The sequence below is a fragment of the Medicago sativa genome, chromosome 4, assembly GCF_051527215.1.
Source record: "Medicago sativa cultivar Bolivia chromosome 4, Bolivia_mono, whole genome shotgun sequence".
Classification (NCBI taxonomy): Eukaryota; Viridiplantae; Streptophyta; class Magnoliopsida; order Fabales; family Fabaceae; genus Medicago; species Medicago sativa.
The window spans coordinates 11933467-12005555 of NC_140752.1; the positions used below are offsets into that span (position 1 = coordinate 11933467).

The following is a 72089-nucleotide window of genomic DNA, read 5'->3' on the forward strand; positions in this document are numbered from 1 at the left end:
AGGTTACCTTCCAAGTCATGGACATCAATGCTTCGTACAGCTGTCTCCTTGGAAGACCGTGGATTCATGACGCTGGAGCAGTAACTTCTACTTTGCACCAGAAGCTCAAGTTCATGAGGAACGGTAAGATTGTCAGTGTGCATGGTGAGGAGGCATTTCTGGTTAGCCAAGTATCATCTTTCTCTTGTGTTGAAGCAGGGTCCGCTGAAGGGACGTCGTTTCAAGGTTTGACCGTTGAGGGTGCAGAACCCCGGAGGGCTGGTACTAGCATGACTTCACTGAAGGACGCCCAGAAGGCTGTTCAAGCAGGGCAAGCTGCTGGCTGGGGCAAAGTGATTGAGATTCTGGAAAACAAGCGTAAAGAGGGCCTTGGATTCTCCCCAAACTCTGGTGTTTCAACAGGGACTTTCTACAGTGCTGGGTTTATTAATGCTATTACTGAAGATGCTGCTGGAGGTAATCACGTGCCTACATTTGTTGTACCAGGAGGCACTGTGAGAAATTGGGAGGCCATTGATGTTCCTTTAGTCATGCATGCTTCCATGTAATGTGTCTTGTTGCTCATGTTTTCTTTGTTTTCAAAATAACAATCCTTCCGCTCTGCCCAAGGCGAAAGTGATATCATTGTAAGGGCGTGTTTGTTTCGGCATTGCCGTTATCAATAAAAGTTGTCGTCTTTCTCACGACTCTTTGTTTTTTACTTTTTAGTGCCTTTTCTTGGAAATAATGGTAATGCCAGAAAAAACCAAAACATCTTGTATTTTCTTATTAATTTCAAAAATCTGCATAGAAAACATTTTTCTAAAATCATCCCAATCATATTATGCAGATTGAACCATAATAAACCCGTTGAACACAGTGACCCTATGGTTCGTCCAAATTTTGAATTCCCTGTATACGAAGCGGAAGATGAGGATGATGATGAAGAGATACCATATGAGATCACTCGACTGCTTGAGCAAGAAAGAAGGGCCATTCAGCCTCACCAGGAAGAGATTGAGCTTATCAACCTGGGTACTGAAGAGAACAAGCGAGAGATCAAGATTGGTGCTGTACTTGAGCCAGAAGTGAAAGAGAAGATCATTCAGCTCCTCCATGATTATCCAGATGTCTTTGCATGGTCCTATGAAGATATGCCGGGTCTAGATCCCAAGATTGTGGAACATCGGATACCGACAAGGCCTGAATGTCCTCCTGTCAAACAGAAATTGAGAAGGTCTCGTCCAGACATGGCTCTTAAGATAAAGGCTGAAGTGCAAAAGCAAATTGATGCGGGTTTCCTCATGACAGCTGAATATCCTGAGTGGATTGCCAACATCGTACCAGTACCAAAGAAAGATGGGAAAGTTCGAATGTGTGTTGATTACAGAGATTTGAATAAAGCCAGTCCGAAAGATAACTTCCCATTGCCTCATATTGATGTACTTGTTGACAGTACTGCTCAATCCAAAGTGTTCTCTTTCATGGATGGTTTCTCTGGTTATAATCAGATACGAATGTCACCTGAAGATAGAGAAAAGACGTCCTTCATCACTCCGTGGGGGACATTCTGTTATAAAGTGATGCCATTTGGCTTGATAAATGCCGGTGCTACCTATCAAAGAGGTATGACAACTCTATTTCATGATATGATTCACAAAGAGATTGAAGTATATGTTGATGATATGATTGTGAAGTCAAGTGATGAAGAGCAGCATGTTGTGTATTTGAAAAAGATGTTTGAAAGATTGAGAAAGTACAAGCTGCGGTTGAATCCTAACAAGTGCACATTTGGTGTAAGATCTGGAAAGTTGCTAGGCTTCATTGTCAGTCAAAGAGGCATTGAAGTTAATCCTGACAAAGTCCGAGCCATCAGAGAGATGCCGGCCCCTCAAACTGAAAAGCAAGTCAGAGGTTTCCTCGGACGTCTGAATTACATTTCAAGATTTATATCTCACATGACCACTACTTGTGGACCAATTTTCAAATTGCTCAGAAAGAATCAGCCTGTTGTATGGAATGATGAATGTCAGGAAGCTTTTGATAGCATTAAAGAATACCTGTTGGAACCACCTATCCTTGTCCCACCAGTGGAAGGAAGGCCTTTGATTATGTATCTGTCAGTGTTAGATGATTCAGTGGGTTGTGTCCTCGGTCAACAGGATGAGACTGGTAAGAAAGAACATGCTATCTACTATCTGAGCAAGAAGTTCACCGACTGTGAGACTCGGTATACAATGCTTGAAAAGACATGCTGTGCTTTAGCCTGGGCTGCCAAACGCCTGCGTCATTATATGGTGAATCATACAACTTGGTTGATATCCCGAATGGATCCAATCAAGTACATCTTTGAAAAGCCTGCTGTTACTGGAAAGATTGCACGTTGGCAAATGTTGTTGTCTGAATATGATATTGTGTACAAAGCTCAGAAAGCAATCAAAGGAAGCATCCTTGCTGAGCATCTTGCTTGTCAACCTCTTGATGATTACCAGCCAATTAAGTTTGATTTCCCTGATGAAGAGATCATGTATTTGAAAGCGAAAGACTGTGAAGAGCCACTGATCAATGAAGGGCCGGATCCCAATAGCAAATGGGGATTGGTGTTTGATGGTGCTGTTAATGCTTATGGTAAAGGAATTGGGGCCATCATTGTAACTCCACAGGGGCACCACATTCCTTTCACCGCTCGAATAACTTTTGAATGCACAAACAACATAGCTGAATATGAAGCATGCATCTTGGGCATTGAAGAAGCCCTTGATCTGAGAATTAAGCACCTTGACATCTATGGAGATTCTGCACTTGTTATTAATCAGATAAAGGGTGAATGGGAGACTCATCATGAGAAGCTGATCCCGTACTGTGACTATGCAAGACGTCTGTTGACATACTTTACCAAGGTTGAGCTGCACCACATCCCTCGGGATGAAAACCAGATGGCTGACGCTCTTGCTACTTTGTCTTCCATGTTTCGTGTGAATCACTGGAATGATGTGCCTGTGATCAAGGTGCGACGTCTCGATAGACCCGCTCATGTGTTTACTGTTGAAAACATGCCAGATCAAGCTGATGAAGATGTGAATGATAAAAAGCCTTGGTATTACAACATCAAGCAATTCTTGCAGAATCGTGAATATCCACCTGGTGCTTCCAACAGAGATAAAAAGACCTTGAGACGATGGGCTAGCAGATTCCTTCTGGACGGAGAAATCCTATACAAGAGGAACTATGACATGGTCTTGTTGAGATGTGTTGACAAACAAGAAGCTGAGAAATTGATGCATGATGTACATGACGGTACCTTTGGGACCCATGCTTCGGGTCACACCATGTCAAGAAAGCTGTTAAGAGCCGGCTATTACTGGATAACTATGGAGCGTGACTGCCACAAACATGCTAAAAGATGCCACAAATGTCAAATTTATGCTGACAAGATTCATGTGCCTCCACACGCTCTCAATGTTATGTCTTCCCCATGGCCTTTCTCTATGTGGGGCATTGACATGATCGGAAGAATTGAACCAAAAGCTTCCAATGGACATCGTTTCATTCTAGTGGCAATTGACTATTTCACCAAATGGGTTGAAGCTGCCTCCTATGCAAATGTGACCAAGCAAGTGGTTGTCAAGTTTATCAAGAATAACATCATCTGTCGATATGGTGTTCCCAACAAGATCATCACTGACAATGGTTCCAATCTGAACAATAGCATGATGCAAGCTTTATGTGAAGAATTCAAAATTGAACATCACAACTCTTCACCTTATAGACCTCAGATGAATGGTGCAGTTGAGGCCGCTAACAAGAACATTAAGAAGATTGTTCAGAAGATGGTCACTACTTACAAGGACTGGCATGAAATGTTACCTTTCGCCTTGCATGGTTACCGTACTACAGTGCGCAGTTCAACCGGGGCAACTCCTTTCTCTCTGGTGTATGGTATGGAAGCGGTTCTCCCTCTGGAAGTGGAGATTCCATCTCTTCGAGTAATCATGGAAGCAAAATTAACTGAGGCTGAATGGTGTCAAAGTCGGTATGATCAATTGAATTTGATTGAAGAGAAACGTATGGATGCTATGGCTCATGGACAGTTGTATCAAGTGCGAATGAAGAATGCTTTTGACAAGAAAGTCCGACCTCGAGAATTCAAGGAAGGCGAACTTGTATTGAAAAGAAGGATAAGCCAGCAGCCCGACCCAAGGGGCAAGTGGACACCTAACTATGAAGGTCCTTATGTTGTCAAGAAGGCTTTCTCTGGTGGTGCTTTGACTCTTACACACATGGATGGTGTTGAACTCCCAAATCCTGTTAATGCCGATATAGACAAGAAATACTTTGTCTAAAAAGAAAAGAACAGCGTGGTAGGTCGAAAACCCGAAAGGGCGGCCTAGGAAAAAATGCGCTTCCCGGTGGATCGAAAACCCGAAAGGGCGATCCAGGCAAAAGTTAGGGACAGAAAAAAAATAAATATGAAAAAGCTCGCTGAGATTGTACGCAACTCAGGCAAGAATGAGCGCCTCGATGAGCCGAAAACCCGAAAGGGCGGTTCATGCAAAAATGAGGTTGACAATAAAAGACAAGTAACTATACCTGGCAAATCACCATCACCCCTTGGGGCACCTGCAATTGTCAATGATCATCTTCATCAGAAGCTTCTGTACTTGTGAATTCAAAATTTCTATGAAATGTAGCGGTCATCGTGTTCAATGTATCACCAACCAATAAAATTACCATTTTCCAAGATTTGTAAATCCGTGAAGTCATGCCTTTGGTGGACTTTCACTCTTCTACATCAATTTGAGCCTCTCTGTTGTTTGAAACTCTATTTTCCTTTCTACTTTCAATGCTATATACAAAATATTTTCTTTCTATTTGATAATGTCAATGTCTGGAACAAACATTTTTGAAAATTAAAACATCTTTTCCCGTCTACTTTGAAAGCAAACCTGAGCAATAGGGTACATTTCAATGAAACATGCATGAATAAATGAATTTCAATGTCTATTTCAATACATGTTACAAGCAGGTTACTCCCCAGGATGATCTGTGGTCAATGGCAAGAATGAAAAAACAGAATGGAAATGAAAAAAAATTGAAAAAAATGAAAATGAAAAGCTCGCTAAGTTGAAAACCCGAAAGGGCGGCTTGGGCAAAAATGAGCACCCCGCTGATTGACAACCTATGAAGGCAATTCAGGCAAAAATGGGGCAATAAAAAGAATCTATTCCCCGGTGAATCGAAAACCCGAAAGGGCGGTTCATGCAAAAATGGGGTTTGAAAATGAAAAATGAAAATAATACAAAAGCATTGACCACAGATGCAAACATCCAATGTTTACCCAGCACTGACACGCCTAACAACGGCGACCTGTATCCAAGGATCGTCCAAAGGTTCCCTCCTTTACAAGTTTTATTGCCCTCAGCCATGGTTTTGATACGTCTTTCAACGACGGTCTCGCCAAAGAGGTTTTTTTTCCCCTGTGAATATGTTGCAGCACGAGCCACTACGTGCCCAACCTTCCAATGTTTCGTCTGCCTTTGTGAAACTTCCTTGTCAAATTACAAACCAATCATGCATTTCAAAGCATTCATACATGCATAATCATGCATTTTATGTGCTCATACATCCAATAATCTTATTATACCATGCATACATATTGCATATCCGAAATCTCAACGGTCAAGTTCAATCCAATTTCCAATGTTCAATCCAATTTCAATTCCAATCCAATCCAAATTTCAACTGTCAAACCCAATTTCAAATTCAATTTCAATTCTAACTGTCCAAATTCAAATCCAACTGTCAAATTCGATGCAATTTCCAATCTCAATTTCAAATCATTTCAACTGTCAAATTCGATGCAATCTCAACTCTCAAATTCCAATGTCAATTCAATCCAATCCTAATTCGAAGCAATTTCCAGTCTCAATTTCAATTCAATGTCAAATTCGAAGCAATCTCAATTTCAATTCAATGTCAAATTCGAAGCAATCTCAATGTCAAAGTCAATGTCAATTTCAATTTTCAATTCAATTTCAATCCAATCTCAATGTCAATGTCAATTTCAATTTTCAATTCAAATCAATGTCAATCCACTCTCAATTTACTCTTGGGCCAACAAAAATGGTCATGTCTATTTTCAAATCGAGTCAATGACAATTTACCCTCAATTGGCATCTTGTTAAACCAAACTTTCAATTTATATCTTGTTACTGGTCAAGTGCCAGGTTCGATCCAAAAAGAACCACTTGTACCTGCTTATATACCTATGCTTCCGGACAAACGACAAGTTCGATCTGAAGAACAGTTTGTACCCAGCTTATGCTTTGTTATCGGTCAAACGACAAGTTCGATCTAAAAGAACAGTTTGCACCTTTCCACATGACGTGGTGATAATCCAACAAGCAAGTTCGATCCAAAGAACAATTTATATCTACCCTTTTGTCTATATCTCCGGCCAAACAGCCAGTTCAATCCAAAGAACAGTTTGTGTCTGCCTATCTGTTTGTGTTTTCAATCAAGTGTCAAGTTCGATCCGAAGAGCAACTTGTATCTGCATATGTGTCTATGTTTCCGATCAAGTGCCGAGTTCGATCCCAAGAACAGCTTGTACCTATCTCTTGTTTGTATTCCTTGGTCAAGTGGCTAGTTCGACCCAAAGAACAGCTTGTACCTTGTTTTCTATCCTCTGGTCTGTCCACCCTGTCAATGTCCACCTGAATCCCCAGTGACATGACATGTTCTATGGACTCCAGTTGTTTATCTTGCATTCATAATCAAAGTATTGCATGGCATTCATATCTTTGAAACTCTGAAAGCGTATTTTTATGTCCAAAAGCAGTGCAAATGTTAATATTTAAGTATCTTCGTCCCGTCAACCCAAGGACTTCGTCTCTTGACTCTCCGGACAAAGAAACTTAAATAGGGGCAGCTGTTATACCCTAATTTTGGACCTAAAAATACCAAGTCAATTCTTATTTTCTTGCATTTCAAGTTATTTGAACTGTCTCTGATCAATTACATCTTTCTCTGCATTTTTATTTCAATATTGTTTGCAAAGTTCACACAGAAGGGTGTTTTGGTCATTTCCTATGTCAAGATTTCTTTCAATCTTTTAAAAATTTGTTTGAGTCCTTTTAAATAGTTTGAATTAAGTCTTCATTTCATTCTATGTCAAAATCCATTTCAAAATTTGCATGTGAAGTCATTTTTAAGCCAGTTTTGCCCCTAGGGGCATTTTAGTCTTTTCATGTGTTAAAATCCTGTTTAAGTTCTAGAAGTTGTCTCTGAGTCTTTTAATTTGTTTGAATAAGTTCTTGCCCTATTTTCTTGTTAAAAATCCATTTTAAATTTGCATCTGAGTCATTTTCAGTCGTTTTAGCCTTAGGGGCATTTTGGTCATTTCACACGAAATTTTGGCAGAGAGAGGTTACTTTAAAGTACCTCATTTAGGCCATTGGTTCGTTTTAGTCCGTTTTGTCAAATTTTAGACGTTTCACTTTACGTTTAGTCAAATTACCATTTTTATTCCAATTTTATTTTTAGTTTTTTTCTAAGTCCAAAACTTCCAAAAATTGCATCCAAGTCCTTTTTAATTTTCTTTTTAGGCCTTTTAATTTCGCATTTTGCATAATAGTCCTTTTTTGTTTCAATTTTCTTTTTTAAGTCTTTTTTATTAAAATTGCAATTCAGTCCTCTTTTCTATTTTGCAGCTTTGTCCCTTTAGTTCTTTTGGTTTGCAGAACAGTCCTTCAGATTTCCCAAAATTGCAAAAGAGGCCCTTTAAGTCTCAAGTCCAGCAAAGCCGAAGCTTTTTGGTCCAAGTACAGGTGGCAGTTTTCTATTAGTCCAGTGGCACACATGTCAGCCTATATAAGGCTGTGTCAGCAATACAATTACACAGATCCATTCATCACATTCCAACTCATCACAAACACTTCACAATTTCTCTCTCCACTCAAAACAAATCAAAACCGTAACAAACTCTGAAAAACTGAAGAACATTGAAGAATGAAGATGAATCTTCATCTTCAACCTCAACAGAATCATCATCATCCAAAACCCTAACCGTCTCAAAACTGCCAATTCCAGACCAAAACTTCACAGATTCGTATCAATTGTTACCAATTCCACAGAATACAGGTTTAATTCACGTTCCATCGCAACAAGATTCAACAATTGCAACGCGTTTGAAGTGGTTCTCAGAGATTCACTGAGGAATCATCATCATCGAACCCTAGGTCTCTGCAATTCTAGCACGAATTTGCCACCGAAGTGACGAATCGTACGATCACAGAAGAAAGGTGAGAAGAAGAGGGATCGAACCTGAGTTTAACTGGAGAAGAAGCGGAACAAATTCACCGATTTATTTTCGGTCTACGACAACAACGAAGCACTTACCAGAGATTCAGATAGGTTTCGTGAAGTTTTTCACCATCTTCTCCTCCGAATCTTCGATCCAGTCTCAGGTAAACACATAAACTTTCTCAGTTTTCGTTTCAAAACATCATCGAATCCAGATCGAAGTAGATCGGTGTGATTGCAGGAAAGTGTTTCCAAAAAAGATTCAAAACTTATAAGTTCTTGAAAGTCGAAAGGAATAAAACTCCGATCTACTTCGTTTCTGTCATAATTTCACGAAAATAACCTCAAAACCACGAAGAGGAGAAGAAGACGAGAAGAATAGTGTAAAAAGTTTTGAAAAAAGGTTCCGGTACGGTGGCGCCACCGGCGAACCACCGCACCGGAACTTTCTCCGGTCATCTTCTCCGATTCACCTCCGACGGACTGGTTTTAGAGAGAAGTGAGAGCTTCTCTCACTAGGTCTAGTATAGAGAGAGAAAGGAAGAGTGAAAATGGATTGGACCGGTGCTTCTGTGCTTTTATAGGCACTGAACCGGTCCGGTTTATTTCCGGTCTGCCTTTCCTGTGGTTTCCACCGTTGATCTTGATACCTGCTTACGTGTACGCACATGATGCGATGTCTGTGTGCCTAGCCTGTGTTACCATGCGCCTGTGACTTTGAAACCGTTAGATCTAGGATCTGATCCATCTGGATCAATCCTACGGTCTTTGTTACTTCTTTTGAAACTGGATCTTGTAGCATTGGGCCTGGACTTACTTTTCCTGCAGTTCTTCCGTTTCTTGCTTATCTCTTGCTATTTTTAACACTACTCCTTGCTATTTGCACACCTTCATGCTCAAAAACTTTGTTAAAAATTCCAATTAATTTTTCATGTGTCCTTGACTAGTTTCTTGACTTTCCTGTGATACTGTTATGTGTTGAATTTGGATAAAAAAATAAGTAGCATTTTTTTTTCAATTGTTTATTACATTTGTTGAATCTTGTGAAATTTTACGTGTTCTTGTGATCAAAAATTCTTTAAAAATTCCAAAGAAATTCATGAGTGTTTCTTGATAATTTTGTGACCTTTTAGTGTTATTTTTACATAATAAAAATTGGTAAAAGATAATGTGGTGATTCACTTACTATTTTTGTGTTGTTTTGTGCTAAAAAATGAATGAAAATTGGTTTGATTTTAATCCCAATTGCTTGGTGAATATTTGTGACCTATACCACTTGATTCTATAGAGTTTAGCCACTTTTTGTGTTTGACATTAATGCATGAGTATGAATCTTGATTAGTTACTTAGCTTACAAGTTAGTTGTTTAGTTAAATAATGCAAATATGTTTAAAGTTTGTTTTAAAATGCCAAGTAAATCATGTTGCCTTAATTCCCATTCCAAGATTTGATTCTAAACCTTTAAAGATGTATTGGGATGTGAGAATTATAGGTCACTTGGTTCTTGCATTCTATGAACAAATTTTAGTCATGTTTGCACTCATTTTGCCTCTATTTTGGTTTGTTTTCCATCCTTTATGTTATAGTGTCTTTCTTGCTTTATTTCTTTTGATATTGCCTTATGCTACTAACCATTTCATTTCATGTCTCATATTCATCATAAGCATCTACACTTCATCTTCCTCTCCATCTTATTTCTTGCACTTTAAGTTTCAATTTCATGCAAAATTAGAATGTAAGGATTTAGGATTTCTTGTAATATTTTACTTTCATGTCATTTTAATTCTTGCAAGACCATAGAATGTATCTAGGCCAATGATGTAAAGGACAATGGACTCTAATAATGTACACCGACACAAGCACCGACACATGCACACACCTCACATTTAGATATAGCTAGAATATGCATGTTTAGATGTATGTTTAGGATTGTATGTTTAGATGAATGTTTAGGCTTTATACTTAGAAAAACCAATTTTCCAAAGAAACATGAACAAACTTCACTCAATCCATTTTCTAAATAAACCTTGGGGTCCAAAACCCCATTGAATTTTCCTTTTATTTTCTTAATCAAAATTTCAATGAACTTTAATCAAACTTTGACTTCCTTTCCAAAATCACTAATCCAACCTCACAATTTCATAAAGCTCATGCCTTTAAGGCCTCTCAATCTCCATTCTTCAAACTCCAATTTTCAAACTTAAAATCAACCAACAAAAACAAAAACATTTTTGAGAGAGAACTACGGTGGATTTGATCCCTTAATCGGGTACGTAGGCAAGGAACAAAATTCCTTCAATTCAACTAAAATAAAAATCCAAAAACATTCTTCTCCCTCCAATTCTTCACTTAGAATACTTTTAGGTTTAAATAAACACTTTCAAAATAGCATTTAAAAATAGAGCGCGCGCGTAGAAATTAAAGACGGTTCCTATAGGATACTATAGTCGTTATGGGTGCCTAACACCTTCCCGTAGCGAAAACAACTCCCGAACCTCGATTCTCAAGGGTTTTGCTTACTTTTTCCCTTCCCAAGAAAAAATAAGATATCACCGGTTAAAAAGGTTCAAACGTAATCAATGTTTGACACCCGAAAACCAAGATAAAACATATAATCATCCACATCTTAGCATAAATAAATCTATGCTTAACTATCTAGTTCTCGATAACTATACCGAGGCTCTAGTTTCTTCCCTTTCTTAATATATCACTACCCAGACATATTGCATATCATATCACTCTTACGTTTCATTTATGAACAAACATTGTTATTGATTTGCCATGCCTTTCCCTTGATTAAAACCTTGTTTGGAATTATGCTTTAGGCACTTGGAATTGAGGGGTTCTTATTTCATTAAAAGATTGCAAGAAACGGTTCTTGAACGACATTTCTGGACCACCGGAACATTTCGGAACATTTTCAAAAAGTGCTGTCTAAAGTTGGGAACTTTTCAGAACATTTTCAAAAAAGTGCTGTCTAAAGCTGTTCTGAGGTTGTTCGCTTAAGCGAACGCTAAGCGAACCCTAAGCGAACCTGTAAGCGAACAGCTCTGGCGGTTCTGCCATTCCTTCGCTTAAGCGAACGTACGTTCGCTTAAGCGAACATTCATCAGTCCAGACCTGCAGAATTCGTATTTTTGACACAAAATCCTCAATTCAAGTGTTCTAATGCATTCTAATCATCCAAAACATGATAAAAACAGCTTATATCATGTGCATGGCATCAATTAACAATATTTGAGCGTAAATGGTACAAAGGGGTTCTAAAACCCTAATTTTCATAAACTAATATAACTTAGCAAAATTCATGTTTTCTCACAAGAATTGCACAACCCAAAGGTAGGATAAACTATCTAAGAACTCACCTAACATAATCCTTAAGATTCCTCAAGCCTCAAGCTTCCCAAAGACCAAACCCTAGCTTATGAATCCAAGCTTTAATCCATTCTCTTGGTTGTTTCTTGCTCTAGAAGTTGCCATGATCCATACTTGATCACTAGTTCCATGTATTTGGAAGCTTTGATGGAGAAAGATTGGGGGAAAGGGGCGATGGTTTACGGAGAAGGGAGAGCAAAACTCTTTTCTCTAACCTAGAGAGAGAAAGAAGATGGAAAATGAGCTATTTTGGGGCCAAACCCATATAAATATCCTTTTTGCGTGCAATTACCAATATGCTCTTGCCTTAAGCGTGTTAAATACGACACTGATGCTTATCTCGTAATAAGCTGACAACACGTAATAAAATTTCTCCCTTATACTTACTTTCCATGAACTTTCGTCCTCTGGCACGATTGACTGGTAATATTCCGATACTGACAGGCGGGATATTACAAACATTGCTACCAACCCTAATCATGACATCAATTTCTATATGCAAATTAGAACCTCAATTCTTTCGAAGTACAATTATCAAGCGTTCATCTTATCAACTTTCTAATAATAACAACATCGATTCCTGAATCTTTTATCACAGTGTTCACCACTAGCAAAGCACAAATACAATATGAAAATAGCACTTTAAATAACTAAAAAGATTACAAACTGCAACAGAATTTGTTGCTGATGTATGTCCATTGTGGAAATTTTATTTAAATACCAAACGATGTCGGAATTACACCAACAAACACTTTTTGGAAAGTTTAGGATCTCCCCTTTATAAGTATAATTTTTGTTTTGGGGTTTAATTATCTAATTTGTACAGTTTAACTAAAGAACTAGTCTTGCCAAAAAAAAAAAAACTACAGAACTAGTGTAGGTGCAGAAACATGACAGTAATTTTTATCCAACTTGCAACCCCGATTACTTGTACTCTACTTGGTGTAATTCAACATTTCTTGAGTCTATTATTTAGGTAATTTTGTCTTCTTTATAATGGTTTAAGTTTCACTTGCAAATGATCTTTATAACAAAAGTAATGAGCAAAATACTAACAGGGTGTCCAATTACGGATTTGCTTGTACCCTCTTTTCATTCTTTCTTTCACTTGCGCTCACATGATTATACTCCTAAATTTCTTAGTCCAACACATAAATTAGAATTAATTCAAACTATAATTTTACACTATCTGAAAACTGAAGTAAAAGTAGAGTCTAGTTAAGCAATTACATGAATCCCAACACCATTAATAAATAGCCTGGATTTGGTCTCAATAAAAGTGCAAGATAAAATAAGCAATGACACAACAAAAACAAAATTACTTGTCATTGAGCACAAAAGTCATCAATTTCCCCATACTTAGTATATCCATTTATTGTTTTTGTTTGAGTAAACTAAATCAAGGACCTAAATATACATAGTGGGCGATGGTTATAAAATTGGCAACTAGTCTACTTAAATGAAAATTGTATAGTACAAGAAGGTAAGACAAAATTGTTACTATAAATTCTAGATTAATAAATGTAAAGCATTCAAAATGCAACAATACACAAGGGTAACAACACTGACAAATTGAAAACCATTGAGTCATTAACATCCTATATTAATAAAAATCAATTCTAACAATTTAAAACATTGTGGAATCATTTTAACTTTCAATACTTCTATCTTCGAACTCGACACTTGATGAGTCAATAATTACTGATTTTAATTTTATTTCCTTTTTAGAGCTATTTTACTTCAATTGCAAGATATTTTATTTCAGGAACAAATATTTGAAAGATTGAGTCTTGGAGCAAAAGAAAGGAGATTTGGAGTTGATTTATGCCAAAAATATTAAGATCTTATACAAAAATATCATGTGCACAAATTTTGAAGATCCTTCACCAAAATATGAGCATAAGCGCGCCCCTTATTGTCCTTTTGCTGCTTTTGCTTCTTCGACAAGCTGCCTATTTTAGTATTTCTGACCTAGAGCCCATGGTTTCTTGTGCAACACTTTAATGATTTCTTTCTTAGGGCTCTAGTCAATGTTAAACTATAAATAGAGCAGCCATCTAGCTTGTATAATCATCTTTTGTTCTTGGAAATAATAAGTGACAATTGTTTCTTTGAATAAAAGTTTACCTTTATTTTATTGTTATTTTATGTTCTTCTTCTTCTTCTCTATGTCTGCAATGAACATGAGTGAGTAGACTCTTTTTTGTCTTGGGATTGTTGGATGAGTCTAATGACCTAATCCTAATCAAACCAAGCCTCAAACCCTAATTTTATGTAAATCTATTTTCTAATCTATTTCACCGTTCTTATAATCAATAACAAATATTAATCGATAGATCGAAAGATGAAGTTTAATAATTGTTATTGATTCATCACAAATATTAAGCGATTGATCGAAAGATGAAGTTTTAATATTGGAACAAGTGAATTTAGACAAGGATTGCGAAACATGAAAATAGTCTAGCAAACCTTGAGACAATAAAGTTTCGAGCTTCAATTCAATGGCAATCAACCATAAAAATAGGTGTGGTTGCTAGAGAAACACACTCACTGAAACCGAAAGGAGATGTGATAGGCTAAAGAGAAACTTGTCTTTAGAAAATAGGTCCAACATAAAGTTCTAGGTTTAGGGTTTGGTTTGTGAAAGATTTGTCACCATGACGAACCAATAATCACAAGGCGCTTTTTATTACTCCCTCCGTTTCAAAATGAGTGTCGTTTTAGCCAATTGCACGCATATTAAGTAATGGAATAAAGTAGTCAAATGTCATAGCAATTTTACTAAAATAACCTTACTTTATAAGAATAAGACAAACTTAAAGTTGTATTGAAAATTGTGTGAGAGAGAAATGTTGGAGTATTTATTGAGGTTAAAGTTGGAAGAAAAAAATTAAAGTTGTATTGGAAATGTAAAGTGACATTCATTTTGAAACAAATTTTTTTGTCTAAAGCGACACTCATTTTAAAACGGAGGGATTATTATTTTCTAAACCGTTAAAAATCTCAACTTTTCTATTGAACATTCTTCTAATCATTCATAGAAGTTAATTGAATTCAACAACTCCCTATCGGAACGATACTCTTTATTACTACATCAGTAAACCATGCACTTGCGGATTTACTACATCAACACTACAAAATAGCAAGTTGAAGAAAGGATAAAAAAAAACCACATAAAGAAAATTTGTAAGCAACTGCGTTTGAAAGTTTCACTAATTTGCTTCAATTTGACTCCAACTTTAATTTATACTTGTTTTAGACCTTACTTAATCATATCATCTCATAATTATTTCTAAGCAATACAAATTACAAAGTACAGAATAATTAGGCTAAAAAAATAAGTGCTTACAAATTTTAGAACTGCTATTAAAGTATATGTTGTTTAGCCAAAACCTGTTTCTAACAAAACTAATTGCTGACTCATGTATCTAAAGTCGGGTTGATCCAAATAATCAAGATAGGAAAATTACTTGATTAACGGTGGCAGACAACTTTCATGACTACATGCTGACATCTGTGGACTTGGAGAAACAAAGCTATTTTTGAAGAAGGATTTCAAAGACCAGATAACCCAACTTATGTCATCTAAAATTTCATTAAGGCCATTGAAGAAGTTGCTCAAGATCATTTGTAGAAAAATCCTCATCATAAGGAAATTGTGTATATTGGCTGGAAAAGACCATTGGATGGTTGGGTGAAACTTAATTGTGATGGAGCATGCAAAGGTAATGGTGAGCTTGCAGGTTGTGGCAGGCTCCTCCGACAATCTGATGGCACGTGGATCAAGGGTTTTAGCCGCAAAATTGGAGCTTGTGATGCTTTGCATGCTGAGATGTGGGGTCTTTATCTGTGGCTGGATATGGCTTGGAGAGAGGGTATATCTCACTTGATTGTTGAGAGTGACTCAAAGATTCTTATTGATATGGTTACTAACAATTGTAAGATCAATGGAACCATTCCTTCTTTGGTTCAGCGTATTCAAGAGATCCTTCGGAGGGAATGGCACACAAGTTATTCACACTTGGCGTGAAGGCAACAGATGTGCTGATTGGCTAGCCAATTTTAGCTTATCTTTGAATTCTTGGAATCTGGTAGCTTTGGAGTCTCCTCCTAATGAGCTTCAAAACCTCATGTTTGATGATATTTCTGGAGTGTGCATGCCTAGAAATATGCGAATAGCTCCTTAGTTTTTTGTTTCCTTCTTTTGGGCCTTTGGCCCTCTTTTGTACCAAAAAAAAAAGGAAAATTACTTGATTAACGGTGATACAGAAAAACCATATGAATGGCATAATAAATTTCATGTTTTCGAAAGTTTCACACACAGATCACACAATAAATATATGAATATGTATCAACTTCATTTCACAGACACATAGAAAATAGTCCGCAAATTAATTATCTATAACATTTTTGTACATATGCATACATATACATGTATACTTGATAGTAAATACAATACTTTTACACATTGAAAATACATAACGTAGTACAGTAAAGGTACACAAAATTTTAGAACATTCACAATGGTATAACAACAATTTGATCCTCTCTACTTCCGAAACAAAGATAAAATTTCATTTGACTAAGACTTTCACGAGTGTCTTTTCCAAATTATTGATTTATTTTTAATTTTAAGAAGCAAACGTTCTAAGGTATAGGTTTAACTAACAAGCTGTTGCATTTTAAAAATAGGACATCAAATGTCTTCTAACCTGTGATAAGTTTTTTTTCTCTATCAAAATTCAGTGAAAACAGATAATTAGTGTTCAATTTGTAGAAAATTGTGTCTAGTTTCCAACAAATTAATTTTACAATTCAAGCTGGGTTATAAAGAATTAGTTATAGAAAAATACTGCACATATGTTATACAAATTGTGTGTGGACAACTACTTACCTATTTTCTGATTTTTATTTATTCTCTTACAAGTGCAAAACTTCACTAATTCACTAACAAACATGTTCAATACAAAGTAATCGAAAATACCATTAACTTTCAATAGTCTCAAAAAAAAAACTTCAAGTCGGTTGCATCATCAATCTGTTGGGAAATAACAGGGCTGAAGAAGAAGAAATTAATAAACAACAACACAATCACAACACAATAATATAACGTGGAAAACCTTCTAATACCGAAGGAAAAACCACGGGACAAACTCCAAAAATATTCCACTATATTAAAGAATATTACAATATTCTTTCCACTCTCTTACACACTCAAGAGATACAATATAGTGTTTCCTGTGAGACCCACTCCTATTCTAATGCTATTATTTTATAGCACCAAGGAGTTATAGAGATGATACCTACCCGGTGTATTTTTCCCACACTCTCTGGATTTACTCAACACTCTATTTTTCCTCTCACACACTTCTACACACAACACACAGCATAAGCTTTTATTTTTCTTTAGCTTCTGCTTTCCCTTTGTGTTGTTGTACTTTCCTTCAATTCATTCCTCTATTTATAGAGAAAGAGGTACCTAACAAAACAAAGCTGCAAGCAAGTTGCAAAACTCACATGCACAGAAAATTGCTTTGCACCGAAAGCCTATATACATAGACTCACTATTTCATGCACAGCAAAACAAAACTTTTTTGTTTTCTTTTGGCTGGAAATCACCCACCACTTGGTGTGGGGCCAACAATTCTCCCCCTCCAGCCAAAATGAGATATCATCGCAATTCATTTACTTGCGATCCATGCCGATCAACTCGGCACAAAGTTGAAGCTCTTTCATCCACACACACATATACTTGTATCGCTGTTGCTGCACTCAACGGAACCCACCGCCTGAACACCCTTGGTCAGGAGGACTTTCGACACAAATCAGTGTGAATCTTTTCCAACATAAATTGTTGTTCTTCCGCTTTCCTGCTCCCCCTTCTATTGTCTATACTGACAATCATACTCCACCATAAAGAATATACTTCACTTGAAACTGAACCATTCCAAGAATTTCTACACGTCGAAACCTTGCTGAAAGATTATGGTGCAACTCCCATGTTGGCTTCCAGGAAGTTCTTCAGCCATCGACATATCTCACCACACACCCTGCATCAATGTCAACCAATGCCCGTGTGTTGTTCTGAATCCGCTAGCAATAACCTGTCCTTTTTCATGGTATAGCGGAAATACCATAAGGACACATTTTATCTTCTAGATAAGATCACCATCATCTCCCGAAACAAGGGAGATATTACTAGCACTTGCCTCAGAGTCTTTTTCAGAAACTGCTCCACCTGGACAATTTCTCTTTAAATGCCCAGACTTTCCACACTTGTGTAATCCTGATTGTATCCGCACATTCTTGACTTGTACTTTACACAATCCAAAGTTGATTCTTCCATCAAACTTCTCTATGTCAAACTTCATTGCATTTGAATAAGACATAGCAGTTGCACAGTACCACCCTTCTTCAGCACCTTCACAATATCACACTTCTTTTCTGATGTGGAAGATCAGACAATGCTGCAACCACATAGCATACTAAGAATTGTGATATCTCACGGTACCGAAGCTCTGATACCACTGTTGGGAAATAACAGGGCTGAAGAAAAAATAATAATAATCAACAACACAATCACACCACAAGAATATAACGTGGAAAACCTTCTAATACCGAAGGAAAAACCACGGGACAAACTCCGAAAATATTCCACTATATTAAAGAATATTACAATATTCTTTCCACTCTCTTACACACTCAAGAGATACAATATAGTGTTTCCTATGAGACTCACTCCTATTCTAATGCTATTATTTTATAGCACCAAGGAGTTATAGAGATGATACCCACCCGGTGTATTTTTCCCAACCTCTCTGGATTTACTCAACACTCTATTTTTCCTCTCACACACTTCTACACACAACACACAGCATAAGCTTTTATCTTTAGCTTCTGCTTTCCCTTTGTGTTGATGTACTTTCCTTCAATTCATTCCTCTATTTATAGGGAAAGAGGTACCTAACAAAACAAAGTTGCAAGCAAGTTGCAAAACTCACATGCACAGAAAATTGCTTTGCACCGAAAGCCTATATACATAAACTCACTATTTCATGCATAGTGTCATACCCCAATTTTTGACCTAAGACATCACTAACACGTGTCCTTTAACCCCGATCAGTCTCAGCCTTTTCACTAAAAATTCGGCAGAGAGTTATTTTAAAATATCTCATATTTGGTTCCGAGTCGAGCCCTCTTCTCTCAATTGTCATTTTTTTATTTATTTAATTTTTAGTTTCCATCAATTAACTTTAATTTTTTTTTTTTTAATCTTTATCTTTACCTCATTTTGTTTTTTATTTTGAATCTATTATTATTATTATTATTATTATTATTATTATTATTATTATTATTATTATTATTATTATTATTATTATTATTTATTTTTATATCTATATCCAAAATTTTGTCCAAAAAATATCCAATCCAGCCTGTCACGTTAAACCCAAGCCAAGGCAATTTTGGTGATGCTTCCCTCTATAAATATAACACCTGAAACCAGCAAAAGGACACACACAAAAATCCAAGGAAGAATTTTCCAGGAACGAAAATATCCAAAGAACAATTTTTCCAGACAACACACAAATTTCTAGCAAGAACCAAAAACACAGATTCATACAAAACTCACGCACACCACACCTTACAAACTGCATCAACATCAATCACCAGTGTAACAGCCCGGTGGGCCCCTCTCAATTGGTAGTGGGAATGCATTGAAGTAGTACTTATCCCCAGGTACTAGGTTCGATTCCCACGGGAGGCAAAAACACTAGTATGGTGAGGGGGCTAGTGATTAAGCTTGTGAGTAACAGTGCAGTGCGGGGGGTGCAGTGCCTTGCCTTGCGAGGGTCCCACCGGGCTGTTACAATAAAAAGGCGCCTTTTTTTGTAACAGCCCAGGTGGGTCCCGCACCTATTAGTGGGGCCATCCCACTACCCCGGCACTGTCACTCACAAGCTTAATCACTACCCCCCTCCTCTAGTAGTGTTTTTGCCTCCCGTGGGAATCGAACCTAGTACCTGGGGATAAGTACTACTTCAATGCATTCCCACTACCAATTGAGCTACTAGCTCAATTGGTAGTGGGAATGCATTGAAGTAGTACTTATCCCCAGGTACTAGGTTCGATTCCCACGGGAGGCAAAAACACTACTAGAGGAGGGGGGGTAGTGATTAAGCTTGTGAGTGACAGTGCCGGGGTAGTGGGACGGCCCCACTAATAGGTGCGGGACCCACCTGGGCTGTTACAACCAGTACCAAAACCGATTCAAACAAAGTTTCATACAAACAAATCCAACACAATCTAGTCGATCCAAACAAATCCAACCAACACAACCAAATCGACCACTACAACAACCGCTGAGATCGAATCGAACCAGATCCAAAAAAAAAAACACAAGAAAAGGTAGTTATTTCTAACCTAGATCTAGGTTAAACCATTTTGTAAATACAATTTTTAAGTTAAAAATCGGAAAGAGGGAGAGAAAAGAAGTAGAAATGACAAAAAAAATAAAAAAAAAATAGGTGTTTGGAGCGGCGGCGCCGCCGTCAACGACGGCTAACCGCAGCGTCGGAATACCAGCCGGCCGCCCTCCCATTCGCTGGAGGAGATGAGAAAGGGAAGTAGAGAGAAGAGAGCTTCTCTCTCTAAAAGAAGGTAGAGAGAGGATTTTGTGTTAAAATGAAGAGAAAAAACCGACCTCCCCCTATATATATTCATTGAACCGGTTCGTTTCCCTTGAACCGAACCGGTCTAAGCCCAACGCCTTTCTGTCTCAAGGCCCAATCTTCATTCATTTTAATTTCTGCACCCCCCTTTAACTGCTTACACCCCCCTGCTTTCTATTTTCATTTTTTTTCATGCATTTGTAGTTTTTTCTAGCATTTTATTTTTATTACTCATGCATTTTTATTTTATTTTTGCATTACATTCTGTTGTCCACTATTATCGTACGCATATTTAAATTTTGTCATTAAATACACACCTCAATCCAGAGTACTCTGGTCCTAAATTAACTGTTAATATTATATTATTCTCCAGAACAATCTGGTCCTTGTTTAATTAAATTAATCCAGAGCGCTCTGGTCCTAAATCAACTGTTAATATTATATTTCTGTTTATATAATCATTCTCCAGAATATTCTGGTCCGTGTTAAAATAACCTCATATTTCAGCTTAACATTATTTTTTCTCATTATGCTTATATAATTTTCATATCATTATTCAAAACAACAAAAACATGCAAATATATCAAAATCACAAAAATATTTTCATAAACAAACCTTGATCTTAAATCAAGTAACCGTTCATTTTATTTCCTTTCTTAATCAAATCATCAATCAATTTAATTCTACTTTGAGTCATCTTTCTTTCAATATAAAGTTACCAACAAATTCCAATTTGCCATTTGGCTTTTCATTTTAAAACATTTTTTCAAAAACTATTAAAAAACACAAAAACAAATCAAACGTCAATTTCTACCCCGAACTACGAGGTTTTGATCCCTCACGGGTACGTAGGCAAAGGACACACGTCCTTCCAAATCAATAAAAATGTAGATAAATTAGGTCTCTATTTTCTTTTATCATTTCAAATTCCATTTTTTAAAGCAAGCAAGTTTATAGCACAAAAGTTAAATAAAATCAAGAGGTTCTCGTAGAGTACTACGAATATTTAGGGTGCTTAACACCTTCCCTAAATATAACCAACCCCCGAACCCTTAATCCCTAAAAATGTGGTATTTGAACATTTTTCCACTTTCTTTTGAAAAAAATTAAATGTTCAGTCGTGAAATCCAAAGTGGGTCAAACGTCAATCAAATGGCATTCGACCGTCCGAAAAATGACGCGACACACAGCAAAACAAAACTTTTTTGTTTTCTTTTGGCTGGAAATCATCCACCACTTGGTGTGGGGCCAGCACAATCATACATAAATAAGAATGAAATTAAAGCAAATTGAAAACTTATACTTATGCATGAATTTTCAATTTATTTTAAGCAAACTAACATTGAATCTAATCTTACAACAAAGAACATGGAGAGATTAGTGAAAATATGTCAATATCTCCTAAGTGAATCAATGGGCAATGGAATAGCAATAGCACATTGCAACATTCGAAATGATAACGCATGCGATATGGTTCTATTCTTCGCAACAAAACATTCATGATTGAAGGTTAATAAAAAATGTATTTATTATACATTTACGGCCTATTTGTACTACTTATCATAGTTCACTTTATTGCATTCTAGTCACTCATAAGGGTCAAAATACACGAGAATAAGGTCACTCTAACTCAACTAGTTTTCTACACATGGTCTCGAGTAGGAATCTCACATGCCCTTTCAAAATCTTGAATTTTTTTTTTTATAATTATATACTTTCCCTTGGCAGTTCATTTCTTTTGACAAAGTTCTAAAATACCAAGTAATCATCTTGAGTCAATTATCTTCCTCACTCTTATTCATTTAATACTCTACTCAACCACGTAACATAGCATAAAACAAAGGTAACACAATATAAGCACATAAACCTATGCCACCTCTTTTTTTTCTATTTCGAACCCAACCAAACTATTTTGAATTGAACCGAACTGTTCCAGTTCAGTTCCAGAACTGTTAGTAATGGTTCAAATTTTTTTTAATTTAATTCGATTCAGTTTAGTAGTTCGGTTCAGTTTTTTGGTTTTTTGCACATCCCTATCTTCTCATGATCAATAAATATTTGTTTATGAAACAAATCTAAATTAATTATTACAAAACATAACATGATTAAGAATGTACGCATTTGTAACACATATAGATAATTGTTAATTAAGAAAACAAATTCCAGATTTTTATTAAAAAACAACAAATCCAAGACTTTTTTTTGACAAAAATAAATTATATTCATTCACTTAAATTGATAGAGTACATTGATACAATGCAAATTCGTTAAAAACAAAAATGATGAATTTGCAAACAAACTCACATCATCCATGTTAATAGCATAAAATGACAAAGTACAAAAGCCTACACATATGACTATATTAAAGTCTCCGAAATACCCATGTCTCCGGATCTGCAACGTGGAGGACGTCAAAATCATTGATTGAATCTGCATTGGATCGAAACTGATATGACAATCTAAACTAAACCAAGACCTGAGCGAAACAAGAAAGGCAAACAGCGCCACACAAAGACGACAAACACACTCACGTCGCACTAAGACGACTAAATCACAAAATAAAAGAACGAAATAAATGTGAAAATCACTTATTTTATTAAAAAAGGAAAGAGAAAAACGAGATACATGGGGTGATTTTGGATCAAAAAATGACCTTAAATCACCCCTCTTTATTGGTGAAGAAGAAGAAGAAAGTAGAGTTTTGCTGACGGCTTACAAGAAAGAAATGAAAAAGAGAGACTAGAGTACACTTGTGTTGAAAACACAAAAAACAACAACAACAAATTCAAGATTAAAGTTTCTCGTAGTTAATGACAAAGCTCACGCAGTATTATTGGTGGTCATGATGACATGCATCAACCAATAATTCTATTATGTTCAAGAAACTTCCTAAACCACCGGGCAGAGAGCTTAGGGTGTCTTCTAAGATCATTGTCATAATCAACAAAGTTAATTCCAAAACGCACAGTGTATCCGTCATTCCATTCAAAGTTGTCCAAAAGGGACCATGCAAAGTATCCTTTTACATTCACACCTTGCCTTCACACAAAAAACCAAAAAACAACAATATAGTCAAAATTAAATGCATAAAACTAAAAAATTAGAGTGCAAAAATAATATAATTGATTCTGATTTAAGTAAATAGAGGGTGCTACCTCATTGCAGATAAAAGATAATATAGATGACGATAAAAGTAATCAATTCTGTTAGTATCCATGAGCGCCTCTTCGAGTGATAGTGTTGGATCATTGACTTCATTCATACCTATGATTTAAATTTATTAGAATTTTCAAATTTTAGTTTATTAGACACTGAAAAAAGGAGAATGAAATACACTGTGAGAGAATATTAGAAGTATTTGCTCTTTTTAATGACAATTAGTAGATTTAATATATAAAATGATTGATATATACATAATATATTTTCTTAAATTTTATGTTAGAAGTAAATAAAAAAAATAAAAGAATGTATTATAAATATTACCATTTTCTGTTATGATAATCGTAGGATTGTTATACTTTTCCTTTGTGTACAACAGTAGGTCCCGAATCCCCTTTGGACAAACATATAGCCAAGTTGCAGCCTGCACATATTGTTTAGTTGTTATTCATCAATCAAATAAGATGTAACAATAATCTTAAGAGTCTTACTCACCCATGCTCCAATGTATGTCCCATCTTTATTCTTATCTGTCATGAATCATACCAGAAAACAATTTATGTCAAACAAGGAATCATAGCACACGTTGATTTTTCTATTAATGATGTATGCCATCTTCATTAGGAGTGGTAAGAAAGGTGTTCTTACCTGTTAAAGTCACATTAACAGTATTGAAAACACTATTGACACCGTCAGCGCCGCCTGATCCAGACTGTATAGGAATTGGTTTCGTTGCATTGGCAGCATACATGCTGGTGTAGTAATTGATTCCAATAAAATCATATGACCCAATAAGACTCTTAGATTGCTCTGCAGTGAACGTTGGTAAATCTGGCACATAAGACACCAAGCTTGCTGGATACTTTCCTGTTGTTAGCGGCTGTATAAACCTGTAAACAGATAAAAAAGATTTCAAATTATACGGTCCCAATTTTGTCGTGATCCATGGTTGTTGTAGAAACGGTCAAAAAGTATAGTGGTTACCATCCAAACATGAAATCAAGGGCGTCTTCGGCAGCTTTTAGATCTAATGGGTCAGTTGAGTATGGTTTAAACCAGTGAGAGTTTAATCCAATGCCTATTATACCATTTTGAGCCTGATATGTGGTTTTATACAATTCGAAAACAGCTGCATGAGCAAGAAGTTGGTTGTGTGTGGCCTGGTACCAATCTGATGTATTCAAAGTGTAAGAGAATGGCTCATTAAAAGTAACCCAATGCTTTACTCTGTCTCCAAATTCCTTGAAGCATATATCCACGAAGTCCTTAAAATCATCTCTGCATATTGAAATTAAACAATCAACTATATGAATAAAAAAAAAATGTCATAATGCTCTATCCTCAATTTATTATTTCTTGAATGAAAATTTTGTTGATGTATAATTCATATTCTAATGTTAGTTAGTTGTGGATAAATCAACTATGTTGTTGGTTGGTTGGTTAGTTAGTAACTAACTAGTTAGTTAGTTGGTTAGTGACTTGTAGAGCAAGTAACTCAATTTAGCATATAATAAGTACTTGTTTTGTATTCAGTTGATATATCACATACATATATATCACTCATATCTATCACATTTAATAATACAGAGTTTCATCGTCCTTTGTAGTTTTCTCTCTAAAGTGTGAGTGTATGGAGATCATTCTAATTGCAGAACAGAACGTTCTGAAGTATCCAAAACATTCTAATATTTCTCTCAATTTTGTATGTGCATTTTCTATCAAATTTGTGTCATGATACTTACAAAATATTCGTGCTGACAAAGCCTCCATACTCATCTTGTAGGGCCTGGGGAAGATCCCAATGAAAAAGGGTCACATATGGTATTTGACCTGGATCAATAATTCCATCAATTTGTATTATTATGAATATGAACATCATGAATATGATATACTAATAAAGTATGGATTATTATGCATTACCATTAGCAAGTAGCTCATTGATCAGGTTGTTGTAAAATATGATTCCTGCTTGGTTTACACCGCCACTTAGTTTTCCTTCTGCATATTTGTTAGAGTTTGTTAATGCATATGGAAGATACAACTAGTTGAAACTCATTAATGATGTAACCAAATTTAACATTTTCTATTACTTGGCAATATCCTTGGCCAAGATATGGAGAATCTGTATGCATCTGTATTCATATTCTTCATGATTTGAACATCTTCCTATTAAGATGTAAAAATGGTTAACACATATACTAGAAGAAAAAAAATAGAGATTCATAAAGTAAAATCTATACATCTTTTTTTACATTGTCAATCTATTATTACCTTTTGATCACTAAAATTATTTGATTTTTTTAAGGACTAAAATGATTTGATCTACAATTACAATTTGTATCAATTAATCTGAAATGATATATCACATTAGAGGTACCTTATAACGATGATAGTGATCAATAGCTACATCTGCATTCTTTCCATCCTTTACCATCCCTGTATGCAGTTACACCAATTACTACATTAGAAGAAAAATATGATTCCACCCATTAGCCACATGGAGTGGCATTAGAGTTATCAAATTAATTATATATATTTGTCGTTGTTTTTGTTTCTTTTCTTCAATATCTAACAGGAAATAACTACAACAAAAGAAATCTATTAGAATTCTAGTACAAAAACTTGTGTTGTCATTAATATTATTTTTTTTACACTATCGGTAGAAATTGTGTGTTAAGCATGTCTTACATCTTACTGTACAAACATGAAGTCCTATGACTTGTCTATATATCTTGAGACTTATTTACATTCATTAAAACATATAAATCATCTGAAAGTTTGGTAACAAATTAAAGTCTCATTTCTTGTTCATGTAGACTGATTATAATTGGGGGTATGAGTAGTTGAATAGGGTTGACCAAATAGATAAAAAAAAATTGAAGGTCTTGGGTTTAACTCTGAACGAGTCCAGAGTTTCCACCACGACACCGTCCAAATCACACCACTACAACCATGATAAACCACCATGCAAACCAACACCACCGTTGAACCACCTGGGAACCACCACTACCTACCAATTAGGTGTGGTCATGATTTGTAAGGCGCTTGTGGCCGATCCACTATCTAGGTTTTTGGCTAGATAGTATCAATAAAACTATAATTATCGAAGAAATATATATATGTATATATGTACCTGGTGTATGGGCAAATATATCCCATGTACCCTTTCCTCTTCCATCTTCACTTACAGCACCTTCATACTACATTATCAACACAAAATTATACCGTTGACAGATTAACCTCCAATTCTTAAGATTCAATAATATAACTCATACTAATCAATACTCCATAATATAAATCAGATACATCATTTATTCAATAAATCAGTGAAATGAATCTTTTCTTATATTTTAGACCGGAAGAAGTATTACTTTCTCTAAATTTTTGGACTTTCAAGCATTTATTTTAGAGAAATTTTTGTGTGAACTCTCACCCAACACATCATTCTTACATCTGTCCAATTAAAACATGACACATGTCATTAAACTAAAAGAATATATAATTTTTATTTAAGAAATTGAAACTGGGTGCATTTACTTACTCTCTCTTTGGCCATGGTTCATTATGTCTCTAACAATGGTGAAACTTAAATTGAACTATGTTTTACAATTTTTGTCCAAATCCTTCTTTTATGCCCTTTCTGCTATTTCAAGTGTTGTACCTCCTCTTACGAGGAAATCAAAATTGAACAATTTCACAATTTGAGTCTATTTATCAATTTAAGTAAACAATTGAGAAAAAAATAAATTCAAAGCAAAAACTGAAAAGTTTTCTTGTAGTGATTCACAGGACATATCCTTCCGGAAAGAATGATATGTTGGGTGAGAGTTCATCTAAGAATTTCTCTTTATGTAATACTCCCTCCGTTTCAAAATATAAGCAAAATTCACTTTTTAGGTTCATTCATTTAATGATGTATGTGGTCCATATTATGAACCATATATATACATCATTAAATGAATGAACTTAAAAAGTGAATTTTGCTTATATTTTGAAACGGAGGGAGTACATGTTTTTTCTTTTGCCAATCTTATAGCATTAGGAATTAAACATAATTTTTTTGGTGCACGACCGTTACAAAAAGCAAAAGCATACGCAATGACTATGCATATTTCCACATGCATAGTAACATACACAATGTTACAAAACGTACCTGGTAATTGGAGGAGCCAGTACCAAAAACAAAACCTTCCGGAAAACTGCTCCGGTTTAGCTCAAAACTGTCAGCATAAATAGAGGCAATAACAGGTTCCGCCCCTAAAATAAACATTAATGAAATTATTAAGAGAAAAAAGAAATTATAATGTTAATAATAAAAAATTATTGTCATTTTTAATTAAGTTTTATTGTTCTTGGTTTTGTCAATGTTGATAACTTTTTAAGATTCACGTGAGTTCTTTTCTTAAAATAAAAAACGATGAATCATTTGAAACTTTTAAAAACATTTGCAAAAGAGTTCAGAATGAAAAAGATGCAAAAATCATCTTAGTAATAAGTGAACATGGAGAAGAATTTGAAAATGAACCTTCAAGGTTTTTTTTTTTTTATGAGAATGACATCTCTCATAATTTTTTCCATCCAAGAACTCCTCGATAGAATGGGGTTGTCGAAAGAAAAAATAGAACATTGGAAGAAATGGATAGAAACCATTTAAATGAAGAAAAAAAAATTGGGCTAAGCAGCAGCGAAGCTAGCAAAAAATTTGCACAGGAGCCAACTATAAATAAAAGAATAAAATATTTTAAAACCAACATAGTAAACTTAAGGATAAAATACTTCTTTAGGTTTAGCCTCTAAATAAAATTTATTCAATTTTTGTCTCAATTTTTTAAAATTTACATAAAAAAGTTTTTTTAGTCTTGGATTTAATCTCTATAACAAAAATTAAACAAAATCTTAGTAAATTAATTTAAAAATCGCAAGTGTTGTAGATATTAAAAACAAAATAATATGAAAATTAGCTAATACATAAAAATTAACTTTGAGCATCAACAAATGATAAAAATTGACAATAACTATTTTAAAAAGTTGGACAAAAATATGTTTCAAGAAGCCAATTTTATCTATAATTGATTGTTTACAAAATAAAATGATAATGTCCTCTCCAATGTAAACAGATAGATTATTTGCAAGAGACTTATTGCCCATTTAATATGTTTATGACTATTTTCTTGATAATTTTAATTGTTAAAAAAGTTTTCTCTATAGTTGTTATTGCGATTGGAAATACCTGACAATTACAACTAAATCTATCAATCATGTAGTAAATTTTTACTTTATTATTTATGCTAATTTTCGACAACTGAACTTGTTTGGGGTAGCTCAATGTTTATTATTTGATGTAGCTAGATATAAATACATACCAACTAATTCAAAACTAATATATTTGTTGGGGTAGCCAAGGCTACCCCTTGTATATGAAGGGCTACGCCCCTGGGGCTAAGGACATAATCACTTCAGGGTGAGAAGAACATCAGGGTGAAACTGGACATCCCGACTAGGTCGGCACCCCAAGAAACTCCCTTCGTCTGCCATTCACTCATAAGAGGAGGGGTGGGGGTGGACGTGTCAAACCAAAACCCTCTTAAAAAGGCCAAAATAAAGAAAACAAATAATGGAAGAAAAAAGTTACAGAAAACGAACAAGTTGATAATCCAAATCGGTCCCTAAAGAAATCCTCTTGTTCGCTTTTTGTAACTTTTTTTCTCCCCCTTTCTTTGTTTTCTTTATTTTTGCCTTTTTAAGAGGGTTCTAATAAAAAGAGGCAATGAATCCTACAAAACGGTATCGTGAACAATGTTACCATGATTAGTTACTTTGTCCACACAACCATGACCTTTCCTCGAAAACAAGAATGAAACAATAGATTCATCCATAAACATCAAATGTGGTCGATGAGTATCACATTGATTCTTGAACGCAATTCTAGATTATGAATTGCTCATTCACCTAATGTTACAATATAGAAACTTCATTGAGAAGAATTTGAAGGTGGACCCTTAGAAAACTCCATTGAAGAGAATTTTGGTCTAACAATTTAATCTCTAACATTGCTAAAATAAAAACTTTTAGTCATATATTCCAAAAAGCAAAAATATATTTAAGGCAAATCAAAATTACTCAACATGAAATACAAATACAAATAATTATATATCACCTGATTGCACCGTACTTGACGATATTTCCGAATGTGGTCTCTTTCTCTTTGAAGGGGGTGGTCTGTTGAAAGCTCCAAATTAGGCATTTTAAATAGTTATGGAAGACATTTTTAATAAAATAACGTTATAAAGTTGAGGATTATACTTGCTTGATCACAACATCACATGATTTTATTGAGGCACATATATAGATGGGAAAATGTAAAATTGAAACACTTAAATAATATGTTATTTTAAATAAATAAATAAAGGTTTAATTATTTTTTAGGTTTCTAAATTATTTGGAAATTATAAATAGATTTTTAAATTAAAAAAGTTTGTAATCAAATCCTTAAACTAATTTTTTTTCTTGCAATTAGATCAATTTGTTAGACTCTTAGTCAACATGTAATAAAAGAGCATAATTGCAAAAAATGTATTCTTAAATTCAATTTTGACTGAAATTGAAGTTTAACTCGCTATTTTGAAATTCGGAATTTTAGCCTCACTGTTTTATAATTTTTAGGATTTTTTGACCCCTAAAATCCTGAAAAAATATATTATAGGGGGAAAAATCTTGAAAATATATAATACAGTGGGGCTAAAATTTGGATTTCAAAATAGGGTGTTAAAATCTAATTTCAATCAAAATAAGAGCGTCAAAACTAAATTTAAGCCAAAAAATATAATAGTTCAAGGACATGATTGTATTTTTTTTTAGTATATGGACCTATTTAAAAATCCTCAAGTAGTTTAAGGACCTACAATGCGATATATATATATATATATATATATATATATATATATATATATATATATATATATATATATATATATATATATTAATGTTTATAAATGTAATTATCTAATTATCTGCAAAAGGAGAGAGCTGAGAGAGGGGAGCGAGATATGAAAAAGAGAATGCGAGATAAAAGAGATGATATATAGATAGAAGAGAGAATATATGAAAGGGGGAGAAGAGAGAGAATCAACTTTAGAGAGGATGGGAGAGGGAGAGAGAAGAGATGAAATGAGAGGGAGAGTTTGGAAAAGAATATTTATTTTGCATCTCTCTCTTGTTTATCTCCCACTCAAAGGGAGAAGAAATATGGTAGAAAGAGGAGAGTTGAAAAAAGAGAAAGGATAGAAGATAGGAGAGAGACATACTCAACGAATTTCCCCCTATCTTTATCTCTTTCACTGTATTTTTTCATCTATATCCACTATCTCATCTCATTCTCTCTTTCCTATCTCTCTTTAATCCCTGGTACATCTTTTTTCTATATCTTTTTTCTCTATTTCCCTTTATTATATATCTCTATCATATTTTGTCTTACTCTGATATGGTGATAGATGATAGAACTATGCATAATAAATAGAGCAATGCTATATCTCTAGAAAAATAACATCAAGAATTCTTCAAGAATAAAGAGTAGCCAATCACAATGCACTATTTGCCACAATTCAAGGAGGTGTGGCTGAAAAATAGGAAGTGGACAAATAAATCATCCAATTAAAATTTGCCAACTGTGTCTTGAAAAATTCTTGAAGCTATTTTTCTTGAGAAGTAGCATTTTCCTAATAAATAATATGTCTAACTAACAAAAGTGTAATTGATGAACCTAATTACAAAAAATATTGTAGTTTAGGGACTTGATTACAAACTTTTTTTTTTTGTTTAGGGATAAAATATTTCAAGGATCTATAAAATAATTAAACGCCATAATCAAATGATAAGTATTTTTATGTATGTGTGCTTAAATATAATATAATTTATTTGTGGTTGTGCCCATACAATTAATTCTCCATAATGTCGTTTGGGAGGTCTATATAAAACAAACGCTAATTTTAAGGGGTTGTCTAATATATACCCAAACCAACGGTGGATCATCATATTTTTAATAAATTTTAATAAAATAATATAAAAATGGAAAACTTCCATCTTTGGATCATTTTTAAAAGGTCCATGTTAAACACATCTTTAATGTTACTATTAACTTTAAAAGTAAAAGATAAAATAAAACAAAATATTTTATCATATTTTGTCTCCTTATCATGTGCACCACACGGACCCTAAAAATAATGGAAAATAATAAATTATAGAAAATATGTTAATCCAGTATATTCTCAACACGGTTCTTAAATTATAGAAATATATACTAATGATTAGTATGTTTATTTCTACAGTTTTAGATTAAATTGACGAGAGAATGATTAGTATGTTTATTTCTACAGTTTTAGATTAAATTGACGAGAGGATGATAGTTTAAAAACCAAATTGATGGTTAAATAATGAAAAATGTGCTTGTTGTCAAGATCAACATGAATTAAGGATTCTACTTGAGTGACATTAATTTTAGTGGCATAGGTAGGTAGCTGACCAACCCATGTCCTAAAACAATCGATTGTACAAAAACCCAAACCGAGAAAGAGCATAAAATAGAGAAATATTCCAAGCAAAATTACTGTAACCGTGGTCACTTAAGAACTGAAAACAACATCATATTAAGAAAAATAAAAAATTTATGAGAGTAAGATGCAAGACGAAACCAGCAATGAAAATCACCAACTCTATACATAATAACATTCAAGATAGAACTTCACAAAAATCGACTTCACAAAAAAAAGAGTTGAATTTTAAAGTCTCCAATATTAAAAAGAGTTGATATCGACTAATATTTACAAAGGTGCAAAACTATACCTGATCACATTCCTCATTGTTTGGGACTGCCGTGGGATATCTACGAAATATAACTAAGGATTCGAAATCAATTGTTGCTTGTTTAAGTGCATGTATTCGGGTATATATAGGAGAGGAAATAATATGGATGGAGGCTAAATTGATTCTTAGAAACACAACCACCTATTTACCTACCACTGGAGAGAGAGAAAGTAAGAATGGAAAGAGAAAGATAAGATAGAAAATAGAGATTGAAGATAAAAATGTGTATTACTGTTAAACGAGCGTTGAAATATTAAAATTGCACTTTTTTTGTTTTGGTAGTGGCCGGGGTTTGAACATCGGAGACCTTGCATATTTTATGCATTGTTCATACCAACTGAGCTAATCTCACGATGACATATTAAAATTGCACTTAATAAACAAGTAAGAATTTGTAAATGAGTAAATAGGTAATTACTCCCTGAAATTGTAAGTTTTATCAATTACCCTCCTGAAATTAACAAAACTTCAATTACCCCCTGAATTTGCACAATGTTAATCAATTTACCTCATCCGTCAAATTTTCCTGTTAGTCAGCATGACATTTTGCAAATACACCATGAAGTTTTGCACTTATGTGCAAAATGCCCCCCCGAACTTGAAAATTTATATTTTGTTTTTCTTATCCTTAAAAGTGATTGCATTATCATTGAATTGTGGATCATATTAGCCAAGTTTTGACGGTATACAACCATATATTTTCCTTGAAACGATCAAACATTAACCATGCATTAGAGCATAATGATGGAAAGTCAACATAGCAAAGTACAACCACACCTGTCAGATGAAAAACTAATGCATTGCATATATAATGAAGCATATTAATGGCATATGATTGACGTAACCAAGATGTCAAAATATATGGCTTTGTTATTGCTAATTTTAACCACACTAAAAAATTTCACTTCCTTTATATTGTGAGCACTAGACACTCTACATCAACACACTTCTCTCACTTTCAAGAAAAAATACATAAACTTGTTACTTCTCTCACTTTATAAAAGATCTTGAAGAAATTATGGTCTTCTTTCCCTGTTAGGATTCAAAGGAATAATAATAATATTATATTATGTATATTTCATTATGTTTTTTTTAAGAGAATAAAAAAAATAATAGCAAGCATCTTTGAGCAACTTTTCAAATTCCAAAGATGGCTTCTGCTAGTGGTCAAGCAACTGGATCCTATAAAGGTAAGGAGGTCCCACCCGTGGCTGCTGTTGAAGCTCTCCCATTGAAGAACAATCAAACCTAAGGTACTAACAGAAGAATTTGACGGATGGAGTAAATTGATTAACGTTGTGCAATTTTAGGGGGGTAATTGAAGTTTTGTTAATTTCATGGGGTAATTGACGAAACTTACAATTTCAAAGGGTAATTGCATATTTACTCATTTGTAAATGGAGAATGTCGTTTAGAAAGAGATACACACGAAAAAGGCTGTGAGTCCTACAATTGAATGAGTCCTACCATTATTTTCTTTTGGTGGTGGTCGAGCGCTAAGTTCACGAGGTAAAATTAAGAGATTTTGTTTTTAAAGGATAAAATTAAAAGAATCTCAACTCTTGATAAACACTAGTATTTTTATTTTATTCATTTTGGACAAGAACATGTGATTTGTTTTTTTTTTATGGGTAGTGTTAACTTGTGCCCTTAGGACACATGTTAAGAAAACTAAAAGAAGAAATATTCTATAAAAGTTTGTGCATTTAATTGATTAACAAGATAAAGATTAAATGATATGCACACATTCCAATAATTTATTTCCATATTTAAATCATTAACTTGTGCTTTGAGGGCACAAGTTAACATTTCCCTTTTTTTTATTATCAGTAAACAAATTTGGTATCTCGAGGTTTATAGATGTGTAAAAATAATTTTGATATCACGGAGTTCATTCAAGTTGTGCATATTTTAATGTTAATATGGATCGAGTATCTTATTTTTTATTAATTTACGAAGGTTAGAAACTGTGCACATTCAATTATACTATTATGGACAAGAGCACATGTTAGTTGGCTATACATTATGAAGGAGTCAATGGTGTATATATTAGTATTAAATTTTTCAAAAGGTCTTCCATCTATTAATCTTACGTTACGTATTTTTTTTAGGGTTAATTATATTTTTGGTCCCTACAAAATTGTGACCTTGTAAGTTTAGTCCTTACTTAATTTTAATAGCATTTTTAATCCCTACAAAAAATTTCTGCACTCAATATTAGTCCTTACTCAATTCAAATTTGTTTAATTTATGCTTAAACTCTTAAGTTTTTCAACAATTTTTTACAGGCGTGTTAAGAACGTTATTAAAAGGTCCTCCGGAAAAAATATCACAAAAATTTGATTTCTACGTCCATATTTTTGTTACTTATATCTTAAACTTTTGTCGTTTTAAAAAATTCATATTTAATTTATTTCATGTTAAAAAATTATAGATTTTAGTAAATGAACCTTTCATAGTGTTCTAAACTTGTATAAAAAGAATCGTTAAAAACTTTAAGAGTTTAAGGATAATTAAACAAAATTTATTTTAGCAGGGACTAAAATTATAAGTAATTTTTTTTTTTGTAGGGATTAAAAATGCTATTAAAATTAAGTAAGGACTAAACTTACAAGATCGCAATTTTGTAGGGACCAAAAACATAATTAACCATTTTTTTAATCTTTCATACAGATGGCAATACGTTGTGTGATATGACTTCAATTATTCAACTACCATGGTATATACATGATTTGCACATGTTCGACGTCTGATTATCAGTGTTTTTGATAAACAAGCGTTAGTTTTAATTTTATTACTTGTAAGATCAAATTAGAAATTATAAAATATATTGTGCAGGAGTTTCGCAGAAAATGTTTGAGTGTTCATAGTGTTCTTGAGTTTTAACATGAAAATGACGAAGATAACTACCTTGTTCAACAATATTAAAAAGGTTTTTGGAATCAAAAGGAAGCAAAAACTTTAAAGACGAAAGTAAAGAAATTTAAAGATCTTGACCAAAAAACAAAAAAGAAATTAAAAGAAAATGATGTGCATTGCATAAATGAAATTGGTATACCGTATCACACATACATCGTCTTGTTAATCTTTTCTCATGACAACTTTGATAGTTCGAGCAAAAAGAATTACGTATTTGATTTGTGACCTTCATTTTCTATAAAAAAAAAAATTACAATATATATAATAAGAAATAACTGAAACTAACGGTCCTAAACTACAAGTATTCGACAAATTCAACATGCCTCCACGTGTCTTCAACCTCTAACTTTGCCTCTTCGTAAACAATTTGAATCTTCTTTATCGAAAGCTGGATGATTTCGAGTATGCCTTGACTCTATAATCTGCTGAATGCATTCATTTATAGACAAACCAAAAAATGAAGTTTTAGGCTCGACTAAAAAGTTTTCCAATCGAAAGACCATGCTAACAAATTGCCCTCTAAAAATGTCTTTTTCGACCGAATCATGGATGAAAGAGAAGAGTGCTATTTTTGAAAACTTTTCCATGTTTCCAATAAAATATATGATGTCACGGTCATCATGGCATTTATTCAAACTGTCCTTTTCAATCTAAAAACCATTATGGCACCACAAGTTTCTAGTTTATTATAAAAAATAAAAAAATAAAAAAAACTGGACAACCATGAACCATGGTGAAGGAACAGACACACAGTTACTAATTAGTAATAGTAATTTGTGTTAAACAAAGAAGATGAATCATTTAATTGCAAAGAGAGAAAAAAAAACTAAAATTACCATAACACCCTTAAGTTTAATGGCTTTTAAAAGTAAAAGTGTAGGTTTTTGTTCCAAATATAAAAGGCATACATTGTTAATATACACCTTATATTATATTATATATATATATATATATATATATATACACATATACATATACATACACCGAGGAGAGATCAATTTACATCGAGGTAATGTTACACCGTTTAATATCATTCTATTCGATGCATATTCTTCAAATTTGACCGTTGGATTGTAAGTTTATATCACATAAATTATTCACATTAATTTTTACGAAAATCTAAAATCATTTGATATATTATTAAGATACACACAAGATTAACTGTGTTCTATAAATGAGTGAGATGTCTAGAGAGAGTGAGAGAGCGTGGTCTGGAGAGAGAGAGAGTGGCGGTTATCCCCGTTTCCACCGGGGACAACCGCGTCGGTATTCACCTTCACAGGAAGCAAGGTACTATAGGGGGGTAGGGGGCCAAGCAGGGTGCCACAAAAGGGGGGGAATAGGGGAGAGTGGTCCGATGTGAGACCGTGAAAGGGGACATCGCAGGAACAGGCGGACAGACAACGGGACAGGCTTCGGGAGGAGCAGCGGCATGGAGGTTCAAGGGAGCATCGACAGGGGCGGTCTAGGGTTAGGGCTAGGTTTGACTCTGATTATTGGTATGACTCTGAGGAAGATTGTGATTTTGGTAATCAGGATGTTGCTCAAGATGGACGTGTTGTTATTCATTATGCAAGGCCTGACAGGTACAGGGAACGTGATGGGTTAGGGTACGAGGTGCCTTATGTGCTGCAATCACGTTCGCGATCCAAAGTATGTGACAGAACTGTGTTATCCAATCCAGCAGAAGGGGGCGTGAATCAACATCCTAAGGGTTCTAGATCAGTTTCACGCAACAAGGCAGTACCTTCAAGTGGTCAGTCAAAAACTGTGAATTCGAACTTTGTTTCCTTCTATTTTACAAACATACCACATGATATTTCATATATAGAATTGCGTCAAGGGTTTGAGGTCTGTGGTGTTATGGAGGATATTTATTTGGCTCGGAAACGCAATATTAATGGCGGTGCATTTGGGTTTGTTAGATATGGTAATGTGAAGGATGTTGACAAACTGTTAAAGGCGGTGAATAACGTGTGGTTTGGTGATTGGAGGGTGGTAGCTAAGGTGTCTAGTTTCGATAGGTTTGGAAATAAGAGGGGTGGTGGTAGAGAGAGGGGAGAGGGAGAAAAAAGTTTAAATGGAGAAAAAAAGTTAGAGGGAGAAAAAAGTAAGGTTGGAGGAGTGAATGGCTATGTGGGAGTAGTTAGTAAGGCTGGTGGGGGGATTGTTCCTGAGGGTGTGAAAAACAAGGATGGTGGGTATGCTCAGGTGGTCCGTGGAGAGGAGGGAGGTGGTGAGAAGATTGTGAGGAGGGATCGTGGTAATGAGGAGGTGGTTGTGGTAGCAGCGAGAAAAAAGTTTATTCCTAAGTATGTTTCAATGGAACATGACGTGACTTGGGCTCGTAAGGGTATGGTGGCTTCGGTGTTACATGGTGAGGCAATTTCGGTGATCCAACGACGGATTTTTGATGCTGGGTTTGAAAAGATGAAAATTCTTCCTTTAGGGGCAGACAAGGTACTTTTAAGAATGGAAGATGACGAGGATGTCAGCGGTGCTCTTAAGGAAGCGTCGGAATGTTTTAATAATTTTTTCTACAATCCTGTATGATGGAAGAATGACATGGTGGGTCATGAACGTGGTGCATGGGTGAGAATTTGTGGAATATTGTTGCATGCTTGGAACGTCGATTTTTTCAAACTATGTGTTTATGACTGCGGTCGGTTCTTGCGAGCGGATGAGTTTACGTTGGATAAAATGCGATTTGATTATGCGCGTGTTTTATTAGCAACGTCGTCATTGGATGTAATAAATACTGAAGCCGAGGTTATGGTTGACGGTGAACTCTTTGACTTTAAGATTATTGAAGAGTGGGGTTTTGGGTTAGGAGAGGATGCATGTTTAAGTGATGAAGATGAATTTACAGCTGTAGAGGAGGTTCATTCGGATGGAGTACATGATGTGTTAGCTGCAAGTGGTGATGTTGATGATATGGTGAATCAGTTATCCGACGAGTGGCATAATGAGAATGTTGGTGCTGCTACCCGAATTAATTCTGAGTCAGCTGAAGCTTCCGTGAAAGAGTGTTCTCTAGTGAAGGCAGTTTCTTCGTTGAGGGTCCAAGATACTCCTAGGGCCACTATAAATAATCACGAAGCTGTTATAGGCAAGAAGCAATCAAATGTGAACAAAGCTATGGCTTCTAGTGCTGTTTTGGAAAATATCACAGCAGAAGTTGACTGTAGTAGCAGACAGCCGCGCCAGTTGCATGGGGGTGCTAAGAAAACTGCTTTGCGAACAACTTCATGCCCTCCAGGTCGTGCACTCTCAGCTACTGCAGGCCCGTGGAGCTTAGAGTGGGTACATAGGCACAAGACTTTTGCTACTGGTGGTGGAGGTCCTTTGGAACTTAATAGAAAAAATTATATTCCTCATGATGCTCATCGAACGCTTAAGAAGAAGGGAAGTGGGCATCTACGACAATGTGCTCTAAACTTGAAGCGTATAGCCAGGCTATTCGAAAAGGATCGTAGGGAGGTTCTTCGTGCTCTTCGCAAAACTCATAAACGTCGTAAAGTGGTTTCCGAAGGTCCGAAGGAAAAGGTAAATACTGATGAAACTTCTTCTCAAAGTGGATCACAGGCTTCTGTTACAAATGATTGGACAAATTGGTTCGTTCTTCATGGTAGTGATAAGGCGAAATCCGATGATGTTAAGGGGATTGGCAAGTTGGTGGGATTGAACTTTAAAGGGGATAAAAATAATAGATTTGATGTGCTGTCTGGGGCGGGAAGAAAAACGGCAGAGGGTGGAGGGGTAGAGGGGTAGGCCGTGAGTCATGAGGGAGTTGGGGAGTGGGGTGTTTGGTGTGCGTGGTTTTGATGAAGATTATCTCTTGGAATGTAAGGGGTTTAGGTGGGTTCGAAAAAAGAAGGGAGGTGTGTCAGTTGGTGAGGCAGAAAAAGTCGTTCATTATTTGTATCCAAGAAACAAAGTTGTCAGTTTTTGATGGGGTGGTTTGTAAATCTGTTTGGAAAGACTCAAATGTTGATTTTTCATTTCAACCGTCGAGTGGTGCATCGGGTGGGTTGGTTACACTTTGGGATTGTTCAGAGGTTGAGGTGTGGGCATCGTTCCAGCTTGAGCATGTTCTAGGTATTCAAGGTCGGTTTGTGAAGACTAGTGAGGAGTTCACTTTGTTGAATGTTTATGCTCTGTGTGATGTTTCTCGTCAGCAAGCTCTTTGGATCAATATTTCGCAGCGGTTGTCTATTTTGTCTGATCATAATATTTGTGTGTGTGGGGATTTTAATACTGTTCGGTGGTCGGAGGAACGTCGTAGTAGGGGAAATTCAAGTCTTCATTCAGGGAGTGCGTATTTTAATCAATTCATTGGTGTCAACGTTTTTATGGATTTACCTCTCCGGGGCCGTAGATTTACGTGGTTTCGGGGTGATGGTAATTCTATGAGTCGTCTTGATCGTTTCTTATTATCAGAGAGATGGTGTCTGATGATGACATCCTGTCATTACGTAATATTAGGGACTTATTGTGACATTTTGATAGAGTTCTCATGCAATTTATACTGTTCTGGAGTGCAAAAAGCTTAAAATTTGAAGTCTGTTCGAAGGAAATCGCGCCACGCCAATTTCAAGCCGTGCTGCGATTTTTGAAGCAGAATTACACACTTCCTGTAAAGAGGAAATCGCGGCACGCCATTATACAAGGCGCGGCGCGATTTTGATGGGTCAGGCCCATGACTTCTATAAATACTGCACTCAATCTGAAGAACAAGGGTTACGATTTTGGAGAGCAAAGTGCGATTTTGAGACATCGGAGACGGCTAGAAGGGCGATTTCTTCAACCTTTTACCAATTCATGTATGTTTTAATTATTTCATTGATTATGCTATTTGTAAACTCGATTATGAGTAGCTAAATCTCTTAGAGATTAGATCCGAGATGAATCTTTGTAACCCTAATTGACACATGTTGCTATGAAACTCTATTTTGTTTATGAATTCAATTCTAGTTTATTCAATTCAATTGTTCTTAATGCTTTTTATATCTTGATCACATATAACTTGATTTCGTGAGAATGAATGACCACTGACCATGGCTTTCAACTTAGACCTAATTGAATTGTTCTAATAAACAGGGTTAGTCTAGGAATAGATAATCGTTTGTTAGTGATAATAGGTTAACGTTCGGTAAAACCTTCAAGAATTATTAAACCACCTAAGGAATTAGGGGCTGTAGTTTAAGAAGAGGGTCCTAACTCAAGGGATTGATTAGGGCTATTTTGTTAATCATCGTAAATTAGAAAAGGGTTCATAACAAATAGGTGCAGTAGACCAATTAGGGGAACTTAGAGGATTCAACGGATCTGATCTCATCTCTCCCATATTTTCTTAACCAAATCTTTATTTTCTGTTACTTGATTTAATTAAAATCAAACCAAATCTACCGCCTAGTGGCAAATCAAAATAAAATTTTACACATCCTATTCTTATAACGCGATTGAATTATTGAAGTTAAAACAGTCCTCGTGGGATCGATATTTTTACTACTTCGATAGTATTTGGTGCACTTGCCAGAGATCTATCAAGTTTTTGGCGCCGTTGCCGGGGACTGTTGAATTATTTCAACAAGGCAATTACGTTATTATTTAGGATTTCTGTCTTTTATATTTTTGTATATATATTTATAAAAAAAAATATTATGCTCTTTGTTTTCTTCTCATTGTACTGTGCTACTGAAAAGTTTATCCAAGTTTTGCAGCTATGATAGACAGGTTACTCCTCTATGACACAGAAGAGATTGCTAAGTTGCAGTATGAAAAATATATGCTATCTTTTAAGATCAAAATTTTGGACAACAAAATCTCGAGTTGTGGTCATTATGAGGCAAATCAACCAGGTAGTGATGGTGAAGGGAAGAAAGAGGTGATCAACATCGATTACAATACTCAACTTCAGAATATTTTAGATGATTTCTTGGTGTCAAATCAAGTTTTATTTGAAAAGTTTGATGTTCAGTGTGGTGATCTTGTTGAGAAAGCACATGAGTCTCAAAGGAAGCTGATTCAGATGAAGAGTGAGTGTCACAAGGTTGAGGTGGAAGAAAAACCCAAAGTGAGGAGTGTTGATATTTTCCCGAAGTCTGAACCAACGGAGGTTGAGGAAATCACTCGTGTGCAGATGGATGCACATCCTTCTCTACGGTGGGAGAGCTTAAACTCTAAAGGTTTAACGGTGAGAGCATGGGAGCATCTACTTCTTTGCTACAAATTCATGGAATTCCTACCAAACAAGAGGAAGAAGAAGGATGATATATTCTTTCTGACATATTTGCCACCCTAACAGTGGTTGAAGCGTCAAGCTCAATGACGTAAAAGAAAGCGCTGGGTGGGAGGCAACCCACTGTTTAATTTTCAGGTATGATTTTATTGCTTTCAAAAATAAAAACACAAAAATATTTTTCTTTTCTTTTTAATATGAGGCAGGAAAGTTTTCGAAAAATTGTTCTAGTACCTCCTATCAAGAAAATCATGCAAGGTACTGATGTCTTGCATGAATCTCTCTTCAAAAGTTTTTCAAAAATTCAATAAGACTCATGCATTTTTCAAGAAAACAAGTTTTGGCATGAGAGAACTCCCTGTTTCTACAAAATCGCGCCGCGCCTGTATATGGCCGCAGCGCGATTTTTCTCCTCAGCCTATAAAAACCTCACTATTCATCATCATTTTCATTCCATTTTTCCTACTTTTCTCTACCAAAAATTTCCCTAGACTTCCCATTCACGAATTTTTCCCATCTTAATCTACCTTATCACTTCCTAAACATCATCAAACCACAATCCAATCACAAATTCATCAATCCAAACCATTATCATTCACAATCCATCATAATCCATCATAATTTTCCCAAACTTCACAAAACTTCCTTTTCACCATCTTCCTTAACCACAAAGGCCTCCAATCCACGAAACACCCGCTAAAAGAAAGCCACCAACCCCAAGTCATCCACAAGCAAAGCCAAACGCCCTCGCACCGCATCCGAACCACCCGAAAACGCCATTCATTTTATCAATGACCAAGCCCAAGAGTTCCACAAAGCCATGAAAAGTTTTGAAGTTGTGGGGGAGAGGAAGTTTGAATTCACAAAGCTTGTGAATTATCAATTCTTTGAGGCTGAGTTACGAAGGAGAGGGTGGACGAAGTTGAATGAGATGATCGATGAAGCGAACAACAAAACCGTGATCGTCGAATTCTTTGCAAATGCACGGGTTTCCGATACACCCTTTCAATCTTTTGTTTGGGGCAAGATCATTGATTTCAGCCCTGAAGCCCTTAATGCATTGCTGAATGTTCAACCGCCGGAGGAGTGTTGGGTTGAGAAACTGAGGAGGGAAATCACTGACGATTTCAATGCCACCAAGCAAGATCAAGGGGATGGCATCTTCGAGGGATTAAGGACACCGGGGGCTGAACACCCGGATGATGATGTGAACATGGGTTGATCTACTGATGGATTAGCATTTTCTGCTTTGTATTTTATTTTCAGTCATTTTTCTTTTGATGTATTTTCTTTATTTTCTTTTTAATGTCGAAGTCCATTGAACTATTTCCCTATTGTAATTGCTCCTGCACTTGTATTATTAATGAATTTGTTTTGTTTCATGTGACCTATTCCAGTTTAGTAACAGTTGTTTGATGAAACGGTATTCCAAAAGTTCTAAAGGAGGGGTGACTTGATTCAAAGGCGAAGTGTACGGCGTTGCTAGGTAGTCACATACTCCCAGAAATCTCAGCCATAAGGTTCATTGCCAAATTTGTTTTTCAATTTACTTATATTTAGATTAGTTTTCCATGCAACTACATTTCTAGAACTTGCATTGTTTCTCTATTATTGATTGGTCTTTGTCAATTACACACTGAGGCAAAAGTGCTTGGTCCTGTGAGCCTTTTTGAAGCCTACCCTGTTTTAATTTGTTGAATTTATCCTTTCTTAACCAATTGTGAGCCGGTAGGATTAGAACTTTTTGTTCGGTAACAAACTACATTACAAGCCTAGAGACTTTTAGGACTTGTCCCTTAATGTATTTTCTAAGTTAAGGCATTGTAGAATGTTGCTAAAGATTAAGTTTGGGGTTGCTATTGGAATTTGCAACCAACTAAGTTTGAGGTGGGGGTACTAGAGAATAAGAGAACAAAAATGAAAGAAATATGAAATTGACATGCAAAATACACACAAAAATGGTGTATCAAAAAAAAAAAAGAAATTGAATGATGAAAAAGGGACAAAACATTGAAAATCCGAGTAACTTCAAACTCGATTGTCCCTAAATGTTAAAAATATTCTCTAGTACCTTTGCATTGATTATTATTCCACAAGGTGAATGATTGAAGGATTGAATTTTGTGCTCTAACTTCCGTAGGAATGCCTAACTCAAATTTTGTGTAGCCTACTTATCCAAATATATCCCACCTTTCACCTAAGCCCCGTTATAACCCTAAAGACCTCAAAAGTGTGTAATGATATTGACTTTGATTGATGTTTAGAAACTTTTCAAGCGTATGGTAATATGTAGACCTGCATGTCGACTGGCAGAACCCTATTTCAATTTAATGCGTGGAGTTGTGAATTGGTGGATGCGAACAAGTCAAACTAGCTCATCTTTAGCTAGAAGGAGAATGAACTTTTGGGTACTATCGTTTTGTCAGGTAACTGTTATTTTACTGTCGTTTGTCACTGTTGCAAGCAAATTCCTTGAGGACAAGGAATGGTTTAAGTTTGGGGTTGTGATGACATCCTGTCATTACGTAATATTAGGGACTTATTGTGACATTTTGATAGAGTTCTCATGCAATTTATACTATTCTGGAGTGCAAAAAGCTTAAAATTTGAAGTCTGTTCGAAGGAAATCGCGCCACGCCAATTTCAAGCCGTGCTGCGATTTTTGAAGCAGAATTACACACTTCCTGTAAAGAGGAAATCGCGGCACGCCATTATACAAGGCGCGGCGCGATTTTGATGGTTCAGGCCCATGACTTCTATAAATACTGCACTCAATCTGAAGAACAAGGGTTACGATTTTGGAGAGCAAAGTGCGATTTTGAGACATCGGAGACGGCTAGAAGGGCGATTTCTTCAACCTTTTACCAATTCATGTATGTTTTAATTATTTCATTGATTATGCTATTTGTAAACTCGATTATGAGTAGCTAAATCTCTTAGAGATTAGATCCGAGATGAATCTTTGTAACCCTAATTGACACATGTTGCTGTGAAACTCTATTTTGTTTATGAATTCAATTCTAGTTTATTCAATTCAATTGTTCTTAATGCTTTTTATATCTTGATCACATATAACTTGATTTCGTGAGAATGAATGACCACTGACCATGGCTTTCAACTTAGACCTAATTGAATTGTTCTAATAAACAGGGTTAGTCTAGGAATAGATAATCGTTTGTTAGTGATAATAGGTTAACGTTCGGTAAAACCTTCAAGAATTATTAAACCACCTAAGGAATTAGGGGCTGTAGTTTAAGAAGAGGGTCCTAACTCAAGGGATTGATTAGGGCTATTTTGTTAATCATCGTAAATTAGAAAAGGGTTCATAACAAATAGGTGCAGTAGACCAATTAGGGGAACTTAGAGGATTCGACGGATCTGATCTCATCTCTCCCATATTTTCTTAACCAAATCTTTATTTTCTGTTACTTGATTTAATTAAAATCAAACCAAATCTACCGCCTAGTGGCAAATCAAAATAAAATTTTACACATCCTATTCTTATAACGCGATTGAATTATTGAAGTTAAAACAGTCCTCGTGGGATCGATATTTTTACTACTTCGATAGTATTTGGTGCACTTGCCAGAGATCTATCATCTGACGTGGCCTAATTGCGTTCAAGTGGCTTCGGTGAGGGGTTTATCTGATCACTGCCCAATTCAGCTTAGTATTGATGAGGAGAATTGGGGTCCAAAGCCGGTGCACAAGTTAAAATGTTGGGAGAAGTTTTCAGGCTATAAAGAGTTTGTCCGTGAAAAGTGAAGTAGTTTCCAAGTAGATGGTTGGGGTGGTTATGTTTTAAAAGAGAAACTGAAGCTTTTGAAGATTGCATTGAAAGAATGGCACCATAATCATTCAAAAAATTTACAAGCTAAGATTTCTTCTTTGAAGGATCGCATTGCTAATGTTGAGCTTCAGGCCGAGTCTGTGGTGCTGGCGAATGAGGACATAGAAGAGTTTCATGGATTTTCTGAGGAGTTGTACTCTTTGTCTCGAATTAATTCTAGCATTTGTTGGCAACAGTCGCGGATGCAATGGTTACGTGAAGGGGATGCAAACTCTAAGTTTTTTCATGGAATCATGTCAAGTAGACACCGTCGGAATGCAAATCAATTTTTTATGGTGAATGGAGTGTTAGTGGAAGGGGTGGACAATGTTCGTGCGGCTGTGTTTGAACATTTCTCCACTCATTTTCAAAACCGCAGTGTGGATAGACCGAGCATGGATGGTATTCAGTTTCGGTCGTTGACTTGTCGTCAAGGGGCTGGTTTGATTAAACCTTTTTCGTTGGATGAGGTGAAGGCAACAGTGTGGGACTGTGATAGTTTCAAGAGCCCGGGTCCTGATGGTATTACTTTTGGATTTATTAAGGATTTTTGGGATATGTTGAAGGAAGATGTGATGCGTTTCTTGGTGGAATTCCATATGAACGGAAAATTGACCAAAGGAATAAATAGTACTTTCATTGCACTTATTCCTAAAGTTGATAATCCGCAGCAGTTTAATGATTTTCGTCCCATATCTTTGGTAGGAAGCTTGTATAAAATTTTGGCTATGATTCTTGCGAACAGGCTCCGTTTGGTGATTGGATCGGTAATATCGAATTCTCAGTCGGCTTTTATTAAAGGTCGTCAGATTCTTGATGGGATTTTGGTGGCTAACGAGATTGTCGATGAAGCAAAAAAATGTCAGAAGGAGTTAATCCTTTTCAAGGTCGATTTTGAAAAAGCATACGACTCTATTGATTGGAACTATCTGGACGAGGTGATGTTAAAGATGGGGTTTCCGATGCTTTGGCGCAAGTGGATAAAAGAATGTATTGGGACAGCCACATCGTCAGTTTTGGTGAATGGGTCCCCAACAGATGAGTTCTCTTTAGGCAGGGGGTTGAGGCAAGGCTATCCCCTTTCACCTTTTCTGTTTCTTTTGGCTGCAGAGGGTTTTCAAATTTTAATGCAATCGTTGACTGATAATAATTTATTTACTGGTTACAAGGTGGGAAGGTTTTCTCCGGTTACGGTTTCCCATCTTCAGTTCGCGGATGACACGTTATTATTGGGTGAAAAATCGTGGGCGAATATTCGTAGTATGCGAGCAGTCCTTATCCTTTTTCAAGAACTATCTGGTTTAAAGGTGAATTTTTTGAAGAGTCTGTTGGTGGGGGTGAATGTTCAAGATTCTTGGTTATCCGAAGCAGCGTTGGTTTTGAATTGTAAGGTTGGAGTTATTCCGTTCATGTACCTTGGGTTGTCTATTGGTGGAAATGCTCGTCGTTTGGCTTTTTGGGAGCCCCTTATTAAGCGAATAAACTCTAGACTGTCGGGGTGGAGTTCGAGATACTTGTCAATGGGTGGTCGTCTGATTCTGTTGAAGTCTGTCCTGTCATCGTTGCCTGTTTATGCTCTTTCTTTTTTCAAGGCTCCATCAGGTATCGCTTCTTCTATTGAATCTATTTTTATTTATTTTTTATGGGGGGGGGGGGGGCGTGCAGACCACAGGAAAATATCTTGGATTGATTGGCAAACTATTTGTCGGAGTACGGAGGTTGGTGGTTTAGGGGTAAGGAGAATTAGGGACTTTAATACTGCTTTATTAGGGAAGTGGTGTTGGAGGTTATTGGTGAATAGAGAGAGTTTATGGTATAGAGTCTTGTCGGCCTGTTATGGTGTGGAGGGAGGCTGCCTAAGGGATGGTGGCCGTGAGGCCTCTATTTGGTGGAAAGATATTTCGTCTTTGCGCATGGAGGAGTGGTTTCATGGTAATGTTAGGTTGTCTGTGGGTGACGGTAAAAATATTCAATTTTGGACAGATGTTTGGGTGGGTGATGTTCCTCTTAGAGATAGATTTCATAGATTATTTGATTATTTGAATTGTCACAGTTGAAGGATCAATCTGTGTTTAGCATGCATCTTTTAGGTTGGGGGAATGAAGGTGGGGCTTGGAGTTGGAGGCGTAGGTTGTTCGCGTGGGAGGAGGAGTTGGTAGGGGAACTTAGGCTTTTACTTCTTAATGTCACTTTGCAGATTGATATGGATGATAGGACGATATGGCGTGTGGAAACATCTTCAGTCTACACGGTCCGTAGTGCTTATAATGTTATTACTGCTAATGTACCTGTTGATGTGTTGGAACCTGAGTCGTCTCCGTGGCATAAGGATGTTCCCTTGAAGGTGGTGTTATTTGCTTGACGGTTGCTCCGTGATAGGCTTCCTACCAAAGACAACCTATATTGTCGGCATGTGATTGACGTCGACGCTCAGCTACGTATTGGTGCTTGTGGGGAGGTGGAAACATCTTCTCATTTATTATTTCATTGTAATATTTTTGGTTCTGTTTGGAATTTTATTCTTCAGTGGCTTGGTGTCTCTTGTGTGTTATCTGGTGATGTTTCTAGTCATTATTATCAGTTCAGCTTTATTGGTGGTGTTGCTAAGTCAAGGCGATCCATCTTACATGTTATTTGGTTAGCAACAGTGTGGAAAATTTGGAAAGAAAGAAACAACCGGATTTTCAATGACAATTATTGTATTATTCAGCAGGTGGTGGACAAAGTTAAGTCTCTAACGTTCAGGTGGTTGAAGGGGAGTTTAGTCAGTCTCTCCCTCAATTTTCATGGTTGGTGGCTTAGTCCGTTTACCGTCTTAGGCATCGGTTAATTTCTGTTTTCCCTGTTTTTTGTCTTTTGGTGGGCGGCTTTTTGCATTGTAATTATGGATTGAACTTGTCTGTTACTTGGGTATTTCTTCCTCAGCACATCTTGTGCTAGGAAGGCCTTTTTGATGTGGTAATATATTTCATTTTAGCCTCTTCAAAAAAAACTGTGTTCTATAAAAGTGTATAAACCGTATCATTTGAATGATCTATGTGATATAAACTTACAATCCAACGGTCAAATTTAAAAAATATACATCGAGTAAATCAATACTGAACGGTGTAACATTGGTGTAACATTACCTCGGTGTGATTTGATCCCTATATATATATATATATATATATATATATATATATATATATATAGAGAGAGAGAGAGAGAGAGAGAGAGAGAGAGAGAGAGAGAGAGAGAGAGAGAGAGAGAGAGAGAGAGAGAGAGAGAGAGAGAGAGAGAGAGAGAGAGTTATGTTATTTGAACAACCATTTTATTGACAACGTTGGAGACAACCAAAATTTTACAAAGAAGATGATCTATTGGCACAAAAACCAAATCAATAGAGAGAAAGTAAAAACATGATCTGAATATGAGAGAGAAAGTTGTCACAAAAGTTATCAAAAATGATTGTACAAATATCATTTCTCATATACTTCGTCCGTTTCAAAATACATGTCGCAGTCAACTACCACACACATGTTAATACACAACTTTGACCACTAATATCTTTAATTATATGTAATAAAAAATTACAAAAATTTGATATTATGAAATTATTTATTGAGACAAATCAAACATCTTACATACTAACATTTGTATTTATATATTAGTTAAAAAATATGATTAAAGCTTTGTGAATAGTAATATGATGGAGTAGTTAAAAACTCTGCATATGGCACATGCATGAAATTACATTTTGAACAGCAACATGTAAAGCATATTAGTTGGCAAATACGTTGTAATTTGTATACAGCGGAAGGAATCATACGTTTATATATTTTTTTATTAAATTTTGTATTATTGTATATAGCATCCATACTCGTTACATATTTAAATTTTTAATAGTTCATGCAGTTGGCAATAATTTGTGTGTTCCGCTCGTGTTACATATTCGTGATCCGCTCGTGTTCGGCGAGGAAGTGTTGGTTTTGCAAAAGCATCTTTTTTTATAGAAGTTGTGCATATTTTAATGTTAATTTGGATCGAGTTTTTATTTTTTATTAGTTTACAAAGGTTAAAAACTGTGCACAATCAATTATATTATGGACAAGAAAAGCATGTTAGCCGGCAATACGTATGAAAGAATCATTTGTGTATATATTTTATTAAATTTTTCAAAAAATCTTGCATCCATTACTCTCACGTTACATATTTTTTTTAATCATTCATGCAGTTGGCAATATGTCGTGTTATGATTTCAATTATTCAACTAGGATCTTATACGTGATCTGCACATATTTTAAGCGCTAGTTTTAATTTTATTACATTAAACTAGAAATCATAGAACATATTGTGTAAAGTTTTCTCAAAAAATGTTTGCGTGTTCATGATGTTCTTGAGTTTAAACATGAATAGGATTAAGATAACTGCCTTGTTTGACAGGATCAAATATGTTTTCAGAATCAAAAGGAAGCAAAAACTTTAAAGACGAAAGTAAAGAAATTAAAAGAAAATGATTTGCATTGCATAAATGAAATTGGTACATCAAATCACATATATATTGTCTTGTTACTATTTTCTCGCGATAACTTGGATAGTTCGAGCATAAAGAATTTTGTATTTGATTTGTTACCCTTATTTTCCTAAGAAAAATTTCTATATATACATAATAAGAAATAACTGAAAAATAACGGTCCTAAACTGCAAGTCTTCGACAAACTCAACATGACTCCACGTGTATTCAACCTTTAACCTTGTCTCTTCGTAAACAATTTGAATCTTTGATGTCGAAAGCCAGATGATTTCGAATATGCCAAGACTCTTTACAATCTGTCGAATGCACTCATTTCTGGACAAACCAAAAAATGAAGTTTTAGCTTCGACTAAAAAATTTCCCGTCGAAAAACCAACATAAAAAACACAGGCTAACAACGTCGAAGTCCTGGTTGTGAGTTAAAGCGCATTTGCAAGCATTTTAGTTGTATTGAGAAATATGAACATTGAACTATTACGAGTTTGGACCCAGTGGTGGTCGCTCGACGACAAAATGGCCAAACTGTGAGTTAGTATCATTCTCGTTGGAGAAGCAGCAACAGACAATCAATGAGTTAAACGATGCAAAGACATATCCCACATCTTCTGAATTAAAACTCACACGTTTGCAGGTTATCTATATCTATACTATATAAAGAAAACTATCCCTTTCAGCACAATTTCAGCACTTTTGTGTTGGATTTTTCTTTCCAAAAATACCTTCAATTTTCAATACAAATAACACATGTATCAAATAGATAAGAATAAATTTAAATATTAAAACAAATGTAACAAACACGATATAAATATATATTTTTTTTGTTTTTTTTCCTTTATCATTTAAAAAGTGTAACAAAGTAGATGAGTATATTTATACTTACTTTTTCATCATTTCAATTATACACTTAAACAATTTTTTCTATAATAAAATTGTTGTTGGTGTCATTAAAAAAAATTAGATTTTTTTTTTGTTATATTGTATTATTGTCGGTGTCGTTGAAATAGATAATAATGGTTGGTTTGATTTTTTATAACTTAAAATCAACAAACATTTATATTTTTTTAAGTGTTAATCAAAATCAAAATTTCATAAAAAACAATATTCATAATTTTCAAACGTTAAGGCAATAAAAAGAGCGGGAAGACTGGCACGTGAGTGTCCGTCTTTACGCTAGTGTAAACAAAGAAAGAGAACTAAGACTATAAGTTCTTGCTGCAATGAATTTAATTTGGTATTTTTAACAAATTTTGAATCCATATCCTGCTATGTTCATAGCTTTTATAAATTAAATTTTGGTTATTCTAATCTAATACTTCCTCCGTTTCATAATACCTGAGACATTTGCAAAAAAAATTGTTTCAAAATAACTGAGTTATTTTACTTTTCAATACAATATTAATTACTTAATACTATTTTCATTACTCCCAATTCAATATATTTCACTTTGTATTTATTAAAACAATTGTATTATGAAGATCTTGTTTAGCGTGGTGTGGAAGAGGGAAAAATGTTTATTATCTCCTAATAATTCATGACCTTATTTTAAGTTGTGGTGGGCGGTTTTTTCGTTTACTTATTTTAATAGCTTTGTTGTCAACGAAACAACAGCAGAGTGGAAAGCTGCACTAAAACAATTATTTATCCCCCATTTATACACGGGTGGAGTTTAATATTGAAAAGGAAAGTTGTTTTCTACTCTCACCGTGTCAAAATATAACCAAAATTCATTTTTATTATGAATCACATATATCATTAAATAAATAAATTTAAAAAGTGAATTTTGCTTATATTTTGAAACGGATGGAGTATGATGGAAAAGTTTATACATTGGTAGTACATAATTGTAGATATGATAGTTTTTTATTTAGATGATTGAGATTCTTTAGCCGTTGATGATAGTAACTTTTCGATGATTGAGATTCATTAAATAACACTAGGGAAATGTTAACTTGTGCCCTTAAGGCACAAGTGCCCTTAAGACACAAGTTAAAAATCTAAAGATGGAAATATTTTCTTGGAAGTTGTGTATTTAATGTTGTAAAAGTTTAATAATTTATATTTTCAATATAAGATTAATTTCTTATTTCATTTTATAGTTCCTTAACTTGTACCCATAGCATGACCCATAACATTGTCATTTGTTTGTAGCATTGAACTTTTGGCAATAATTATGGGCACGAATTTGACCATTGTAACAACTTTGGTTCTTTCAATTTATTTTTGTTTGTTATTGAATGAATATTAATTATGCACGGCATCTTAAAAATGAGTCGGGTGGAGGCAAGTCAAACTTGATGCCTGTCCAAAAGACCAAAAGAACACTCAATTGACTAATCAATCATGATTAATTAATGGGAAATGATAGATACTCCCTCCGTCCTATAATATACTCTCTCCGTTTCAAAATATAAGCAAAATTCACTTTTTAGGTTCATTCATTTAATAATGTATGTGGTTTATATATGAACCACATACATCATTAAATTAATGAACCTAAAAAGTGAATTTTGCTTATATTTTGAAACGGAGGGAGTAAGTAAAAAAATCTCATTTTTTTTGTTCTAAAATATAAGTAAAAAAGACAAACTTTTATCATATTTAATCTTGTTTTTTTTTTAATTTCTTTTCCAAGAAAAACTTTTGTTTATTCTCATAAAATTAAATGCAAATTACATTCAATTTTCTCTCTCTTTCGTTTTTTCCGTAACGAATAGCCAATGGAAATTGTTTTTACATATTCCTATAAAACCTTTTTCAAAGAAAACACAAAAAATCATACTCCAAATTCTTATGTTTTAGTTTTCTTAACAAGTGTGATTTTTTTTCTTATAATTTGGGACAGAGGGAGTACAGTGATAAAATTTATCAAGAAAATTTCAAGACAGTGTATTTGCTAACACATTTCCTTAATTACACACCATTACCTCCCTTGATTTCCGCCAAATAACAAATTTAATTTGTTGAGACATTTTTCTGATAAATTCTTGATAAAAACTCTCTAGATAAATAGCAATATTCTCTTAATTAATACTCCTTCTGTCCCTATATCTAAGCACCATTTTATTAGAGGCAAATGATGCTTACATATAGAGACGGAGGAAGTACATATTTAAGAAATAAAAATGTGTAGTATTTTTTCTTTCAAAAATTTTGGAAATGGAGAATTTTTTTATTAATTCAAATGACATTAATGTCTACTTTAAGATCGTTTTCGAGGGAACACTTCAAAATTATAATGTTAAATTCTTATGACCTAGCTAACACCTCAGGTGTGATACTCCCTCCGACCCGGAATATCTGAGCTAGTTTGATTTTTCACACAGATTAAGAAAAATGTATAAATAAAGGGGAAAGTGGAAAATATTGAATTGGGAATGATGAAAGTAGTATTAATTAGAGTTATATTGTATTGGGAATGATGAAAGTTGTATTGAAAATTAAAATGACTCAATTATTTTGGGACACTTTTTTTTATTAAATGGGTCAGATATTCCGGGAGGGAGGAAGTACATTCAAATTGATAGATTAGACGATGTGACTAGGTAGGTTTCGAATCATTGATTTCTCAATTGCACATGAAATTCAAGTGGTTACCCTACAAGAAACTTGACTTGTAGTGATTGATTTTTTCCGTCCCTATAGGATAATTTCCGTAGTTATATGTGTCGAAGACATTGACCATGCATTTTACTCGGTTAATTGCAACGGAAAGGCATAGTTCGTGCATGCTTTACCTACAGAATAGTACTTTTACCTACCGTCAATTGTCGTAGGTAAAAACAATTCCCATATTTTTTTTCTTCCAAATTCCCTTTTTTTTTTATATTTGATGAAACCCCCTGCTTTTTTTTTTTTTGAGGTGAAAACCCCAAATTTTTTATTTCTTTAACCATATAAAGGGACTTTGGTGCTGCTAATAGTGATAAAAGAAGTTGTTTTCGATGACAAAAGTCTTTGTAATAGCCTTCGAAGGAAATAAACAAAGAACCTTTATAGGTATTTTTTTCTACTTTCAACATCATTAGAGTTGAATTTTCATCTTGAGAGCCCACATTTAGGACAAATACTATTAGAAAAGTATTTTCTTGGTCTTGTTAATTGATTTAGGCAAAGTATTTTCTTCAAGAAAGGAATCACTTGACAGTTTTAGCAACATTGAAAAGCTTTTTTCGGTCCATACATTTATGCACTTAAAGTTGTATAGGTGTACTATGAAAGATAGTTTTGTGAACTTCTTAGAATCGAGATAACGATTTTGCTCTACCTTCTTCAATAACTTAAGAACTTGTCTAAATTATCACCCTATTCAGGTTGTTGAACGTTATGTTCATTTGTGAATGCTTCGGGATCCCTGTCATCTATATTTATATATGCTTCATCGTTATCACTATATTGTATGCATTGGAAATATACATCATGAATCAATGCATCCATGTGACCATGTCATGATCAAACCCGTGTTCTACATATGTACATAGAGGGTAATTAAGAAGTGTTTTCTTTCTCACCATGAAAGATTCAACGAATGTAGAAAGCCATAATTTATACTCCCTCAGTTTTAAAATACTCCTATAAGCAAAATTTACTTTTTAGGTTCATTCATTTAATGATGTATGTTGTCCATATTATGAACCACATACATCATTAAATGAATGAACGTAAAAAATGAATTTTGCTTATATTTTGAAACAGAGGGAGTATGTGTTCATAGACATCGATCCGAAAATGTTTGTCGCAATTGAAACATTTAATGCAGAGGCAAAAACTTTCCATTTTTTTATGAGTTGGCAATTTCAAAATTGAGAAAACTTAAAATCCCTCTAGTGTACTCCTCTTTGGATTTGATATCCAAATCCATTTGATAAAATAAGAGAAAATCGAGTCGTGATATCTGCACCTTATTTATGAGCCAATATGGCTTATGAAACCCAAAAATCTCGCAAGAGGTTTCCCAGCTACTCCCTCCGTTTCAAAATATAACCAAAATTTACTTTTTAGGTTGTAATTTTGCTTCAACAATATACTTTATGCAAAATCAGCTGCTAACTTTCTTTAAACATAATTACATAATCATACCAAGTATTCTCATCTATTTATCTAAAAAGGGCCATAATCCACTTACAATTTAGTGCTAATTAATCTGGATAAGTGATTAGCAGGCCTCCCGATAATTTAGAGGCTCGGTTGTAATTTTGACGATTTTTGTTTGAAAAGAATTGAAAAAAAAAATCCAACACCATTTATAGTGATAAATAACTAAGTTGTAGTTAAATATATGAGCATATGTTCAAACATGAGCATATGAACAACGAATAATTGACAACAAAATTGTTGTCTTTCAGACTTTTATCTATGGAAAAATGACTTTTATTGCCTGATTTTGCACGTACGAAAAGTGTTATTGTTTTATTTTATACCCCGACAATTATACCACTATCCCTACAAATATTTGAGGCCTCCGTAAATTGGAGACCCGGCTCCATAGAGCTCCTTGCTCTTGCCCAAGAACGGCCATGGTGATTGATTAGAGTTGGTTTACTGTGATCCCTGTAGAGCATGAATGATATCGAACCACAACTAGTTTAACTATGAGGCTCATGAAATGCTAAAACCATTATCAGTATATCATAGAATGAAATCAATATGGCTATTGTATCAATTACAATAAATCTGATATCAAATATGGCTATTGTATCAATTATATTAAATCAGTATAGTAAACATACTTCAATGAACACATACATTCATAGGGGGCAAGCAGATATTTCATTTGTTGTGTTGAAAATTGACTCAAAATTTGGATGTTGAAGTTCTGGAAAAATCGTAGTACAATTTCAGGGCATCGTAGTACGATTTTGGATGGTTCAGGTTTGAGTTGCCATTGGAAAAATCATAGTACGATGGTAGGGCATCGTAGCAGAATTCAGATGTATAAGGCATGGTATTGTACTGTTACCTGCTCCATCGTAGTACAATGAGAGAAATCGTAGTACAATTTCTCGAAATCCTGAACACTATTTAAGCACTCCATGACCCATTTGTTGGGTAAGCTTGGTGAATCTCATGGAAATCAAAGGAGGGAACTTTTAGGGTTTTAGATACTAAAGGTTGAGGGTCTTTGGGTGAGGTTCAAAGCTTCAAGATGTGAATCTTTGAGAACCAAAAGAGGGGGATCTTGGGAAAGGGTTTGTGTCTTTTGGGGATAGATTTATGGGGATGGGAAACACATGAGTGGAGAGTCAATTGTGAGCAACTCCCAGCTTGGGTGAGTCTTGTGAAACCAAAAGAGCATAGGAAATCAAAGGCTAAGGGTTGGTTCTCTTTTCGGGGTTAGATTCTAGAGCTAGGGAACATTTGTAAACACCTTGGGTGAGTGAAAATCATTGAGTGTCTTGTTCATTTATGAGATTGGGAAAATGGTAGAAATTAGGGTTTGCTCATTGTGAACTTGTTGAAACTAATTTCTTGTAACCCATTTGTATCTCTTTGTAAGAAATCATTGATAGTGGATTCGTGGGTAAACATTTGTATCTCTTCACTTAACATCTATTAATCGTGTGCATTCGTAATTTAATTCGATACAGAACAACAAACATCACAACAATAAAAAAAAGGCTAAAGTGCAACTTTGGCCCCCTATCTTTCAAAAAGTTGCGATTTTGGCCCCCTAAGTATGAAAACTACAATTTTGGTCCCCTTCGTCTTAAAATTGCTGAGAAGACGCCACGTGTCCAAAAAAGGGGCCAAAATCGCAACATTTTGAAAAGATAAGGGGTCAAAAAACATATTTCCCTTTTGTTAGGGGGTTAAAAGAGCATATTTCCCTAAACATAGGGGGCCAAAATTGTAGTTTTCATACGTAGGGGGCCAAAATCGCAACTTTTTGAAAGATAGGGGGCCAAAGTTGCACTTTAGCCTTAAAAAAAATCTCTAATACAAACATTATAGTGGTGGTTTTTATGAAGTAGTTCCCACAACACATGAGGCATTTCACACGAATCAGCATCACATGAGGCTAATTTCTAATAGATAACCATTTTTATAAGCTTTTCTGCAATATCACATACATGCACCAGCCATTGTCAATTACTTTTAGCAACTTGCACAACTACCATACCATTCTAACATATTTAATGTAAGTTAGCTTGTTATACTTCGAGCATTTAAATACACGTATAACTCTTATACTGGCTAGGGTACATATGGAAAACATTTCCTCTATTCTTATAACTAAGCCATACTCTCGTGAGTTATGTTCAATTCGATCCAACAGAGTATCTTTGTTAACTACCCTTAATAAGATTTTAATTCTAATGTTCGAGGGTTTAACTAGGGTTTAAGGTAATAGCTACTCACAGATATGCTCCTCTCTTGTCCTTAACCAGCTTGATATGCTCTTTGCATTGCTGAACCACATCGCTCTCGACCCCAATATCTGTATTCAACCATTTGTGGACCAATTTAGAGACATTAATAACCCACTAGCAATTTACAAAGACATCAAGGGAATTATTTTGCCAAATGAACATTAAGTGCGTAAAATTAAGAAGATCATGAGTTTAACTGGGGATAATTTTGAAATTTTGCTGGAGTACGATTTTCTTATAGTGATAAGTAGGAGATTATTTTCTTAATGATGTCTGTTTTATAAGACTAGGTAGCTTTGAGATGTTGTTTTGAAATTATTTTTATGTATAAAGAAAGAACTTTCTAAATGTTTTATTTATCTTTGTATTATGTTTGCAGCTATGACTATTCTAGATTTGTTATATGGACGTGCTACATGTAAGGTTTTTTTAATCCTTTTTTGGTTTCTTGTTATTTTCAAATAAAATTATTCATTTTACTAATACGTTGAGGTTTTTAGTGTATATTGAAGGTGAGAAAAACACAAGAAGGTGGGGTTGAATTGTGTTTTGAAAAATTCTTCGTTTCTCCTAAAAACTGAACACACTGATCAGAAGCTAAGTGAGACAGCTTCTGAAGTGATAATCAGAATCTAAATGCAGCAGAATAAAACACAGAGAGAGAAGAAGAATGACACAAAGCAATTATACTGGTTCCTTCCACAATCCGGAAGTAGTCCAGTCCCCCTTGCACTTCCAAGGAGATTTCACTAAGAGTAATATCTGATTACAATTGCTCAAGCACACAAGCAAGAGACTTCCTTTGCTCAAGCACACAAGCTAGAGACTTTCTTTGCTCAAGAACACAATCAAGAGACTTCATGCTCAAGCACAACTGCAAGAGACTTCCTAACTAAACAAAATTACACAGAAAATTGTTTAAGATTGAACACTTGATATACAATCAGAGGTGCTCACAATACAAATCAGATACAGACTCAATGGACTTAAGAATTTCTAAGAAATGACTATGAGACACAGAAATTATAAGTGAATGCAGAACAATTTCAGCAGAGGTTTGGCACTTGTAAAAGTATTGAGAGTCTGTCGTTCAGCATTACCAAATCTCTAGGTCTTCACTCCTTTATATAGAGGTGTGAAAGAGACGTTGTGAAATTGCCAGCACACCAAAGAGTCGTTGTTGAAGCTTGATCTTTCACCAATGATCTTTTGCCTGATTTGGTTGTTGTCCTATGAAGAACCAATTTGAAATCCATTCCTTATCCAAAGGAACATATATGCAGGCAAAACCGTATTCTGGAGCTGTTTTCTTGTCTTGTAGCGTGGACACAAAACAGAGTAGTGGAGAAGGTGGTTGTACAGTTCGTACAATAGTACAATGTCAACGCTTTCGTCCAAATTGCAAGCACATGCCTTCAAACACCTTTGAAATGACCGTTGCAATGTTCCACTAATTTTCTGTTGTGTTTTCGAATCCAATAGACAGCTTTTGCAATGTAGATTCTTCAATCTTTGAATCTTCTGCAAATCCAGTTGATCTTCAGCTTCTGGTGAAATGACTTCTGATGAGGCAGCTTCTGATGATGCAGCTTCTGATGGTGCAGCTTCTTCAGGAGCACTATTTCTTCAGGAGCACTATTTCTTCAGGAGCAGCTTGACTTCAGGAGCACTTTTACTTTCAGGAGCGTATTGCCTTCAGAATCATCTAAGCTTCATTTTCTTTTGCTCTTTATTTGCTCATTCAGTACCAATTAATGAAGTAACTTTTTAACTGTGGTCCTGTACACTTGAACAAATATTAGCTAGTCCAATTTACAATTTTTAATACCTTGTTATCATCAAAACTCTTTGAGGTTCATTGTTAAACACATTTTGTTCCAACAATCTCCCCCTTTTTGATGATGACAAACAATAGTATTTAAAATTGATCAATTGTTGTTAATCTAATTAACAAGTTGACCTTGGGGTTCTGAGGTTTGTAAGCTCAGAGTCTGAGGTTTGTAAGCTCTAACTCCCCCTGAGTCTGATAGTCTTTAAGGTGAGGTTTGTAAGCTCCCCCTATGTTCTATCCAGGTTAATTAAATTCATTTTTCGCACAATAATATCAGAGCTTAAAAAAAATTGAAAGAATTGACTTATAGATAAGAAGAATGGTTCAATTAATTTTTATTTGAAATTTGATACTCCCCCTTTTTGATACACCCTTTTAAAGGTAAAACAAAAAGATAGAAATTTTTTCAAAATTTTCAAATATTATTTAATGGGGCTCAGAGCCTTTAAATACTATCACATATACTCCCCCTTTTGTCATTAGCAAAAAGACTTAAGCAAAAAAGAAGAGATGAGAAAAACATAAGATTAAAGGTTCAGAGCATAATTCAAATAAATTTAAAGCATTTTAACCATCTTCAAAGATTAAATAAACAGTCATAGCAAGCATTATTATCAAAGCAAATAATAACACACAAGGTATAAACAGTTAATGATATTCAGAAGCAAGAAGAATTCAGAAGCAGATGATATCAGAAGCGAAAGACTAAGTCAGAAGCAGAAATGAACAAAGAATATCAAAAGCCTAAAAAAACAGAAAAATAAGCTAAAAGAGTGCAACTATGGGTTTGGCTTATTTCTCTAAAATCTTCTTCAGAAGCTCTTGAACATCAGCATACTTCTTGTCCATATCTTTTCTGTAGTTGTCTTCTCTGATCTTGGCTTCTTGCATATCAGCTTCCAATTTTGATATCTTCAGCTTCTGCTCTAGTAGCTCTGTTTCAAGCCTATCATTTTCTTCTTTGAGCACCTTGTTCTCCTGAGCTAGAGCCAGGTTAGGTGCATCAATCTTCTCCAGGATCTCAGAAGGAATAATCAGATGCAGCTCCTTAGGCAGGAATTCATCAGGTTCTCTGCCTCTGATACTGAGTGGATTCTTCACCCAAGTACAAAGAACTTCAACATCTCCAGTATTCTCTTCTATTCCATTCAACCAATCTTCCAGCTTCTGCTTGGCTTGCTCTTGAGCCTCAATACAGGAATCATGCAAAGCTAAAATCAGGTTGACGACCCTTTCTTTGATCCTTCTCCATTGCATCTGATAGCTTATTGTATGACCCAAGTCATTTCTTCCTGCTATCAGTCTGAGAACTTCAGAAGCAATATCTTCCCACACATCCTGTAGTACTTTGGAATCCAAGAAAATGGTGGGAGGTGAAGGTTGTTTAGAGGGTTTTGGAGGGGCTAGGGGAACAATTGGTAGGTTTGATGATGATTGGTCATTTGTAGTTAAGGATTGGCTAGTTGATGGTTGGTCAGGAGTGGGGTCAACTACCATATCAGAGGCATGATCATCTTGATCATCCTCAGAGTCTGTGTCCATATCACATACACCAGTATGATGGGTGATCTTGATAACTTGTACTGGTGAAGGAGTTATGGAAGCAGGGGTTGGCTCAGGAACAATGTGTTCAGGAGCGGTAGTTTCAGGTGCAGGTTCAGGAATGGGTTTAGTAACTGGTTGTTTAGGAACAATATGTTCAGGAACGGTCTTTTGAGGAATTGATTGTTCAGGAACAGATGGTTCAGGAACAGTTGGTTGTTGTTGTGGGGGTGATGAAGTTGTAGGTGCAGATTGAGGGGGTGAAAAGGCTTTTTCTGGTGAAGGTTTTTGTTGTGGGGGGTCTTCTGAAACAACTTTATCAGAAGCAGCTGCTTCTGGAGTTGTCTCAGAGGCTTTTTCTGAGGTTGAGTTAAAGCTAGATTGGGGTAGTTCACCTAGATAATGACTTTCTAGGTGGTCTAAAAAAGAAGTGTCTTCATAAGGAATAGTGGATGTGGTACAAGATGTGTGAGAAACTTGAGGTACCTTAGATAACATTACTGAGTTATCTACTACTTCTGAAGTTCCAAGATTCTGAACTTGCTCTATGTTTTCAGCATCAGCTTTATCCACGATTAGCATCATTTCTCCTTCCTCTTCTTGTTCAAGTTCTTTCATGGCTTTCACTTCTCGCCTATTTGCTAAAAAGTCATCAGAATGTTCCTTAGCCATTCTCTTTATAGCTGGAGTCACTTGAACCATGGAGCTTTTCTTGTCAAGTGGAGCCTTCTTTCTTTTCAGCTTAGGCTCTGCCTCTTCTTCCTCTATCTCATCCAAAGTTTCATCCAGTTTTTCCTTGTAGTAAACTATTTCAGCTTTCCCTCTCTTTCTCTTAGCATCCTTCTTTTGCTTGGGCTTATTATCAGTGGCTTCTGACGCAGTAACTCCTTTAACTTTCTTCCCTTTGGTCTTAATAGGAGTAGTTACCTCCTGAGAGCTTACATCTTCCTCCAAGACATACTCAACAACAGATTTAGCTAAAATCTCAGGATTGCTCTTCTTAACGATGGAAGGAAAATCCCTGATAATCTCAGATTCAGCTGTAGTCATTTCCAACCATTTTTCATCTTTAGGGGCTGTCTTAAAATAATGCATGGAATGCAAGGTCCTGCTACTTATAGTCTTCTCAGCAGTAGAGGCCTTGAAACATTTGTCAGATGCATCCCTTGATTTCTTCAGAACCTTCAGTACTCCTCCTTGGTGGAAGATTTCAGACAATAATCTTCCATAGGGTACTTGTTTTCTTCCTTTGATAGTGCCTTCATTAATTGGCCAACAGAGATGATCCAAGACATATCTTGGGAAGTTGATCTTGTTCTGAGTTGCCATGAAGTAAATAGCTAGCTTCTGTTGGAAATTTGGTTGATCAGATCCTCCACCTCTCTGAAAGAAACAATCAGTGCAGAACTTCACCAACATTCTGTGGTGAATCTTCATTTCTGATGTCTTGGCTTTTGGATTCCCACCCAGAAGCAAGTTGCAGTAGCTTTGCAGAAGGATATCTTCCGTCTTTACTATTTCTTGGAATCTTCCTTCTGCATCCACTCTGCATGCTTTTGCAATTATCTCCTCTGTGATGGTTACAGGAATACCCATCACTTCAGACCTTATCTCAAGGCTACTGAAGGAAATGGGATTCAACTCTATCTCCATCTTTTTCTTCTTCGACCCAGCTTGTTTCCCTGCTACCTTCACAGGCTTTCCATTGACGATTTCAGCTCTTAACCAGAAATCTTTGACCAAGTTCACATAAGTTGGCCCATTTAGCATCTTGAAGTATCCGGACAGCTTCTGAGTTTCTACATAGCCTTCCATGTCCACTTCGTACTTCTTAAGTGAAGCGAAGTCCACTGGCGATTCTACTTGGACGATTAAGGATTTCCATGGAATATCCATAGTCTTTTCTTTGTAGACTGACCCAGATCCTGATGCGCCTTGCTTGCTTGAAGTAGATTTTGAAACTTTTTGTTGCGAGCTTGATGATGCCATTTGATGATGATTGAAGAAGATTTAGAGAATTTAGGGTTCTAAGGTTTTTGCGCTTACTTCGCAAGAGGTTTGAGAGCAAAAGTGTTTGTTGTGAGTGAGTAGTGTGTGAATTGACAAAGTGTTTAAGAGTAAAAACGTTTGCAATTCAAAAGAGACAAACAAACATAACATTAATGACAAATTGGGGGCGCGTGAAAAGTACTTTCAAAGCTATTAAATCATCATTGCCCTTTTAGTTATACACCAACACATACAGGCCACGTAAGAAGTTCACAGAGTAACTACCAAGTTAGTGGGCCAGAAGTTACTTTTAAAAAGTAACTCCCATCGTTTCCACTAATTCAACTATTCGAAAGCAATAAATCCAGCTTCTGGACTTCAGATGCTGACGTCATCATTATCAGAAGCGAGTTTTCCTCAGAACCTCAATAAAGAGCTTCTGATGGACTACTGCTTCTGAACTAACTTCAGAACCTAAAATCCTATTCAGGAGCAAGCAAGCATTTAATCAGATACAAAGTGCATGTTCAAATTTTTCTTTATAAAATCAAATCTTTCAACAGTTAAAGGCTTAGTAAATATATCAGCCCATTGATTTTCAGTATCAATGAATTATATATCTAAAATTCCTTTTTGAACATAATCTCTGATAAAATGGTGTTTGATTTCAATGTGCTTAGCTCTTGAATGCAAAATTGGATTTTTAGACAAACAAATAGCAGCAGTATTATCACAATAAATGGGAATACTGTTAGCAATTATCTGATAGTCTTCCAACTGATGTTTCATCCAAAGTAGTTGTGTGCAACAACTTGCAGCTGAAATGTATTCTGCTTCTGCTGTAGACATAGCAATAGTTGTTTGTCTTTTGCTAGCCCAGGATATAAGATTATCACCCAGAAATTGACAATTGTCACTGGTTGACTTTCTTTCAATCCTATCACCAGCATAATCAGCATCACAGAATCCAATTAGCTTATAATCTAAGGATTTCTTATAAAGGAGTCCAAGATTAGTTGTTCCTTTCAAATACCTGAAGATTCTCTTGACAGCAGTCATATGAGATTCTCTAGGATCTGATTGGAATCTTGCACACAGGCATACACTGAATAAAATATCTGGCCTAGATGCAATGAGGTATAGCAAAGAACCAATCATACCTCTATACAGCTTCTGATCAACTTTAGCTCCCTCATCTTCTCTGCTTAAGGTGCACGTAGGGTGCATTGGAGTGTTCATCACTTTACAATCTTCAAGTTTGAACTTCTTCAGAAGCTCCTTTGTGTACTTTGATTGATGAACATAGACTCCATCTTTGCATTGATTAATTTGAATGCCCAAGAAGAACTTCAGCTCTCCCATCATGCTCATTTCAAATTCATCCTGCATTAACTCAGAAAATTCCTTGCAAAGAGATGCATTAGTAGAACCAAATATTATATCATCAACATATATTTGCACAACAAGAATATCTTTCCCAAGGGTCCTTCTGAAGAGTGTTGTATCAACCTGTCCTCTTTTAAAATCATTCTTGATTAAGAAATTACTTAGTCTATCATACCAAGCTCTAGGAGCTTGTTTCAAGCCATATAGTGATTTCTTCAGTTTAAAAACATAGTCAGGATATTTAATATCCTCAAATCCAGGAGGTTGCTTGACATACACTTCTTCTTCTATGACACCATTGAGAAATGCACTCTTGACATCCATCTGATATAATATTATGCCATGATTAACTGCATAGGAAAGAAGTAACCTGATTGCTTCCAATCTTGCAACTGGAGCAAATGTTTCAGTGTAATCAATGCCTTCTTGTTGACTATACCCTTGTGCAACAAGCCTGACTTTGTTTCTTGTTACTTCACCTTGCTCATTCAGCTTGTTTCTGAATACCCATTTTGTTCCAATAATGTTCTTGTGCTGAGGTTTGGGTACCAGATCCCACACATCATTTCTTTGAAATTGATTCAACTCTTCTTGCATAGCTAGGATCCATCCATCATCTGAAAGTGCTTCATCAACTGTTGTAGGTTCAATCATTGAGATTAGTCCAATCATTGACTCTATTTGTCTGAAATGTGATATTGTTCTTCTTGGACTATCTTTGTTTCCAATGATTAGCTCCTCAGGATGTGAAGACTTGTGTTTGAATGTGTTTCTGGGAGGATCTTCTTGATGTGAGCCATCTTGTGCTTCATCAAAAGCAGTTTCATCTTGCGCTTCTGATGTGGGTTCAGCTTCTGGACTATCTTCAGATTCAGCTATCTGATCAGGTTCTGGAGTAACTTCAGGAACCTGTATCTCTGCAAAACTTTCATCTTGCTTTGAAGTTTTATCTTCAAGCTCCTTGTCATCAAATTTAACGTGCATAGATTCTTCAACACAGAGTGTTTCTGAATTATACACTTTGTATGCCTTTGACCTTTCAGAGTAACCTAAAAAGATTCCTCTTTGGGCCTTGGCATCAAATTTCTTTAGGTAGAGCTTGTTGTTCAGAATGTAACATGTACATCCAAATTGATGAAAGTAAGAGATATTGGGTTTTCGTCCTTTAAAGAGTTCATATGCTGTTTTCTCTAAAATAGGTCTAATATAGATCCTGTTTTGAACATAACATGCTGTATTCACTGCTTCTGCCCAAAAATGTTTAGCCAAATTGTTTTCATGGATCATGGTTCTGGCCATTTCTTGTAAAGTTCTATTCTTTCTTTCTACAACCCCATTTTGTTGTGGAGTTCTAGGAGAAGAGAATTCATGGATGATTCCATGTTTTTCACAAAAAGCTTCAAATGGCTCATTTTCAAATTCTCCACCATGATCACTTCTGATTTTCAAAATCTTTGACTCTTTTTCAGTTTGAATTTGTGTGCAGAAGTTACTGAATACCTCATATGCATAATCCTTACTTTTCAGGAATTTCACCCAAGTCCATCTGCTGTAATCATCAACAATGACTAATCCATATTTACTTCCATATAAGGATGCAATACTCACTGGTCCAAATAAATCAATATGGAGTAATTCTAAAGGTCTTGAGGTTGAAACAATGTCTTTGGTTTTAAAAGATGATTTCACAATTTTCCCTCTCTGACAAGCACCACAGAGTGCATCTGAATGATAGTCAATGTATGGTAGCCCTTTCACAAGTTGTAACTTACTAAGCTTAGAGATTAACCTCCAGTTAGCATGTCCCAGCCTTCTGTGCCACATCCATTTCTTATCATTCACTGATAGTAGGCAAATCACCTTCTGATCAGCCAGTTCAGAAAAATTGATTTTATAGACATTGTCAACTCTCTTTCCCTTGAACACAATGGATTTGTCTTCCTTGTTGATTACTGTACAGTTGGGTTTTTCAAAAAGCACATCATAGCCATTATCACAAAATTGACTAATGCTCAAAAGGTTATGTTCAAGACCATCTACCAACCATACATTATTAATTGAGGTAGAGGAATTACCAATAGTTCCTGTACCTATGATCTTGCCTGACTGGTTGCCTCCAAACTTCACATTTCCTCCCTCTTTCATTGTTAGGCTGAGGAACATGGACTTGTCTCCTGTCATGTGTCTTGAGCAACCGCTGTCTAGGTACCATGATCTTTGCTTTGGCACTGCTTTTAGACATACTTGCATCATTGACATTTTTAGATTTAGGTACCCATTGTCCTATGGGTCCTGGAAGGTTAGTACTTAAGGCTTTACTCTTCACTTCTTGTACCTTGCGCTGTGAGTTGGGTTGCTTCTGATTAACCATCACCTTAGGTTTTGGTACTTCAGAAGCAGTAACTGTCTTCTTCTGAAACTTAGACTTCAGAGCCTCAGATTTTGGTTTCACCAGACTCTGAGGAATAGGTTCTGATCTTTTCAGGATCCTAATCTTTGAAGTCTTGGAATCAGATTTGATCATAGCCTTTGACTTAGAGTTCTTTTGCTTTGAAGTAATCTTAGCCTTAGAACTAGAAGCTTCAGGTTCTGATTGAACAACAGTTTCCAACTCAGCCCCTTCTGGTACAAAGAAGGTTTTCAGTCCTTCATTGATGCATTCACAACAAGATTTTAGATTGGTTTTCTCAAGTTTCACTTCTGGAAAACCAATTCCTCTGCCATTGTTCCTGTAAATGTTATAAATCATAGAAGCTACTCTGCTTCTGTCAATGCCAGATATAATAAAATCTTCAAGAGCAATTTCATGGTTACTTAAAGGTTTTTCATTACACTTTTCTTGTAGCTTCTGACATAAGAACTTGAGCTGATCTTCATATGTTTTACACATGAAGTCAAAGCCCCTAAGTCCTTGCTCAGAAGCTTTCAGATCCAATAGAGTTGATTTTTGCTGTTGTACCAAATCAGCATATTTTTCTTTTAAATCCTTCAACTCATTGGTTCTTACTTCAAAATGTGTAAGAAGTTCTTTAAGTGACTCAACAAGTTCATCTCTGGGAATTTTGGAATATACCTCGTTTTCATCTTCTGAGTCTGAATCTGATCCAGCTTCTGAAGTTGCTGTTGCTACCAACCCAACAGCTACCTTTGCATCTTCATCAGCTTCCTCTTTATCAGATCTAGATTCACTTCCCAAATCATCCCAGGTTGCCATTAAACTCTGCTTAATCTGTTTCTTGAATTTGCTTGGTTTGAATGTAGACCTCTTTGACTTGTCCTTTGACTTTTCTCTTTGAAGATCAGGGCATTCAGCAATGAAGTGTCCAGGCTTCTTACAGTTGAAGCATCCCTTCTGATCTTCTTTCCTTGAGCTTCTGGAGTTACCCCTTCTGGCGAGAAACTTTATGTTCTTCTTGGCCAGATACTGAAGTCTGTTTGAGAGCATGGCCATTTCAGCAGCATCTGGTTCAGAATCTGAACTTGACTGTTCTTCCTCTTCAGATTCAACCACTTTGAGAGCTTTTGATGACTTGCCTTTGGATGGAAGAGTTATTGATTTACTCTTCTTAGTAGACTCATGTTCATTAAGACTTAACTCATGAACTTTGAGAGAACTAACAAGATCTTCGACACTTAAAGTGTTTAAATCTTTAGCTTCCTCAATGGCAGTCACCTTTGGTCTCCATCTGGCAGGTAAGCTTCTGAGTATCTTGCTTACATGATCAGAAGCAACATAGCTCTTCTTTAGAATCTGTAGCCCAGAAACTAAGGTTTGAAACCTTGAGTACATCTCCTCAAAAGTTTCATCATCCTTCATCTTGAATAACTCATACTGATGTACAAGCAGGAGAGCCTTTGCTTCTTTGACCTTCTTGCTCCCTTCATAGTTTGAACAGAGAGAAGCAAACATAGCTTTAGCAGTGGATTTGTCACTCATCTTCATGTACTCTGCTTTGGGTATGGCAGTGACAAGGGCTCCTCTGATAATATGATGCTTCTTGTAGAGTTTCCTCAGTTCTGGAGTATGTTTCTTTCTATCCACAGCAGCTCCTTCTTCATCAAGGACTAAATCACCAACACCATCTTCCGGAATATCCCATAATTCTTCATCTAGGCTCATGATGTAACTGTAAAAGTTGGTCTTCCACCAAGAGAACTCTTCAGCATCTCCATTGAACTTTGGAACGTTTCCAACACTGGATTTCTTACTATCACTATAATCATGTGAGACATTTTTATAGCTAGTATCACCAGAACCAGTAGGAGGAGGAGTAGACATGTTTTTCTCAGATCTTTGACTGTTGCACGGTTAAGTGATTCACAACAAACCAGGCTTTGATACCAATTGAAGGTGAGAAAAACACAAGAAGGGGGGGTTGAATTGTGTTTTGAAAAATTCTTCGTTTCTCCTAAAAACTGAACACACTGATCAGAAGCTAAGTGAGACAGCTTCTGAAGTGATAATCAGAATCTAAATGCAGCGGAATAAAACAGAGAGAGAGAAGAAGAACGACACAAAGCAATTATACTGGTTCCTTCCGCAATCCGGAAGTAGTCCAGTCCCCCTTGCACTTCCAAGGAGATTTCACTAAGAGTAATATCTGATTACAATTGCTCAAGCACACAAGCAAGAGACTTCCTTTGCTCAAGCACACAAGCTAGAGACTTTCTTTGCTCAAGAACACAATCAAGAGACTTCCTGCTCAAGCACAACTGCAAGAGACTTCCTAACTAAACAAAATTACACAGAAAATTGTTTAAGGTTGAACACTTGATATACAATCAGAGGTGCTCACAATACAAATCAGATACAGACTCAATGGACTTAAGAATTTCTAAGAAATGACTTTGAGACACAGAAATTCTAAGTGAATGCAGAACAATTTCAGCAGAGGTTTGGCACTTGTAAAAGTATTGAGAGTCTGTCGTTCAGCATTACCAAATCTCTAGGTCTTCACTCCTTTATATAGAGGTGTGAAAGAGACGTTGTGAAATTGTCAGCACACCAAAGAGTCGTTGTTGAAGCTTGATCTTTCACCAATGATCTTTTGCCTGATTTGGTTGTTGTCCTATGAAGAACCAATTTGAAATCCATTCCTTATCCAAAGGAACATATATGCAGGCGAAACCGTATTCTGGAGCTGTTTTCTTGTCTTGTAGCGTGGACACAAAACAGAGTAGTGGAGAAGGTGGTTGTACAGTTCGTACAATAGTACAATGTCAACGCTTTCGTCCAAATTGCAAGCACATGCCTTCAAACACCTTTGAAATGACCGTTGCAATGTTCCACTAATTTTCTGCTGTGTTTTCGAATCCAATAGACAGCTTTTGCAATGTAGATTCTTCAATCTTTGAATCTTCTGCAAATCCAGTTGATCTTCAGCTTCTGGTGAAATGACTTCTGATGAAGCAGCTTCTGATGATGCAGCTTCTGATGGTGCAGCTTCTTCAGCTTCTGATGATGTGGCTTCTTCAGCTTCTGATGATGCAGCTTCTTATGGTGCAGCTTCTTCAGGAGCACTATTTCTTCAGGAGCAGCTTGACTTCAGGAGCACTTTTACTTTCAGGAGCGTATTGCCTTCAGAATCATCTAAGCTTCATTTTCTTTTGCTCTTTATTTGCTCATTCAGTACCAATTAATGAAGTAACTTTTTAACTGTGGTCCTGTACACTTGAACAAATATTAGCTAGTCCAATTTACAATTTTTAATACCTTGTTATCATCAAAACTCTTTGAGGTTCATTGTTAAACACATTTTGTTTCAACATATATGTCATGAAGAAATTATACGAGTAACATAAATTATCAAACTTTTGTTTGAATTCTGTATTTATCCAAGTCAATGTAACTTTAGTCTTGTGTATGATTTATCTCTATTATCTCTAACTAATAGCCATCTAGGTTCTACATGTATTCAAACATAGAGTCTGCATATAATTTATTGAGGAATGAATTTTTATTTAAGCAAGAAGAATTGATTTTGTATTGTCCATCATTAGGAGATGGAGGCCTCTATATCTCAAAAGTTGAGAGGTGTGGTACTTCATTGTGCTATACTTTCATGATAAATTTACTTGTACCCTATGACAGTGACATTTTTCTTTGACACATTCAAAGTAAGTTTTGCCTAACGATACTCAAACCTTTTGCCATAAATATTGCTTTGAGTTTTATAGTAACAAAAGTTTCCTATTTCATTCCAAAATTTGGCATGCCATCTATGTAAGTATGTATTTATTTCCATCTATGTAATCAGCTTATACAATTGTATCAAGTCTCTCATTTGAGGGATATTCTTCATTGCAAAAAACATAAGGTGAAGGAACATCAAATTATTGTGATCACATAGAACAAATTTAACAAACGCATTTGGAGTTGGGCTAGACTCGTATAGCTAGCAATATTTCGCATTGTTAACACATCCAAAGCAAAATTGTAAGGAGGAATTGATGGATACGAGGAACACACATTATTAATGTGTATCATAAACAAATCACCCAATTGTTCAGCCCATTTAGTATTCAACAAATTGATTTGGATATATCAATGAATTACCACCAACATTCCTAGTCAAAGTTTGTACTTGCTTCTTATTAAAACCAACCCATGTGTACTCACATATAAAAGCCACTTCTTGAGGGAGGGCGAAAGAATCAATTGGTCTAAGTTTGTTTCGTATTGCTTTATTTCCATTTGATTTATGCTCTCCTCACTGAATTCATTTGTCTTTCATGTTACATTTTGATCCATCCATAAAAGAAATAAAACTTTTGATGGGGGTGTCAAATGTGTTCTCTTAAATTTTGTGGGTTGACTAGTGTGATCAATATCATAGGTGTAACCCTCGTTGCATATTGCTCGAGCAATCCGATCAATATCCCACTTCCCTTTGCTCACATGTTTTGAATATTGGCACACCTTTTCGGTTGGATTTGGATAAGGGTTTTCTAAATATGCATTGATAGCCTCATGGTCAAACCTTATCACTCTACCCTACTCTTACGGAATAGTTAAAAGGATGTTCATGCGTGGGAAAAGCATTGGCATAAAACTCTCTCACAAACCCATAGTGTAATTCCTTTGGTGGATTCACTAGTTTCTGGCTAATATCATGTTGGCTACAGGGCTGAACACGCCTCTCGGATTGAAGTCAAATTCTTTCTTATCAAGAATCCTTCTTTCGTGAGTGGCACAAATCGTTCTTAATGTTCAGGTCCTCTAAATCTTTTTGCAATGTGCATCCCCGAGGAAGTTTGTCCATAAGCATTTCATGTTCTGCGATCCATTTCTATATAACATACATTTATTAATATGTGAATATTCATTTGCAAGGCAATTATATTTTAGTAACTTACTTTAAAGATATATACATGTTTAGTTCTACCAGATTTTCTAAGTGAGACAGATGTTCCTAGAGAATAATCATATCATGAGGAAAAAAAAAACTCAGTTTGTTACTTCTTTAAGATCAAAGCTTCCCTTGTCAGTACCTTATCATTCTTCACAACACATAAGCTCTACCATGCATGTGAAAGTACTTGTCTGCGTAACATCCCAAACTGCTTCCAAGATTGCCGACTGACCTCACAAACCAACACGAGTCTTTTCAACGTGTTTTTTCGTCACTCACACACTTTTCGAGAAACTTCCCAGAATCTCACTTCTATCAAAATGTTGTCATATATCAATATGATTCATCGCCTTGCAATTATTTAATAAATAACATCATAAGTTTCAAGGAAGCATACCTAAATGAAGAGAAATATACACAAGCTCTTGTTTTTGCAAAACTATGGTTTGTTGAGAGAATGACTTAGTGTGGTGTGTGTATGCATGCAAGAGATTATGATTAATGAAATGGTTAAGTCATTCAAGAATCGGAATCTCCCTGAGCCATGGTATGTTGAATGACATAAAGTTGAGTTACAGGGCTGACATTTTTTATTTCTATGATTGTTCGGTTTTTCTTCCTTTGCTAGGCGCACAAAACATCGCTTAGCGGATTGAAGCAAAAAATTAACTTTTGAAAAAAAAAATTGGATTCGCTAGGCAAACAGGTCCTTGCATAGCGAAGTCAAGCTCTATTTTAGAGTTAGAATCCCTCTCTATTAGGTTTGTTTTAGAAT

The 72089-nt window shown here is 35.4% G+C and overlaps 3 protein-coding genes and 1 long non-coding RNA gene across 4 annotated transcripts; 2 read left to right on the forward strand and 2 right to left on the reverse strand.

Moving 5' to 3' along the window:
• Window positions 1-15000: 15000 nt before the first annotated feature.
• On the reverse strand, window positions 15001-18538 carry LOC146926349 (uncharacterized). The gene is made up of 2 exons (XR_015034098.1): window positions 16966-18538; window positions 15001-15878 (listed from the first exon to the last, which is right to left on the reverse strand). It is a non-coding gene; the product is annotated as an uncharacterized LOC146926349 (long non-coding RNA).
• A 4361-nt stretch (window positions 18539-22899) lies between these two features.
• On the reverse strand, window positions 22900-32400 carry LOC146926350 (beta-glucosidase 13-like). The gene is made up of 14 exons (XM_085758718.1): window positions 32325-32400; window positions 29644-29705; window positions 27640-27743; window positions 26620-26686; window positions 25864-25922; window positions 25577-25652; window positions 25407-25484; window positions 25229-25316; window positions 24471-24764; window positions 24135-24376; window positions 23982-24016; window positions 23811-23910; window positions 23483-23591; window positions 22900-23366 (listed from the first exon to the last, which is right to left on the reverse strand). Exons 1-14 carry the CDS (start codon window positions 32339-32341, stop codon window positions 23183-23185), a joined length of 1515 nt encoding a protein of 504 aa, XP_085614844.1. The 5' UTR covers window positions 32342-32400; the 3' UTR covers window positions 22900-23182.
• Window positions 32401-36438: 4038 nt separating this feature from the next.
• LOC146926351 (uncharacterized) lies at window positions 36439-37817 on the forward strand. Its single transcript, XM_085706894.1, has 2 exons — window positions 36439-36567; window positions 36651-37817. The coding sequence occupies exons 1-2, from the start codon at window positions 36439-36441 to the stop codon at window positions 37815-37817; spliced, it is 1296 nt and encodes a 431-aa protein (XP_085563020.1).
• A 12-nt stretch (window positions 37818-37829) lies between these two features.
• On the forward strand, window positions 37830-39035 carry LOC146926352 (uncharacterized). The gene has a single exon (XM_085706895.1). It carries the CDS (start codon window positions 37830-37832, stop codon window positions 39033-39035), a length of 1206 nt encoding a protein of 401 aa, XP_085563021.1.
• The last annotated feature ends 33054 nt before the right edge of the window (window positions 39036-72089 follow it).

What these genes read in the sequence shown, in the direction of transcription:
- LOC146926351 (XM_085706894.1), top strand. Translation starts at nt 36,439, where the DNA reads ATGAGTGAGATGTCTAGAGAGAGTGAGAGAGCGTGGTCTGGAGAGAGA. An exon ending in AAGCAAGGTACTATAGGGGG is followed by an intron (nt 36,568 to 36,650) that starts GTAGGGGGCCAA and finishes GGGACATCGCAG; the next exon opens with GAACAGGCGGACAGACAACG.
- LOC146926352 (XM_085706895.1), top strand. Translation starts at nt 37,830, where the DNA reads ATGGTGGGTCATGAACGTGGTGCATGGGTGAGAATTTGTGGAATATTG.
- LOC146926350 (XM_085758718.1), bottom strand. An exon ending in TATATTTGCCCATACACCAG is followed by an intron (nt 25,923 to 26,619) that starts GTACATATATAC and finishes AACTGCATACAG; the next exon opens with GGATGGTAAAGGATGGAAAG. An exon ending in TATCTTTTATCTGCAATGAG is followed by an intron (nt 23,367 to 23,482) that starts GTAGCACCCTCT and finishes TTTTGTGTGAAG; the next exon opens with GCAAGGTGTGAATGTAAAAG.